At 43.3% G+C, this 70119-nt stretch overlaps 2 protein-coding genes and 1 long non-coding RNA gene across 4 annotated transcripts; 1 reads left to right on the top strand and 2 right to left on the bottom strand.

Annotated features, from left to right (window-relative positions):
- Positions 1 to 17354: 17354 nt before the first annotated feature.
- Positions 17355 to 47998, bottom strand: TRIM4 (tripartite motif containing 4). Of its 2 annotated transcripts, XM_008141699.3 has the most exons (6): positions 47298 to 47997; positions 40100 to 40195; positions 39201 to 39431; positions 29318 to 29340; positions 28961 to 29058; positions 17355 to 20924 (listed from the first exon to the last, which is right to left on the bottom strand). In XM_008141699.3, exons 1-6 carry the CDS (start codon positions 47895 to 47897, stop codon positions 20338 to 20340), a joined length of 1635 nt encoding a protein of 544 aa, XP_008139921.2. In that variant the 5' UTR covers positions 47898 to 47997; the 3' UTR covers positions 17355 to 20337. The 2 variants fall into 2 exon arrangements, with proteins under 2 accessions (XP_008139921.2, XP_054570888.1); XM_054714913.1 differs by lacking the exon at positions 39201 to 39431 and having other exon boundaries at positions 47298 to 47998.
- On the top strand, positions 47608 to 48927 carry LOC129148819 (uncharacterized). The gene is made up of 2 exons (XR_008555790.1): positions 47608 to 47658; positions 48569 to 48927. It is a non-coding gene; the product is annotated as an uncharacterized LOC129148819 (long non-coding RNA).
- Positions 48928 to 54050: 5123 nt separating this feature from the next.
- On the bottom strand, positions 54051 to 54935 carry GJC3 (gap junction protein gamma 3). The gene has a single exon (XM_054714171.1). The coding sequence runs from the start codon at positions 54885 to 54887 to the stop codon at positions 54051 to 54053; it is 837 nt and encodes a 278-aa protein (XP_054570146.1). The 5' UTR covers positions 54888 to 54935.
- Between the last annotated feature and the right edge of the window lie 15184 nt (positions 54936 to 70119).

Raw genomic sequence — 70119 nt, 5'->3', positions numbered from 1 at the left:
ACCAGTAGGTTAGCTTGCTGCTTGGGTCCAGGCAATCAGGACTGAGCAAGATGGGCTGGACACGCCCTGGAGCCCTCCCGCCATCCCTCCCCAGCCCGATTGTGCACCAATGGGGTCCCTCAGCCTGGCCTGCACCCTCTTGGGGGATGTTGGAGAGCCAGTTTCAACAGGGCTCATGGTTGGAGAGTGCTGCTGTGGCAGCACAAGCCTCTCCTGATCGGGACTGATTAGGCAGGACTGATTGGGTGAGAGCCCAAGGCAGGCACAGTGGGGCCAGGATGAGCAGAAGTGGCAGGTAGGAGCTGCAGGCAGTGTTAGACTGCGGATTACAGTCCGAGAGACCCCACCCATGCATGAATTCGTGCAGCGGGCCTCTAGTATAAGATAAACCCTCAGCCAATATCATACTCAATGGTGAAGAACTGAAAGCTTTTTTCTAAGATCAGGAACAAGACAAGGATGTCCACTCTTACCACTCCACTCTTATTCAACATAGTTCTTGAAGTCCTAGCTAGAGCAATCATGCAAGAGAAAGATATAAAAGTCATCCAAATTGGGAAGGAAGAAGTAAGAATGTCACTTTTGGCAGTTGACATGATGATTCTGTATGTAGAAAACCCTAAAGACTCCACCAAAAAAAAAAAAACAAAAAACTATTAGAAACAATAAATACAATAAAGTTGCAAGATACAAAATCAATGTATAAAAATCCACTGCATTCCTGTATACTAAGAATAAAATTTCAGGAAAAGAAATGAAAAAACAATTCCTTTTGAAATTACAACAAAATAATAAAATACTTAGGAATAAACTTAACAAAGGATGTAAAGTACCTCATATACTACAAAGCATTATTAAGAGAGATTGAAAAAGACACAATGAAATGGAAAGATATTCTGTGTTCATGGGTTGGAGGAATCATATAGTTAAAAATATCCATATTACCCAAAGCAATATACAGATTTAATGCAGTCCCCATCAAAATCCCAATAACATTTTTAAAGAAATAGAACAAAAAAATCATCAGATTTGTATGGAACTACAAAAGATCCTGAATAGTCAAAGCAATCTGAGCAAAAAGAATGAAGCAAGAGATAACACACTCTCTGGCTTCAAACTATACTACAACGCAACGATAATCTCATGGATACAGATAACGGGGTTGGGGCTGGGTGAGAAGGGAGAAGAGGTTACACAAATGGAGAAAAGAAAGACTTATGGACACAGACAACAGTATGGTGATTGCCAGAGAGAAAGGATGGTGGGAGAAGGTAGAAGAGGGTAATGGCATTGGGAGAAGGGGGAGATAAATTGTGATGGAAGATTTGACTTGGGGTGGTAAGCACACAACACAGTATACAGATGATATATTGTAGAATTGTTTACCTGAAACCTATATATTGTAATTAACCAATGCCACCCCAATACATTCAATTAAAAATAAATTTAATTAAGAAATTACCAAAAAAAAAATAGCTTGGTATTGGTAGTGAAACAGACACACAGAGCAGTGGAACAGAATTGAGAGTTCATAAATAAACCCACATGTACATGGGCAAATAATTTTCAACAATGGAGCCAAAAACATACAATGAAGAAAAGAAGGCCTCTTCAACAAATGATGCTGGGAAACCTGGAAAGCCACACACAAAAGAATGAAACTAGACTACCGTTTGTTCCCATATACAAAAAATTAATTCAAAATGGATCAAAGACCTAAACATAAGACCTGCAACAATAAATTACATAGAAGAAAACATAGGTACTATACTTACAGATCTTGGTCTTGGAGAATATTACGAATTTAACCACAAAGAAAATGAAAATAAGGCAAAGTGTATGAATGGGTCTAAATCAAACTAAAAGGCTTCTGCACAACAAACGAAACTGCTAACAAAACAAAAAGACAACCAACTGAATGGGAAAAGAATATATATATATATATATTCCTCACTAGAGGAAATGTTTTGTGATTTTTTTAATTTATTTTATTTTTTCCATCAACCATTTATCCTCTCTATGCCCTCTTCCACCTCTACCCTCCTTCCCCCCAATACTGTTCTCCATGTCCACAATCACCATAATGTTGTCCATGTCCATGAGTTCTCTTGCTTTTATTGATTTTAGAGAGGAATGAGGGTGGGGGAAGAAAGAGAGATATTGATTGGCTGCCGCACCCCAACTGGAGATGAAACCTACAATCTAGGTATGTGCTGTGGCTGGGAATAAAACCTGCAACCTTTTGGTGCACAGGGAAATGTTCCAACTAATTGAGCCACCCATCCAAGGTTAATGGGAGAAGATATTTGCAAACAACAGCTCTGATGAGGGATTAATGCACAAAATGTAGCATAAAGAACTCATACAATTCAACACCAAATAAAGAGACAATCCAGTTAAAAAATGGGCAAAGGACCTGAACAGATACTTATTTCAAAAAGGCATACAAGCCAAAACCGGTTTGGCTCAGTGGATAGAGCGTCGGCCTGCGGACTCAAGGGTCCCAGGTTCGATTCCGGTCAAGGGCGTGTACCTTGGTTGCGGGCACATCCCCGGTAGGGGGTGTGCAAGGGGCAGCTGATCAATGTTTCTAACTCTCTATCCCTCTCTCTTCCTCTCTGTAAAAAATCAATAAAATATATATATTTTTTAAAAAGGCATACAAATAGCCAAGAAATAGATGAAAAGATGCTCAACTTCACTAGCTATTACGGAAATGCAAATAAAAGCTACAATGAGATCCACCTCACACCTGTTAGGATGACTATTTTGTGTAAAACAAGGAATAACAAGTGTTGGAGAGGTTGTGGAGAAAAAGGAACACTCATTTACTGCTGTGGGAATGTAAACTGGTACAGCCACTATGGATAACAATATGGAAGTTCCTAAAAAAACAAATTAATAATAGAGTTACCATGTGACCCAGCAAACCCTCTTCTGGTTATCTACCTGAAAAAAAATTGAAAACATATATTCGCAAAGATCTATGCACCCCTATGTTCATTGCAGCATTATTCACGGTGGCCAAGACACAGAAACAACCGAAGTGTCTTGAATATGTGGTATATACACACATACACACAATAGCATGCTACTCAGCTATAGAAAAGATGAAATATTGCCATTTGTGACAACATGGTGGACCTTGAGAATATCATGCGAAGCAAAATAAATCAGACAGAAAAAGTTAAGAACTATATGATTTCACTCATATGTGGGATGTAAAACTGAAAGCAACAAATGAACAAATAAGAAAAACCAACGAACAAAACTTATAGACACAAACAACAGTATGGTGGTTACCAGAGGGAGGGGGTGGGGGATAGTAAAGGGTAAAGGGTGACAGAAGATGATTTAACTTTGGGTGGTGGGCACCCAATGCAATATTCAGATCATGTATTACAGAGATGTACATTTGACGCCTACATAACCTTATTAACCAATGCCACCCCAATAAATTTAATTTTTAAAATGTAGTTAATGTCATAACCCAGCATTTAGTCTCAGGATATAAAGGGGGAGTATGAAATAGACAGTAGAATGGATTTCACCAAAAGACAAAAAAAGAATTTATCTCCTCTTACAGGAAAAGGGTTGGTGTGTCTTATTCCTCTTTTGGGGAAAAAGTTAACATGTTGTTGGCGGTATATGGGATAGTTGTCTCATGTTAGGTAGAAGGATAACTTGGTATTGTCATTGTTTCAAGATTAAGTATGGTTTAAAGAGATGCATATGAGTGCCAATTTTACACATAACAAAGCCACAAATACTTATGTTCTAGGTAGACCTGTAAGCCTTCAAAATATAGGCCAGGCTGGTAAAACTGGGATTAGATGAGTGCCTCAAATTTTTACTCACATTTTCTAATCAGCTCTTAATTCTCACATGAATAGATCAGAATGAGAGCTTAATTTCCATGGTGAAGCCCAACATAAAAAAAAATAATAATCTAAATCAATTCCCAAAATACCTACCCTATCCCTCTTTGTGTTTTTCCTCCTAATCATCATTATAGATCTTTATGCATTTCAGATTGCCTACTCACTTTTTGAAGTAAAGAATTCAGTACTAAATGTATCCTTCAAAATATAATTTGACCATTAATAAAGAATTCACAGCCCAGCCAGTGTTGCTTAGTGGTTGAGCATCATTGAGAAAGTCACAGTTGGATTCCCTGTTAGGGCACATGCCCTGGTTTCAGGCTCAATCCACAGTATGGGGTGTGCAGGAGGCAGCCAATCGATCCTCTCTCATCATTGATGTTTCTCTCTCTCCCTCTTCCTTCCTCTCTGAAATTAATAAAAATAATTTTTAAAGAAAAAATTCACATTTACTACCTGTCTCCCCATTAATGCAGACTAGTATTTCATGTTTTTGGCTTTCACTTCACACTGTTATTTCCAACTCAGTTTCTTGTGGACTAACAGCCCAACTTTCCCTACAACCCACTTAATTAGGTATCCATATACTTACCTATCTCTTTCTTTATTCGTTTCCATCTTTCTCTGTAAAGCTCCATAGGGTAAATTTCTTCATCGTCTGATGCATGTCTCTCTTCCTCCCTTAAACAACTGTTCTAATAATTTCCCATTCTATTTTGTGGCTCTCAAGTGACTTTTTTCCTCTGTCTTCTCAGAAAGCTTTCCTCATGGACTGACCAAATATCACCCTCTGGCTTAAGGGATGGGGAAATAAACTGATGATGCCAAAGGATGCCCTAGTCCAGTGATGGGCAGCCTTCGGAGCTTGGTGTGTCAAACTTCGCCAAAAACTGAGCATAACTCGGGTAGTGTGTCACTTTGAGGAAAAAACTAACTCCAAGACTCTAGTCGCAAATGTTTCATCCTCAGGAGCAGCAAATGTTTCATCCTCGGCATGCGGCCGCATGTCATCAGAAATGGCTACGCGTGTCAGTGCTGACACGCGTGTCATAGGTTCGCCATCACTGCCCTAGTTTCTAATCTAGTTCCTGGATACCTCAACCCCCAACATGACCTCACCTGAAATTTTCTCCCAGAGACTTATAGGCAGATCAAGTATGTAAGTGAAATGGAAAGGGCAGGATAGGCCCACACTGACTCACACGTTGGCTACTGATGAGGAAGTGCTCATCACTCTTTCAGAGAAGACCCTGGAAATCGCCATTTACTGGTGGAATGGCATAGAAGATACTGTCCTTACACAGTCGTCATCGTTTGCACTAATTATCCTAGTGACAGAGAATCACTAGGAGTACAAATACACAGTACATGTAATTCTGTAATGTTCTTGCAATCTGTGCTCAGATTTTGAACTCCATCAGCACATATCAGAACAGATTAAGTAACTGAATTTCTTTAACCTGTATTATTTGGTTCTTTGAATCATGCATATACTTTCTCTGTCTCTAAACATATACAGTATTTGAGCTGCCTCTCCATCCCAAAATAGCAATGAGAGCTTAGGCAATAAGAAATTCCATTAATTGCCTAGCCGGTGTGGCTCAGTGGTTAAGCATTGACCTATGAACCAGGAGGTCACAGTTCAATTTCTGGTCAGGGCACATGCCGGGTTGCAGGCTCGATCCCCAGTAGAGGCATGTAAGAGGCAGCCAACGCCGATTCCCTCTCATCATTAATGTATTTCCTTTCCTCTCTGAAATCAATTTAAAAGAATTTTTTAAAGAGAAGAAGAATTTCTATTAACGCTACCTGATTAAAAGGTTAAATTTACTACCAGCTTAATCATCAATGAGTTCAGAGTTGAAAGAACATCTGTTTGGGATTTCTGCTATTTTGGATCACTCAAGGCACTGTCTTCTTAGCTCCTCCCCTACTTAGTAAAATATGAATTTGGCTCTAGCACTGGTGTTCTTACAATAACCCCCTTCCTAAATGTTTCCTCAGCAGCAATGATAGGGATTATAATGAGGACACATTGGCCTGACATGAGCAATCATGAAGGAAGAGGAGCATCACCTGTGAGAAATAAAGCATTTGTAAGCCTACCCCTGAGAACCTAAGATGTCAGCTGAGGCAAATTAAGGACATTACATATATGTCATCAGGGATTCCAACCCAGAGGACATCCTGATTCTCTGCTGGAAACCATTTCTCAAAATGCCAATTAGGCTGTGCTGTGTGCAATGAGATAAGCATTCCCAAAGGACTTTGTTTGGGGTTGGTTTGCAGGGATCAGGGGAATCAGATATTTTGAAGAGTGTGGCTTTAAAGATAACATGAGAGTATTATCTCCCAGGGCCAATTAACTGTGTAGAGAAACAATCCCTAGTGTTTTCTGGCTTATTTTCTATCTTGAAACCCACATTTCTCTAGCCCCTTTTCACCCAACCCTTTTGAGAATACAGTATGAGGAAGATCTAGTCTCAAATGCCCTTCTGAGGGTTTTCCCATGTGCCATATCCATAAAAAAGAAGTCAAAGAATGGAGGCAGGCACTTACTACTAGTATATCACACCCTAGCTGTTTGTCATACTCAAACTAGATTACAGTTTGTCCTTATGTAGAAAATTTAATTCAAAATGGATCAAAGACCTTATATAAGATCTAAAATAATAACATAGAAGAAAACATAGGTATTAAATTTATGGACCTTGGTCGTGGAGAACATTTTATGAACTTGACCCCAATGGAAAGGGAAGGAAAGGCAGAAATAAATAAATGAGACCATATAAAACATAAAAGCTTCTACATAGCAAAAGAAACCAACAACAAAATAAAAGGGCAGCCAACTGAATGGGAGGAGATATTTGCAAACAATAGCTCTGACAAGGGGTTAATAACCAAAATACAGTATAAAGAACTCATGTAACTCAACACCAAGCAGAGACAATCCAATTTAAAAATGGGCAGCCCTAACTGGTTTGGCTCAGTGGTTGGAGTGTTGGCCTATGGACTGAAGGGTCTCAGGTTAGATTCTGGTCAAGGGGTACATATCTCAGTTACAGGCTCAGTCCCTGGCCCTAGTCGGGGCATGTGCGGGAGACCAATTGATGTGTCTCTTTCACATCAATGTTTCCCTCTCTATGTCTCTCACCTTCCCTTCCATTCTCTCTAAAAAAAAATCAATGGAAAAAATATCCTCAGGTGAGGATTAACAAAACAAAAAATATGGGCAGAGGACCTGAACAGACACCTCTCCTAAGAAGACATACAAATGAGCAACAGATAAATGAAAAGACATTCAACTTCATTAGCTATTAGGAAAATACAAATAAAAACTACAATGAGATATCACTTCACACCTGTTAAAATGGCTATTATCAACAAGACAAGTAATAACAAGGGTTGGAGAGGTTGTGGAGAAAAGCAAACCCTTATTGACTGCTGGTGGGAATGTAGACTGGTACAGCCACTATGGAAAACAGCCTGGCATGGCAATTCCTCAAAAAATTAAGAATAGGAGGAGAACCAAGATGGTGGCATAGACAAACGCCTATACACGCTGCCTCCCACAATCACATCAAAATTACAACTGAAATACAGAACAATCATCATCCAGAACTACCAGAAAGCCAGCTGAATGGAAGTCCTACAATTAGAGAAGTAAAGAAGTAAGCACACTGAGACTGAGACTGGTAGGAGGTGTGGAGGCAAGGAACGGGCTGGTCAGGCACTCGCATGTGCTGCTTTTTAATCAGGAGGGAGATAGTCTCTGCGGAGCCCGCTGGAGGAGGAAGGGGTCCCAGCCCCACACCAGACCCCCAGCCCAGGGTCCCAGAGCTGGGAAAAGAAGTCCCTATAGGCAGTAAGAACTACAGGCTATAAAAACAAGTGAGGATTGGGGCTCAAGTGACACAGAGGCTGCTAGATACACAACTGCTTCTCTTAAAAGGCCAGCACACAAACTGAACTTATAAGCTCTCACTTCCTCTGAGATCCAGCACCAGGGCGAGGCTCTGGAGGACCTAGACCCATACAAGGAGAAACTCTACCTGGTATCCGGGCAGGAACTCAGGGGTGGCTTTCTTCCAGACGAAGGTGCTCACAACGGTTATTGTTCCTATGCTTTGACCTCCCTGGTTGCAGGGCTGATGGGCAGCCATTTCTGTTTACTCCACCCTGGTGATTCCTTGAGACCCCGCCCCATCCAATTTATAACCCCAACCAGCTGAATGCAGCAGGTTTTTCATATGAATGGCCTGTCCTTGGGCTAAAACCTGTCAAATAAGCTGCAGCTGGGTCAGGAAGCCCCAAACCTACCAATAAAAGGCCCAAGACCAGGCACCAGCCTGCCTTGCTTCACAGCTGGGGCCTCATCCCGACACTGCCAAACCTGATACAAAGAGGAGGAATTTGCAGATCTCTCTGTAGCTCCAGGCAGTGTGGCTGACTTTACACCTCCCTAGAAACCCAAGAGCCAGTATACCCAGTGGTCAGTGTCAGACAATACCAGATTATAACCCTACACATCCAAAAGCGACACACTTAAGGGTCAGATTCATTGAGCACCAAAGCCCCATTGAAGCAAGTCCTGCTCCATAAGGGTGTCTCCTGCACAGCAGCTCTCCCACTGTAGTCATAGCTGGTCCCCACAGCCAATTGGCCTGGATGTCAATTCCTCCCAGTGACATCAACAGCAATCAAGGCTCAACTACAAGACTGTGAACACAGCCCACAAAGGAGTACACCTAAAGTGTTCACCTCAGGTGATTGGGGAGGCTGAGCTGTGGGCCCTACTACACAAGGTCACTATCAATTCAAGGAGACTTAGCAGCTCTACCCAATGCATAGAAACAAACACAGGAAGCAGCCAAAATGTGGAGACAAAAAAGTCACAAATGAAAGAAATGGAAGAAAGCAAACTACTGGATATAGACTTGAAAACCATGGTTATAAGGTTACTCAAGAATCTTCTAGAAATCTCCCAGGGACTTAGTGAGACTTTCAAGGATCTTAGTGAGAATTCCAAATAAATGGGAAAGGACCAGTCAGAAATTAAGCATACACTGACTAAAATAAAGAATAATATACAAGGATTCAACAGTAGACTAGAGGATCTCGAGAATCAAATCAACAATTTGAAATATGAGGAAGCAAAACACACCCAACCTGAAGAGCAAAAAGGAAAAGGAATCCAAAAATATGAAGATAGTGTAAGGAGCCTCTGGGACAACTTCAAGCATACCAACATCCAAATTATGGGGGTGCCAGAAGAAGAGAGAGAGCAAGATACTGAAAATCTATTTGAAGAAATAATGACCGAAAACTTCCCCCACCTGGTGAAAGAAATAGACTTACAAGTCCAGGAAGCACAGAGAACCCCAAATAAGAGGAAACCAAAAAGGACCACATCAAGACACATCATAATTAAAATGCCAAGAGCAAAAGACAAAGAGAGAATCTTAAAAGCAGCAAGAGAAAAGCAGTTATTTAACTACAAGGGAGTGTCCATACGACTGTCAGCTGATTTCTCAACAGAAACTATGCAGGCCAGAAGGGAGTGGCAAGAAATATTCAAAGTGAGGAATAGTAAGGACCTACAACCAAGATTACTCTACCCAGCAAAGCTATCATTTAGAAATCAAGGTCAGATAAAGAGTTTCACAGACAAGAAAAAGCTAAAGGAGTTCATCACCATCAAACCAGTATTATATGAAACTAGCTTTCCCGTTGCAGGAAAATTCCTGCAATGGGATTTCCTGCTGCACTCTACCCCGCCTCCGTTCCTCCCTTGTTTGCCCGCCTCACCTTCTCCTCCAGCCCGCCACGTTTCCCTTCGCCCCCGGCCCCACCTCAGCTCCACCTTTATCACCTGCCCCACCTTCTCCTCCAGCCCGCCCGCGTTTCCCTTCGCCCCCGGCCCCGCCTCCGCCCCGCCCTTGTCACCCGCCTCACCTTCTCCTCCAGCCCGCCCGCGTTTCGCTTCGCCCCCGGCCCCGCCTCCGCCCCGCCCTTGTCACCCGCCTCACCTTCTCCTCCAGCCCGCCCGCGTTTCCCTTCGCCCCCGGCCCCGCCTCCGCCCCGCCCTTGTCACCCGCCTCACCTTCTCCTCCAGCCCGCCCGCGTTTCCCTTCGCCCCCGGCCCCGCCTCCGCCCCGCCCTTGTCTCCCGCCCCGCCTTCTCCTCCAGCCCGCCCGCATTTCCCTTCACCCCCGGCCCCGCCTCCGCCCCGCCCTTCTCCTTCCCCCGCCTCCGCCTCCACCCCCCCCCCGCCCCCTTGCTTGCTTCTTCGAAGCTTTACTCCCTTCTGCAGCTGTTGGCTTTTTTGGACGCTGTCTTGATATGCAAATTAGCCGCCATCTTTGTTGGGGCAATTTGCATACTCATCCTGATTGGTTGGTGGGCGTGGCTTGGCTGGTGGGCGTGGCTTAGGTGTAGCGAAGGTGCGGTCAATTTGCATATTTGTCTATTATTAGATTAGATGCTGAATGTTATACTTTAAGAAGAGGAAGAAAAAGAAAAAGATAAAAAAAATGAAGAACAAAATGGCAGCAAATACATATCTATCAACAATTGAATCTAAAAATCAAATGAATAAGAAATCTAATGAACAGAATAAACTGGTGAGTAAAATAGAATCAGAGGCATGGAAATGGAACAGACTGACGATTTTCAGAGGGAAGGGGGGGCGGGAAGAGATTAAAGAAAGATCAAATATGTATGTATTACCTATGGACACAGACAATAGAGTGGTGAAGGCCTGGGGCAGGGCAGGAACTGGGTGGAGGGGAGCGATGCGGGGGGGGGGGAAGGGGGAGAGGGACATCTGTATAATCTCAACAATAAAGACTTTTTTTTAAAGAATAGACTTACCATGTGACCCAGCAATCTCTCTCTCTCTCTCTCTCTCTCTCTCTCTCTCTCTCTCTCTCTCTTGCTCTCTCTCTCTCTCAGGTGTCTACCTGAAAAACTCAAAAACATTTATTCTTAAAGATATATGCACCCCTATGTTCACTGCAGCATATTCACAGTGGCCAAGACATGGAGACAACCAAAGTGCCTTTTGATAGAGGATTAGATAAAGAAGATTGTGGTACATATATACAATAGAATATTACTCAACCATAAGAAAAAAGATAAAATGCTGCCATTTGCAACAACATGGATGGAACTTGAGAATATTATGCTAAGTAAAATAAGTCAGTCAGGAAAAGCTATGTAGGATATAACACTGAAACTCATATACACAGGCAGCAGTATAGTGATTACCAGAGGGAAGGGGATGAGAGGTAGTGAGGGGTTAAGGGAACCAAATATATGGTGATAAAAGATGGTGTGACTTTGGGTGATGGGCACACAATACAATGAAAATGTATACTTGAAACTTATATGATCCTATTAGCCAATGTCACCCCAATAAATCTAATAAAAATCCTATATAATAGAAGGCTAATATGCAAATTGTCCCCTCAACTGGGAGTTCGACCAGGGGGCGGGGCCAGCTGGCCAACTGCTTTCGGCCCCTCCCTATGGTTGACCCTGCCCCTGATCACCCCCCCACCCCAATCAGGGGTGGCCAACTGCCCACAGCCCCCCCCCCCCAGCCAGCCCAGCCTGATCAGCCACAATCGGGGGTGGGGGGGTGGGAGGAGTCAGCCAAACCACACCCATGTGCAAATTCGTTCACCAGGCCTCTAGTATATAAATTAAATAAATATCTATAAAGTACCTTTTAATGCTTTAACTTTGAAAAAAATAAACTAAACACAGTGTGTGTGAAATTTTTATCATTAAACTTGGTATCCAAATCAGTGAATATTGCATTCTTTTCTTTCTTCCTCCTTCCTCCTTAATAGACTATGAGGTTTGATATCTTTTTGAGGCAGAGACAGTGTTGTGTTTAACAAACCATTCACTTTCCTGATCACTGGGAAGACTATACTTGTCAGCCTCTTTCTTTGGGGCTAGGTGGGGTCCTGTGACAAATTCTGGCCAATGTGAGCCTAATGGATGTATGTTGCTTCCAGGCTGAGAGGTTAAGGATCTGATTTGACCTCCCTATGTGCTCCTCTTCTATTGCTAGCTACGTGATACTAGGATGACACTGAAACAGGAAGATGGTAGCTGCCTCATTCCCTGAGTCACCATTTGGAGAAGAGTTACCCCCATTATCTTCATTAGATGGTGATTTAGAAGAGAACTCAACTTTTGTTGAGACTTTGGGGGATGGCTTACAGCACTTAAGTGTTAATTACTCCAATTAATATACTGTTGAATGTTTAAAAACTTAAAATTATGCTTTGAAATTTATATTTGTTATAATCTAAATACTTTATTATTTATATGAACTACAGGAAATACATTATAAAGCATGCAAGAAATTCACAAATGGTAAGATTTCATTCTTTTATATGGCAGAGCCCATTGTGTACATGTACCATTACTTTTTACCCATTTATCTATTGATGGGTACTTGGGGTATGCTCATATCTTGGCTATTGTAAATAATACTGTAGTAAACATAGATATGCATATATTTGAGTTTTGGAGTTTCTTCAGAAGTGGAATCATGGAGTCATAGGGCAGTTCTATTTTTATTTTTTGAGGACCCTCCATACTCTTTTCCATAGTGACTTCACCAATCTGCATTCCCACCAACAGTACAAGAGGGTTCCCTAGCCAAAACCGGTTTGGCTCAGTGGATAGAGCGTCAGCCTGCGGACTGAAGGGTCCCAGGTTCAATTCCGGTCGAGGGCATGTACCTTGGTTGCGGGCACATCCCCAGTAAGGGGGTGTGCAGGAGGCAGCTGATCGGTGTTTCTCTCTCATCGATGTTTCTAACTCTCTATCCCTCTCCCTTCCTCTCTGTAAAAAAATCAATAAAATATATTAAAAAAAAAAAAGCAAGAGGGTTCCCTTTTCTCCACATCCTTGCCAACACTTGTTGTTTGTTGATTTAATGATAATAGCAATTCTGACAGTTGCGAGATGATATTTCACTGTGGTGTTCATTTGCATTTTTACGATGATTAGTGACATAGAGCATTTTTCATGTCTATAGACACTTCCTTGGAGAAGTGTCTACTCAGGTCCTCTGCCCATTTTTTAATTGGATTTTGTTGTTGTTGAGTTGTATGAGTTCTTTATACATTTTGGGTATTAATCCCTCATTAGATGTAGCATTGGCAAATATCTTCTTCCATTCAGGATGTCCTTTAGTTTTGTTAATGGTCTCCTTTGTTGTGCAAAACCTTTTTAGTTTGATGTAGTCTCATTTGTTCATGTTTTTGTTGTTGTTTTCCTTGACCGAGGAGATTTATCAGAAAAAAATATTGCTAAAAGAGATGCCATAGATTTTACCACCTATGTTTTCTTCTAGGTGTTTTATGGTTTTGTCATGTTTTAGTCTTTAATCCATTTTGAGTTTGTTCTTGTATATGGTGCAAGAAGGTGGTCTAGTTTTATTTTTTTCCAAGTATCTGTTCGATTTTCCCAACATCATTTACTGAATGACTATCTTTATCCCATTATATGTTTTGCCTCCTTTGTGAAATTTTAGCTGCCCATATAGGTGTGGGTGTATTTCTGGGCTCTCTATTGTGTTCCATTAATCTATATGTTTGTTTTTATTCCAGTACCATGCCATTTTGATTACTATGGCCTTGTAGTATAGTTTGTTAGCAGATAGTATGATACCTCAACTTTGTTCTTTCTCAAGATTGCTTGGCTATTCAATCTTTTGTGGTTCTACATAAGTTTTTGAATTATTTGATCTAGCATGAAAAACGCCATTGATATTTTTAAAGAAATTGTGTTGAATCTATGGATTTCTTTGTGTAGTATGGACATTTTAATGATGTTAATTCCTTCTTTTCATGAGCATGGCATGTGCTTCCAATTATTTGTATCTTTTTCAATTTTTTCTTCAATGTCTTATAGTTTTCTGAGTATAAGTCTTTTACCTCTCTGGTTTAATTTATTTCTAGGTATTTTACCTTCCTTGGTGCAAGTGTAAATGGGATTTTCTTAGTTTCCCTTTCTGATAGTTCATTATTGGTATATTAAAAAAAGCAACTGCTTTCTGAATATTTACTTTGCATCTTGCTAAATTATTGAATTCATTTATCAGTTCTAGTAGTGTTTTGGTGGAACCTTTAGGGTTTTCTATATACAATATCATGTCATCTGCAAATAATGACAGTTTTACTTCTTTCCAATGTAGATGCTTTTCTTCCTGCTTGGTTGCTATGACTAGGACTTCCAAGACTATGTTGAATAAGGGTGGTGAAATTGGTATTCTAGTCTTGTTCCTGATCTTAAGGGAAACGTTTTTAGTTTACCCTGGATGAGTATGATGTTAGCTATGGGGTCTGTCATATATAGCCTTTATTACATTGAGGTATGTTCTTTCTATTCCCACTTTACTGAGAGTTTTTATCATAAATAACTGCTGGATTTTGTCAAATGCCTTTTATGCAGCTATTGATATGATCCATGTGATTTTTATCCTTCATTTTGTTTATGTTGCATATCATATTTATTAATTGGCAGATATTGAACCAATCTTGCACCAGAAAGCAAAAAGTTTAAAAAGTTGGTAGATTTTAACTCAACTATACCAAGTATATCATTAAGTATAAATAAATTAGACAGTTCAATTAAAAGTCAGATATTTTTACAATGGATGAAGAAGCAAGACCTGCAAGTGTGTGTGTCACGCTAAATGAAAAAACAAAACCAGGATGATCTGTCAGGAAACATTCTGTAGGTCTACACCATATAACAATGATGACAAAACTGTGAGGAAGAGCCGATAAGTGTGCTTTCAATTTTATTCAGAGGACCCTAATCCCTTTAACTCAAAATCTTTTTCACTTCAGAATTACCTACCTCCTACATTCTTAGCAACCAAGTCAACAAGAAATGAAGGCTGTACTAAGCATCCAGACTCCAGAGGAGCAGTGATTTTCTCAATCTTCCCTGTGAGCCTCTCTTGGATGCCTATGGATGTAGTCTATATATTCTAATTCATCAGCATGGGTATTCTATGAAATATCTTTCCAAAATATCTTATAGTCCTCAGTTACCTGCGTTTCTCTATTGTGTCTTTTTTCCACATTGTCATTTCACTCCCCTTATACTTTCAACATACCAGATGTTTAAAGCTAGTAAGTGTTTAAAGTAGTAATAGTAACCATTTGTTGATATTTATTGCATATGCAGAAAATGAAATGTGTAACAATCGAACAAGTACTGGGAATCAAGGTCATATTGTTATAGTCTTTCACCATACATGAAGTGACATTATTTGAAGGTAGATTCATAGTTCAAAATGTAAACCCTAAGGCAATGTTAGTAAGTATATACAGGAGATAAAATGATTTTTCAAAAATGCTCAGCAAAATTAGAGAAGGCAGAAAAAGGAAAAAGAAACATAGAAGAAATGAAATTAATAGAGAACAGCTAGCAAGATAGTATATATTTTTTAATAATAATAGTATTTTATTAGGAGTGTCCAAGAGCAGCTCATAGAATCCTAGACTAGTTGTGCCATCAAGTGTAATGGTATACAATCAAGGATTCACTTGCCTTTGCTGGAAAGATAGCTCACACTTTTTTTTTAATCCATATAATTTTTTTATTTAAAAATTCTTTATTGTTTAAAGTATTACATACATAAAGTCTCCTTTCCCCCCCCCCATTGACCACTCCCCAGCTGCCCCCACCCCAAGATAGTATATTTTAATACACTATACAAACAATAAATTTAAAGGTGAATGATTTAAGAATAATAGTTAAAGATTGACAGACTGGATTTTTTTTTAAAAGACCCAACTATATGAGATTGCATTGATCAGGGAAACAGAAGCAATAGGATGGATCATTGGCCATTGACTCACATGATCATGAAGACTACATTCCACAGTCCTCTGTCTGCAAGCTAGAGAACCAGTAAAGATAGTGGTATAATTCAGTTGGAGTCCAAAGTCCTGAGAACCATGGGGACTAATGGTGTAAGTTCCAGCTGGAGTCCAAAGGCCAAAAATCAAGAGGCCAATGGTATACGTGTCAGTCCAAATCTGAAGGTTAAGAACCAGGAGCACCAACGTCCAATGGCAGGAGAAGATGGGCGTCCCAGCTGAAGCAGAGAACAAACTTGTCCTCCCTCTCCCTTTTTGTTCCATTCAGGCTCTCAAATGGCTAGATGGTATTTACCCACATTGGTGAGAGCAATCTTCTTTAATTAGCCTATTGATTCACATGTTCATTTCTTCTGGAAACACCCTCACAGACACACCTAGAAATAATGTTTTACAGCTATCTGGACATCCATTAGCCCAGTCAAAATTAACCATTACAGAGGTCTACAAGAAACCTATTTTAATATTACGATAGTAGACTTCCAGTTTCAGATCCAACATGTAAAAAATTTGGAAGTTATAACTCATATCCTTAAAAAAAAAGATGAGAAAGCTGAAAAGCAATGGCTTTTCTTGGTCCCAGGAGAGAACTGCGGCTGCCTGGCAAATTGCCACCCCAAAATCTGGGTAGACAGATCCAGAGTTGAAGCTCAGATTCACTTACCTGAAGCAAAAACCCACCAGAGCCATAAACTTAAATGGCAGATTTGACAAAGGTTGAGTAGACTGGCTTGAGTGAGAAACTTAGTTGTAGTTTTGGAGAGCGGGCACATATATTATAAGTTTTATCTCCAGGAATCCCACCAAATTCTCAGAGAAAAGTTGAAAAAGATCCCCCTCATGGCTCTGGCAGGGAAAAGAGGACTAGAAATCAATGGAAAATGTGCCCACAGTGTTTTCCATAACAAAAGCCCAGTCTCCAGGACGGGAGGGGCGGAGGGTGGGGGGTAGGGGGTGAGGCGGGCAGGGAAGACTTTAACAGAGCTCTATTCAGAATCACACCGCATGAGTAGTTTACAGAACCAAAGCATGTATCACCAACTTTGGGGGTTGTGCAGCACAAGTCTAGGTTGAAATCTGAGATGGTCAAGATCAAGTGGAGAAAGTGTAGGCTGGTCATTGTCAGCCCTGGCCAGATTTGCTCAGTGGTCAGAGCATCAACCCACAGACTGAAGGGTTAGATTCCCCATCAAGGGCATGTACCTCGATTGAGGGTTTACTCTCCCCTCCCCAGTTGAGGGCGCCCCATTAGGGAGGCAACCAGAACCAGTCCATGTATCCCTTCCACACTGATGTTTCTCTCTCCCCCTCCCCTTCTCCCTCCCTTTCACTCTCTCTAAAAATCAATGGAAAAGAATATCCTCCAGTGAGGATTAAAAAAAAAAAAAAAAAAAAAGTCATTGTCAAACTGTTTTGGGGGAAGTGTTAATTTCTGCTCCCAAAGCTACAGTGTCTGTGGTGAAATAAGCTTTCTAAGGCTACATAATAAACACCCCTCCTAATGAGTCAGTTAATACATTTAACATAGTAAAGTCTCAAAGAAACCTCCAAGTAAAATTGAAAGCTATTACAAGTTTATTCTCAATCCTGTTTGTACATCAGAAAAGCTTATTTGAGTTTTACTAAATACAACACATGGGTCCCATCCCATACTCAGGATATGAGCGGGGCCAATACCAAGACTCAAAAAAAAAAAAAAAAAAAGGACAAAGAATTGGGTACAGTACAAGAAAAAAAATTTTCTCAGTAAAAGAAGCAAGTTCTTTGCAATAATAAGTAGTAAAGGACCCTAATGTGTCACGCCAAAATATGCCTAACATGTAAGTTATGTTGAGCTGAGACAAATAAGCAACAGGAAATCCAGGAAAAGCACGCCCCCCCCCACACACACACCTTTTCTGCCTAAAGGCAAGATATAAATTCTCCTTTTACTGGAGGCAGCTTTAACCCAGACACAGCACCAGAAGAATCTACAAACAAACTTCTCCATTAGTTTCCTCACATACATTTACCTTCCTGCAACCTGCCACCCTGGGAAGGCTAACACTGCTTTCCTTTGTCCTGTTATTTCTCCACAAATTTATTGTTCTTTGTTGAAGATACTATGTAAGTCAGAATGCTAAGCCTCCAATTTAAGCTACTCTTCATTTTAGTTGCTCTCGTGTTGTGTGCTGTATGTGTTGATAAACTGTTCTTTTTCTTGTTAATTTTTTGTTAGAATCACATCTGAAAACCTAAGATAGGTATAAGTAAAGTTTTACCCCCGCTAGAATGGTATGAAAGCTTGGGGGAAAAAGAAAAAGCTTGGAATCACTGCCACCAGATATATAAAAGTCAAGGGATGAAAAATTGAAGTTTGTTGACCAAGCAGCTCAAAGAGCCCTCTTTAAGTCAGAATAAGACTTTGGAGCAGAGCCAATCAACCTGGTTCAACAGCCCAGAACAAAGAGAGGAGCAAAGGTACTGACAAGTTTCCCAAAGACTGGAAATTAACAAGGCAGGTACTAGAAGTCCTGATGGAACCTATTACTTTCCCAGGGTTGCCATTAAAAAGCACCACACACTGGCTGGCTTACCACCACAGAAATGTATTGTCTCACAGTGCTGGAGGCCCGAAGTCCATAAGGTGTTGGCAGGACCCTGCTCTCTTGGAAGCTCCTAGGGGAGGATTCTTCCTTCCTTTCCCAGCTTCTAGCAGCCCCAGGCATTCCTTGGCTTGTGATAGCATAATTCCAATCTCTCCTATAGCCATATTCCAAGCCTTCACATGGCATTTCATGTGTGTGTGTATGTGTTTACAAATTTCCCTCTAATTATAAGAATACCAGTCACGTTGGGTTAGTCCCACCCTAATATCCTCAACTTAATTTCCCAATAAGATCATACTCACAGGTACGACTTCAACATATCTTTTTGGAGGACACATTTAACTCATAACCTCAAGTAACTTGGAGAGTTAAGGAGAACTCAGCAGAAATCATTAAATGAAATCATATTGGCCTGGCTGAAAAGGAAGATAAGCCAGAATGGGCTGGGACACAGGAAGGGGAAGAAGGGTTAGGGAGGGGGCTAGAAGTTTTGAAAGAAGCCTTGTTAAATCACGGCCAGAAAATCTATTGAAAATCTGGGAGAAAACACATTAACATGTTAGTTATGGTGGGACCACTGATGACTTTAATTTTCTTTACACACTTTGTACATTCCTAATTTTCTACAAGAAGTGCACGACTTTTCTAATGAGAGCAACAATCATTATTTTTAAAATAACTATCCAGTAACTTCCACAATCCTCTTGAGTGCTTACAATTGAGAGTATAAAGGTAAAGAGAAAAACACATATAAAGGATAAAAACATGTAAGAAAATAAGAAACAAATTTATGCTGACCCACAATCTGCATTCAATAAGTACTTACAAATACATGCAGAGCAGAAAAAAAATGTGGCTTTCATCTCAAACAGATCTAAATTTAATCCCAACACTCCCATCTGCCAGCTAAGCAATAATGAGTGAGTTACTCTAAAGGTTTGTTTTCTCACTTACAAAAATAGGATTTTAATCTCCATCTCACCAAGCTATTACAAGAGTCATATGAAAGCATTATGTGAAAAGGCTAGCACAGTGTAAATACTTAAAGGTTTCTCAACATTTTCACTATGTTAATAAACTTGTATATACAGTCTATGATTTTAACAAACAGCATAAAGAACACCTGACACCAGGCTGAGACCTGGTCAGGTGAAGAGAGCAGTAGCATGGGCAGAGTCAGAGAAGACTGCCTCAGTTTCCTGATCCAGAAAAGTGAAGGATATCAGTACTTACTGGAAAGAGTAATTATGCAATTGAAGTGAATGTGGATTCCATACATTTGTTAAGTTTCAGAAAAAAATGAGATAAGCCTCAACTTGGGATGTCCACGCTATGTGCCTATAGCACCAGTTGGGACACTTCAGACTGCAAGTAACCAAAATGCAACTAAACCGCCTCATACAAAAGGGAGCCATAATCTCAGAGAACAGAGAGTTTGGGATGAGGGAAATGCCAACAGTTTGATGCCAGCAGAGACCATGTTTTTTCTTCCTTTCCACTGTTACTGTCCTCTCCTCAGTTCCAAGACAGCTGCTAATATCAGAAAAGAGCTGTGGCTTTCCAAATACCTCTACTTAGAAGCTACAATAATATTCCCCAGAAAGTTTCCCCACCCTGGAAAACTTCCCAACCCATCTCATTGGCCAGAATTACCTCACATGGGACTGCTTCTCCTGAAGCACACAGAGGGGGACACCAAACAGTTCGATTAGAAAGCGCCAGAAGAGAAGGTGAGAAGTGGGGCGAGTGGCTAGAAAGGCAACAGGATCTGCCATACCTGTCTATGCACAGACACACAGGGAGATGAAGAGAACACAGAATTGGAGTTCTGAATGGACAGTACTGATGTACTATGAAGGATCACTATGAAGTTAAAGAAGAGGGCCAAGAAATGAGTGTCCCTGGGACACAGGTAGGGATTCTTGGGCCGCGGAAGAACAGCCATGATCACTTCCCACCAGTCACTGGTGGGATGACTAAAGATGCTAATGGGCTCAACCAAAAAAACGGCCGGAGACATGAGACAAAAGAACAAGAAAAAGTGTGCAGGTGCACTCCATCCACAGCATTGTAGAACGAGATGTCCCCCGCCCCATAATCTAGGAAAATGCCCACCCGGTGAAGAGCTGGCTCTAGCTTGGCGGGACCCACAGGGGAGCCTGTTAGGGGCCAATAGCCTGCAGAACTCCAACAAACAGCCCAGATGCCCAAATGAGGAGACATTTCTGCGTTATCAACAATCCCCATGATGTCCTCCTGACACACCCCCACAGCAATCTCCCGGGTATCTCGGTTCTCAACTTCCCAGTAATGTTTCCCTGAAGTGAAAACGTTTTTTCCCAAAACACACGGTAAGTGTTGAAATCTCTCCACAAAGTGTGTGTTCTGCTGAGAAGTCCTCCATCCAGTAAAGTAGTTCCACGCTGTAGAAAGTAATGGCCTAGAATTGACGGGTGCTCCATTTTTCACATACTTCCCCTCCTGGGAGAAGACAAGTTGGGGATGACCTGTGTCTTCAGCTGCACTGACAGGCACTGCAGAGAAAAAGAGAGCTGAGATAAATAATGCAAGAGCTCACCACCAGCCCTCCTCCAGAAACGCCCATCATTCCAGCTTCAGTTCCATCTCTCTCCTCCTAACGTGTACTGTCTGGCATGAGACTCCTCATTGCCTCTCAACTATCCCTCAGGTGGGCCACTAGCAACCTGAAATCCTCATTTCCCTTCTGCTGCAAAAGACTAAGACCTAGAAAATAGGGAGCTCAATAGATCATGGCCGTGAGACTTCACAACCAGCATAAAATTTGGAGAAATATTAACCAATTCTGATTTATTGGATCAGAACTAGACCAAGACTGTTGACTGACTGGTCCACTGTACAGGTACATATGGATGTCATTGTTAACAAGGTTTCTCTTCACTGGTTCCAGCTGTTCACTGGGCATCTCCACAGGCCCCCAACAGATAACTCAAAACGGAACTTATTATCCTAAGTCTCCTTCCACCCACTTGGGACGAGGTCCCCTACAAATGCAGACATCATTGTCTTCTATGTCTCTAAGGTATAACAGCATTACCTCCACCCAAACACGCACACTTTGAAATCTTGAGGTTATTTGACTCTTCCTTTCCTCTAACCCTCAATTACTAATGAGTCACCAAGTTCTACCAATTCTACCTCTGAAATATCAGTTGGGTTCTTTTCCTCCTCTCATTCTCACTGCCACGGTCTTTACTCAGATCTCCAGCATCTCTCACTTTAACTTTGTCACGTCCTCCCTGCCTCCACATTCCCTTCCCTCCGACTCTCCTGGTCTCTCTAGTTTGCCTTATTTTTAAAATCATGAATGGATATTGTGTTTTGACAAATGCTTTTCTGCATCTATTGAGCTTATCATATTTTCCTTTTTTAGTTTGCTAATGTGGTGAATTACATTTATTTTTCAAATATTTAAACCATTTGGTTGTGATGTATTATCCTTTTAATATGTTGTTAGATTCACTGTGTTAAATTTTTTGAAATTATTCTATGTTCATAGGAAACACTGATCTAAAGTTCTCTTCTCTTGTAATGTCTTTGATTTTAGTATTATGGTAATGCAGGCTTCATAGAATGAATTGGGAAATATTCTCTCATCTTCAATTTTTTTGTAAGAGTTCATGTAGAATACATATTTATTTCTTAAATGTTTGGTGAATTCACTAGTAAGGCCATGTAGGAAGGTTTCTAACTATAACACCAATATCTTTAATAGAAATTAAGTTACTCAAGTTATCTGTTTATTCTTAAGCAAGCTTTGCTTATTTGTGTCTTTTAAAGATTTTGTCCATTTCACCTATGTTGTCAAATTTCTCAACAAAAAGTTGTTCATAATATTCACTTATTATCCTATTAATATATGTAGAATCTGTAGTGATGTTGCCTCTCTCATTCTTTTTTTTATTGAATTTATTGTGATGACATTGGTTAATAAAATTATACAGGTTGTTGCTGGCTTCTCATTCTTAATATTAGCAATAGGTATCTTCTCTTTTTTCTGGTCATTCTATTTAAAGGTTTATTAATAAAATCAATCTTCTCCAAAAATCAGCTTTTGGTTTCATTAATTTTTCTGTTTTTCTGTATTCTATTGCAATATTTCTATTTCCATTCTTTTAATTATTTGCTTTATTTGCTCTTCTTCTTTCAGTGTTTTAAGGTGGGAACTGGACACTGAATTGAGAACTTTTTTCTTTTCTAATATAGGTTAGTGCTATAAATTTCTCCTTAAGGATTGCTTTAGCTGCACCCCATAAATTCTGATTTGTATTTTCCCTTTCATTCAGTTCAAAGAACTTACTAACTTACTATTTCCTTTTTAATTTCTCTTTTAATTCCTGGGTTATCTGGAAGTATGTATTTAGTTTCCTAATATTTGGGAATTTTCCATGGACATTTTTGTTACTAATATCTAACCTAAATGCATCATGGTCAGAAAACATACTTTGCATAAATTAAATTCTTTTTAATTTAATGAGATTTGTTTTATGGCCTACGTTGGTCTATCTAGTTAAAATGTTCCATGTACACTTTTTAAAAATGTGTATTCTGGTGATATATATATATATATATAATCTCAGTGAAGTAAAGTTGGTTACTAGTGATCTTCAAACCTACTCTATTTGCTGATTTTCTACCTACTTGTTCTAAAAATTATTGAAAGTATTAAAACACCAGCTATAATTATGGATTAGTCTATTCTTCCTTGTACTCTATTAGTTTTTGCTTAATATATTTTGAAGCTGTTATTACATGTATAAATATTTAGAACTGTTATGTCCTCCTGATGAATTAACCCCTTTATCATTAGGAATTAACCTTTTTTAACTCTGATAATATTCTTTGCTCTGAAATCTTTGGTATTAATATAGCCACTCTAGATTTCTTTTGACTAATATTATCATGGTGTTATCTTTTTCCATTGTTTTATTTTTAACATGTATTTATATTTAATGTATTTCTTGCAGCATACAGTTGAGTCTTGCTTTTTTATCCAATCCAATTAATCTCCATCTTTTAACTAGGATACTAAGGCAATTTATATTTAATATGATTAATAATATGATTGGGTTTGTATCTATCATCTTGCTATATGTTTTCATTTTCTTTTTCAATTACAGTTTACATTCAATATTATTTTGTGTCCAGCATAGTGGTTAAATAATCATTTACTTTATAAAGTGTTCCCCCAGATACTCCAGGACCCACCTGGCACCATACATAGTTACTACAGTATTAGTAACTATATTCCCTATGCCTCACTTTACATCCCCATGACTAGTTTGTAACTATCAATTTCTACTTCTTTGTCCCTTCAACTTTTTACCCAGTGCCCTAAGACCCTCCCCTCTAGCAACCATCAGTCTGTTCTGTGTCTATGAGTCTGTTTCAATTTTGTTTATTTTGTTCTTTGGATTCCATATATAAGTAAAATCAAATGGTACTTGTCTTTCTATGTCTGACTTATTTTACTTAGCAGAACACTTCCTAGGTCCATTCATGCTGTTTCGAATGGTAAGATTTCATTCTGTTTTATGGCCAAGTAATATTCTATTGTATATATATACCACTGCTTGTTGTTGTTAATCCTCACCCTACGATATTTTTTCCATTGCTTTTTAAAGAAAGTAGAAGGGAGGAAGGGGTAGGTGGGGGGGAGAGGGAATGAAACATTGATGTGAAAGAGATACATCAACTGGTTGCCTCCTCTTCCCCAACCAGAGCCAGGGACTGAACCTGCATCCCAGGTACGTACCCTTGGCCAGGAATCGAATCCTTGACCATTTGGTGCACGGGGCCCGTGCTCTAACCACTGACAAACACCAGCCATGGCTATACTACTACTTTTTTATCCACCTGTCTATTGATGGGCATTGGGTTACTTCTGTATCTTGGCATTGTAAATTAACATTGCAATGAACATAGGGGTGCATATATTCTTTTGAATTAGTACTTTGGGTTTCTTTGGATATATATCCGAAAGTGAAATTGCTGGGTCATAAGGCAGTCTCATTTTTTATTTTTTGAGAACCCTCCACACTATTTTCCATAGCACCAATTTGCATTCAAACCAAAAGTGCATGAGGGTTCCCTTTTCTCCACATCCTCACCAACTTGTTGATTTATTGACATTATGACAGGTGTAAGATGATACTGTGGTTTTAATTTGCATTTCTCTGACAGTGACTTTAAGCATCTTTCATGTCTATTGGCAATTTGTAAGTCTTCTTTGGAGAAGTGTCTATTCAGTCTTCTGCCCACTTTTTAATTGGTTTGGGTTTTACTTAATTATTTGTTGAGTTGTATGAGTTCCTTATAAATGTTGGGTATTAATCCCTTATCGAATGTATCATTCACAATTATCGTTACCCATTCAGTATGTTGTCTGTTTTATTGATGGTTACCTTTGTTGTGCAAAAACTATTTCGTTTGAGATAGTCCCATTTGTTCATTTTTGTCTTTTGTTTTCTTTGCTGGAGGAGATATATCAGAAAAAAAATATTGCCAGAGATTTTACTGCTTATGTTTTCTTGGAGGATTATGGTTTTGAGTCTTACATTTAAGCCTTTAATCCATTTTTAGTTTATTCTTCTATATGGTGTAAGAAGGTGGTCTAGTTTCATTTTTTGGCATGTATCTGTCCAATTTTCCGAACACCATTTAGTTACCCTCTTATATTTTCTTGCCTCCTTTATGAAATTTTAATTGCTCACATAGGCATGAGTTTATTTCTGGGCTCTCTATTCTGTTCCATTGGTCTCTATGTCTGTTTTTATGCCAGTACCATGCTGTTTTGATTACTATGGCCTTGTAGTATAGTTTATCAGGTAGTGTGATACCTCCAATATGTCTTCTATTTTTCCTACTTGTTCTTTTTTCTGTCTTCTTTTTGATTTATCAAATATTTTTATGATTCCACTTTATCTCCTTTGTTTTAATTAACTTTTATTTATTTATTTTTTAAATTATAAACCTGAAATTTATTTATACACTTCACTTTAAAATAGTTTCATTGCATATATCTTCTCTACCTGTTGTTATCAGGATCTCTGTCGCTGGGCTATTTTTTTTTTTTAATTGTTTAAAGTATTACAAATAGTAGTACATATGTCTCCTTTTTTTCTTCCCAATTGACCTTCCCCCAGCCTCCCTTACCCACCAGCACATGTTTTATTTTAGTGGTTGTTGTGAGGCTTACCAGAATCTACCTTCAAGTGATATTATACCACTTCACATATAACAACTGTATAATAGTATACTTCCATTCTTCCCTCCCAACGTTCATGCTACTGTTGTGTATTTTACTTGTAATATGTTACAAACTCCACAATGTTATTGTTTTGTCTGTCTGTTTAAACATTAGTTACTGTATTAGTCAGGGTACCAAGGGAAATAGAACAAATAGGATGTGTGTGTGTATATTCAGAGAGAAATATTATAAAGGTATTGGCTCACATAAATATGGTGACTGGAAAGTCCAAATCTACTGTGTATGGGCAGGCTCAAGACCCATGGAAAATTGATGCTCCAGTTGAAAGGAGCCAAAACTGCTGATGAAGTCCAAAAGCAGTCTACCGTAGAATTCCCTCTTGCTCAGGGGTGGGGAGGAGTGGTCCAGCCTTCTGTTCTAGTTAGGCCTTGAACTGATTTGATAAGGCCCACCAACATTATGGAGGACAATCTGACTTACTCAAGTTTTCCAAGTTAAATGTTAATCTCATCCAAAATACTCACAGCAACAACCAAAATAATATCTGACCAATATCTGGGCACCCTGTGGCCCAGTAAAGTTAACATGTAAATTAACCATCACTATTTACTTTTAACGATATTTAAATGACAAATATATATACTTATATCATTATCATTTCAGGTGATCTTTTAATTCTAGGTTTTTTCTTTTAGTTTTTCAAAGATTTCGCTCACCTGCATTGTTTCCCATGAGATATGTGATGTCATCTTTATCTGTGTTCACCTATAACATGTTCTTTTTATCCTGATATATTTAAATTTTTCTTTTTTAGCACTGCTTTTGATGTTTTCATCATATTTCTTGTACTTAGGATTTGTTGAGCTATTGAATCCGTGTACTTATAGTTTTTAATAAATTTGGAAAATTTTCGGCCATTATTTTTTCAAATACTTTTGTTTCATCTCATCCTACTTCTCTCCTTCAAGGACCCCAACTACCATGTATAACACTGCATGAAGTTGTCTCATATCTCCCTGATGCTCTTTTCATTTTTTAAGTACTTTTCTCTGTGCATTTTATTCATTTTGCAAAGTTGCCACTGCTCCATTTTCAAGTTCATTAATTTTTTTTCCTGCAATATCTATTTATCCAAACCTGTGTATTCTTCATCTAAGTCACTCCAGTTTTTATCTCTATAAGTTTGATCTAGTGTTATTTTTTTATATCTTCCAAGTCTCTATATGCCTATTTACAGAACCGTTATAATCACTGTATTAATGGCTTCTTATGTTTATTCTAATAACCTGATCAATCCTATAATCACTGTATTAATGTCTTCTTATCTTTATTCTAATAACCTGGTCAATCCTGGGTCAATTTCTATTAATTATTCTCATTATGAGTCATGTTTTCCTACTTCTTTGCATGCCTGGTAATCTTTGATTGGATGCCAAACATTGTGCATTTACATTGCTGAACATGCACTCATTTTTTAAAATCCCAATCAATCTTCTTGAGCTTGTCCTGGGATGCTCGGGAATAATTTGATCATTTGGAGTCTTCATTCATGATTTTTAAGGTGGTTCCAAAGCACTGCTCAGTATAGGGTAAATTATTCCCCACTAATGAGGCAAGACTTTCCTGAAAACTCTATTCAGTAACCATGAATTAAGAGTGTTCCAGTCACGCTGAAACCGGTTTGGCTCAGTGGATAGAGCATCGACCTGCGGACTTGAGGGTCCCAGGTTCGATTCTGGTCAGGGGCATGTACCTTGCTTGCGGGCACATCCCCGGTGGGGGGTGTGCGGGAGGCAGCTGGTCGATGTTTCTCTCTCATCGATGTTTCTAGCTCTCTGTCCCTCTCTCTTCCTCTCTGTAAAAAATCAATAAAATATATTTAAAAAAAAAAAAAGTGTTCCAGTCTGGCTGGTAGAAACAGGTATTGTTCCTAGCCCTGTGTGAGCATCAGGAACTGTTCCTTATAATCATTTTGGAAACTTCCTTCCTTAACCTCAGGTAGTTCTTCACAAGCGTGTTCTGATCAGTACTCGGCTGAAAACATCAGGGTTCTTTCTCTATAGCCATCTCCTCTCCACTACTCCGCAAACTCTCACTTTTTTTGTTCTCCCTAGACTCTCGGTTCCATTGCTCAACTCAGGGAGTCTACCTAGCTTTACCTCGGTTAACCCTCCCTGAGATAGCCTGAAAACTCTCTCAAGGGTATAGGCTGGAACAATCATAGGGCTCTCCTCATCTGTTTCACTTTATCAGGGATCACTGCCTGATGCTTGGTGTTTTGAAAATTGTTGTTTCTAGTACTGTCTTTTTTTTTTTTTTTAATTAACAAAAACAGTTTCAGGCAGAGTCCCTGTTACTTCATTTTAGCCTGATGGGGACATCCACACATGGTTCTTAACCAGGGATGTGCACGAAAATTGCCTGTATAGCTTTTACAACATGTACACGCCTTGATACTTCCCTAAAGATCCCATAAGTTTATCTTTGGCCTTTCCTAACTCATCTTCTCAGCCTCAGTCCCTGCCTTTCCCTACAATGCACCTTTATGGTTTAGTCACACTGGATACCCTCCATTTTCCACATCTTTGATGTTGCTGCCTCTGCTTAAAAGAGTACACTCCCTTTTTCCACATGGCAAGCTCCTACTCATCCCTCAAATGCCAAAATTGTCATCTCTGCTGTGAAAACTTCCCTACTTCACCCGCCAATAGAGCTCTTCTGTACTTCTATAATATTTCATACCACTGATAAACACTGAGTCCACAATATTACAGTGATATTGTCTGTGTCTCCAATTTGCTTATGAATTCTTAGAAGAGGTCTTTTTCTTTCTGTATCACTAGTGCCTTATAACAACACATAGTATGTGTTAAATGTTTCTTTGTTTTGTTTTCTGTTCTTGTTAATCCTCGCCCAAGGATATTTTTCCATTGGTTTTTAGGGAGAGAAAAAGAGAGAGGGAAAGAGAGAGAAGCATTGATGTGAGAGAAACATATTGATTGGTTGCCTTTGCACAAGCCTCGACCAGGGCCTGGGCCGGGGAGGAGCCTGCAACCAAGGTATGTGCCCTTGACAGGAATCAAACCCAGGACCCTTTGGTCTGCAGGCCAATGCTCTATCCACTGAGCCAAACTGGCTAGGGCTAAATAAATGTTTCTTGGATGAAGCATATATCCATTTATTCCTAAGTAATTACCATTTTTTCCTGACCCTCCTGTTGGCTGCATATCCTGTTTCCTCCTTCCTTTCCAGACTTCTCTCTGTTTATTCTCTTATTTTAAAAACTTATAGGGAGCTCCAACTCCTAGAAATTCTGCTCACCTTCGAATCGCTTCAGCATTTCCTTCATCAATGGTATATGGCACAGAGTCTTCACCTCTAGAACTTCAAGGGAATAGTTTACATCTTGGTTCTCACTCCTAAAAAAAAGTACAGAAGGCTGCTCTTCTTAGGAGACAACAGGACAGTTAAGACCCCCAACTCCTATGAAGGTTCCAACTCCAAAGCTTAGACAACTTCTCTGCTATTCCTCCTTGCAAAAGTGAACAGAGCCCCTCTTCTGCAGGCCCCTCCAGGTGTGACCAGATTAACCTATGGAGCCCGGCCTTGTTCCCCCTCTACTCAAGCTGTATCTTTACCGTTCCATGCAGACCCCCATAGGAAAGAAGGAGTTCATACCTGGTCAAAAGATCTTTTGGATTCTGTAAAGAGAAGAGAAGAAAGAAAGATGTAAGTTTGTACCTTCCTCTTGAGAGCTGCTACTCAACTTTATGAGCAGCATTTTTCTGTCAGCTACATTCGTTTATGTCACATATGATCTCTTGCTGCCAAAGCCAATGAATTGACACAGTGTAGTTTTTTTTCTCCTATGACCCCTCTGTACTATTTGACAATGTCAATCAATCCCTGAAACTCTGTTCTTTCTCTTTTAGCACTATGACATTAACTCTCTCCTGCTTTTTGCCAACTTCTCCGTCTATTCTCTTTCAATCAGAGACAATAACAAATGCTGGCTAGGATGTGGTAAGAATGTAAAATGGTGCAGCCACTTTGGAAAACAGTTTAGCAGCTTCTTAAAAAGTTAAATATACCAAAATGACTAGCAATTCTGCTCCTACTATCTTGAAAACATATATTCACACACAGAATGCCAGACAAATGTTCATAGCAGCATTATTCATAACAGCCAAAAGATGGAAACAACCCAAATGCCCATCAATTTCTGAAAAGATAAACAAAATGTGCTGTATTCTACAATGGAATACTACTCAGGAATTTAAAAAGGAATGCAAATGCAGTACTAATATATGCTACAACATAAATAAAACTCAAAAACATTGTATTAGATGAAAGAATACATACACAAAGATGACATAATATGATTGTGTGATATATTCAAAAAAGTAAAATCTACAGAATCAGAAAGTAGGTTGTGGGAGGCTGGGGGTAAGAACAGAGATTAACTGTAAACAAAAACAGATCTTACGGAAATGCTCTAAAGCTGGATTGTGGTAAGGGTTGCACAACTTGATAAAATTATATTGCTCAATTGTACACTTAAAATGGGGGAATTATATCTCAAGAAAGCTGTTTTGTTTTGTTTGTTTTTTTAAAAAGGGAATATATCAAAATGATTAATTACCATTTGAAAAGTACTCAACCTCATTAGTCATCAACTGCCATGTACCTTTCTTTTTTTTTTTTTCTTTTTTTTTTAAATTTCTTTATTGATTAAGGTGTCACATATTTGTCCTCATCCCCCCACTCCCATCCCCCCCCTCCCCACGCATGCCCCAACCCCCTGTTGAACTTAACCGTTGGATAGGCTCATATGCATGCACACAAGTCCTTTGGTTGAACTCTCCCCCTCTCCCCACCCTCCCCTATCCTCCCTCTGAGGCCCGATAGTCCCATCGATGCCTCCTTGCTTCTGGTTCTGTTCTTGTTCCTCAGTCTATGTTGTTCATCATTTCCCCTAGATGAGCGAGATCATATGTCACTAGATATATACTTATGAGAACTGAATGTGAGACGAGCAATAATAGTTATGTTGACAGGCAGATGGATCAGTCTGTAGTGAGTTTCTTTCTGGACCAACAGTTCTTTTGAGACCCAATTTCAATGTCCACCAGTTCCTTATCTGTACATGTCAGCACTGACCCCTCAGCTCTGGATGGTGGACAAATGGTGGTAACGGAGGTCCGACTCCCTCTGGTTTGGTCTCGGCGAACCCAGGGGCACGGCTTCACCCGGACTAAGGGGCACGTGGCCTCACCCGGATCTAGGGACAGATGGTCTCACCTGGACCCAGGGACGCTTGGGCTCTCCCAGACCCAGGGGCACGTGGCCTCATCCGGCCTAGGTGTACGAGGCCTCACCCGGATCCAGGGACACATGGTCTCACCCGGACCCAGGGACGCTTGGCCTCTCCCAGCCCCAGGGGCACGTGGCCTCACCCGGGCCTAGGTGCACGAGGCCTCACCCGGATCCAGGGACACATGGTCTCGCCCGGACCCAGGGACGCTTGGCCTCTCCCAGACCCAGGGGCACGTGGCCTCACCCGGGCCTAGGTGTACGAGGCCTCACCCGGATCCAGGGACACATGGTCTCGCCCGGACCAGGGGTGCGTGGCCTCTCTCAGACCCAGGGGCACATGGCCTCACCTGGACCTAGGTGCACGAGGCCTCACCCAGATCCAGGGACACATGGTCTCACCCGGACCCAGGGACGCTTGGCCTCTCCCAGCCCCAGGGGCACGTGTCCTCACCCGGGCCTAGGTGCATGAGGCCTCACCCGGATCCAGGGACACATGGTCTCACCCGGACCCAGGGACGCTTGGCCTCTCCCAGCCCCAGGGGCACGTGGCCTCACCAGGGCCTAGGTGCACGAGGCCTCACCCGGATCCAGGGACACATGGTCTCACCCGGACCCAGGGACGCTTGGCCTCCCCCAGACCCAGGGGCACGTGGCCTCACCCGCGCCTAGGTGTACGAGGCCTCACCCGGATCCAGGGACACATGGTCTCGCCCGGACCCAGGGGTGCGTGGCCTCTCTCAGACCCAGGGGCACGTGGCCTCACCTGGACCTAGGTGCATGAGGCCTCAACCGGATCCAGGGACACATGGTCTCACCCGGACCCAGGGACGCTTGGCCTCCCCCAGACCCAGGGGCACGTGTCTTCACCCGGGCCTAGGTGCATGAGGCCTCACCCGGATCCAGGGACATATGGTCTCACCCTGACCCAGGGACGCTTGGCCTCACCCAGTCCAGGGGCACGTGGCCTCACCCGGGCCTAGGTGCACGAGGCCTCACCCGGATCCAGGGACACATGGTCTCGCCCGGACCCAGGTGCGCGTGGCCTCTCTCACACCCAGGGGCACGTGGCCTCACCTGGACCTAGGTGCACGAGGCCTCACCCGGATCCAGGGACACATGGTCTCACCCAGACCCAGGGACGCTTGGCCTCCCCAAGACCCAGGGGCACGTGGCCTCACCCGGGCATAGGTGCACGAGGCCTCACCCGGATCCAGGGACACATGGTCTCACCCGGACCCAGGGACGCTTGGCCTCTCCCAGCCCCAGGGGCACGTGGCCTCACCCGGGCCTAGGTGCACAAGGCCTCACCCGGATCCAGGGACACATGGTCTCACCCGGACCCAGGGACGCTTGGCCTCTCCCAGACCCAGGAGCACGTGGCCTCACCCGGGCCTAGGTGTACGAGGCCTCACCCGGATCCAGGGACACATGGTCTCGCCCGGACCCAGGGGTGCGTGGCCTCTCTCAGACCCAGGGGCACATGGCCTCACCTGGACCTAGGTGCACGAGGCCTCACGCAGATCCAGGGACACATGGTCTCACCCGGACGCAGGGACGCTTGGCCTCCCCCAGGCCCAGGGGCACGTGTCCTCACCCGGGCCTAGGTGCATGAGGCCTCACCCGGATCCAGGGACATATGGTCTCACCCTGACCCAGGGACGCTTGGCCTCTCCCAGCCCCAGGGGCACGTGGCCTCACCCGTGCCTAGGTGCACGAGGCCTCACCCGGATCCAGGGACACATGGTCTCACCGGACCCAGGGACGCTTGGCCTCCCCCAGACCCAGGTGCGCGTGGCCTCTCTCACACCCAGGGGCACGTGGCCTCACCTGGACCTAGGTGCACGAGGCCTCACCCGGATCCAGGGACACATGGTCTCACCCGGACCCAGGGACGCTTGGCCTCCCCCAGACCCAGGGGCCGTGGCCTCACCCGGGCCTAGGTGTACGAGGCCTCACCCGGATCCAGGGACACATGGTCTCACCCGGACCCAGGGGTGCGTGGCCTTTCCCAGCCCCAGGGGCACGTGTCTTCACCCGGGCCTAGGTTCATGAGGCCTCACCCGGATCCAGGGACACATGGTCTCACCCTGACCCAGGGACGCTTGGCCTCTCCCAGTCCCAGGGGCACGTGGCCTCACCCGGGCCTAGGTGCACGAGGCCTCACCCGGATCCAGGGACACATGGTCTCGCCCGGACCCAGGTGCGCGTGGCCTCTCTCACACCCAGGGGCACGTGGCCTCACCTGGACCTAGGTGCACGAGGCCTCACCCGGATCCAGGGACACATGGTCTCACCCGGACCCAGGGACGCTTGGCCTCCCCCAGACCCAGGGGCCGTGGCCTCACCCGGGCCTAGGTGTACGAGGCCTCACCCGGATCCAGGGACACATGGTCTCACCCGGACCCAGGGGTGCGTGGCCTTTCCCAGCCCCAGGGGCACGTGGCCTCACCCGGGCCTAGGTGCATGAGGCCTCACCCGGATCCAGGGACACATGCCATGTACCTTTCAAAAGAGGGAAGAGGTGCTGATTGAGGGCATGAGATAACATCATACATCATTTCGGATGGCTAAAATTAAAGAACTGATCACTCTAAGTATTGATAAGGATACAGAGCAACTGGATCTTTCACACATTGCTAGCAATGGTGTAAATTGGTACAACTACTGTGATCAGAGATTGCTCATTGATACATAACTGACAGAAAATGTACACATAGTGCACCAAAACAAGATGTTCTTAATTGCTTTTTGTAACAGTAAACACTGGAAACAATCCAAAGTTTGCTAATAGTAAAATGAAAAATATGTTTTCGTGTACTGATTCTGTGGAAAACTGTCACCCCTCATATCCAAGGTTCTGCATCTATGGATTCAACCAACTGCAGATCGAAAAGTTTAAAAAATATGTTATACTAGAGGCCCAATGCACGACGATTTGTGCAAGAATGGGCCTTCCTTCCCCCTGCTGCTGGCACTGCCTTCGCTACGGCAGGAGCTGCCTTTTCACTCCAGCCTGGAGCCGCCTTTCTGCCTTTCCACACTGCCCAGAGGCCCGGAGCAGCTGGGGTGGTGCAAAATGCCTGTGTTGTTGCCATGGCGATGACGCAAGTGTCCCGCTGCTCAGCGCCTGTGTATGCAAATTAACCCGCCATCTTTGTTGGGTTGATTTGCATACTCACTCCTGATTGGCTGGTGGGCGTCATGAAGGTACGGTCAATTTGCATCTTACTCTTTTATTAGTAGATTGTTGCTGACTATATAGTTAGGCCTACCATGGTTGCATATGTACTAAAATTTACTTTTTTTCCATTCCCTAAAAAACATAGTATAACAACTACTTACATTATATTAGATATATAAGTAATCTAGATATGATTTAAAGTATATAGGAGGACATGCATAGGTTATATACAAAAACTATGCCATTTTATAATAGGGACTTGAGTATCCATGGACTTTGGTATTCTTGGGGGGCTAGATACCAAGGAATAAGGTACTATACAGTAGGTTTTCAACCTCAGCACTTTGGGCTAGATGAGTCTCTGCTGGAGCCGAAGGGAAGGTGTGTTCTGTGCATTATAGGATGTTTAGCAGCATCCATGGCCTCTACACACTAGATGCTAGTAGTAACCACCTCTGAGTTGTGACAACCAAAAATGTCTCTAGACATTGTTTCTGGGGGAGCAAAATCGCTCCTGGTTGAGAACTGCTGCTATGCAGTGATAAAAACAAATGGTCTACTGCTACCTACAACACGTGGATTAATCTCACAAACACAGAGACAAAAGAGCGCATGCTGAGCCCTGGCTGACTTGGCTCACTGGTTAGAGCATTGGCCTGTGCACCTGAGGGTCTCAGATTCAATTCCCCGTCAAGGGTACATACATGGGTTGCAGGTTTGATCCCAGCTCACGCCACCCGCTCACCCCCCAGACAACCAGTCAATGTGTCTCTTTCACACTGATATTTTTCTCTCTCTTCCTCCCTCTCCCCCCACCCCCTTCCCTTCTCTTCTGCTCTCTCTGGAGATCTATGGAAAAAATATCCTTACTCCTTGGGTGAGGATAGAAAAAAGAGTGCATACTAAAAGACTCTTATTCAAAAACAAGCAAAACAAAACAGTGTGAGAAGTCTGAAAGGAGACTAGCTTTAAGGAGGAGGTAAAGGATATTGATTGGGGGTGTGAGGAGGGCTTCTGGGATGCAACTCCTGTTCTACTTCTTGACTTGGGTGGTGGTTACATGGTTGGGTCACTTGGTGATAATTTGTCAAGCTTGTGATTTATATTTTTTTCTGTAGATTTTATATTAAAATGTTTATCCTGTGTAATAAAAGCATAATATGCAAATTGGCGGAACGACTGGTCACTATGACGCGCACTGACAGGGGGCAGATGTTCAATGCAAGAGAGGCTCCCTGGTGGTCAGTGCGCTCCCACAGGGGGAGCATGGCTTAGCCAGAAGCCAGGCTCACAGCTGGCGAGCACAGCAGTACTGGCGGGACCCTCTCCCGCCTCTACTATAGGCAGGTGGTAAGGAGCGAGGGGTCCTGAATTGCGAGAGCCCCGGACTGTGAGAGGGATATCTGACTGCCAGCTTAGGCCCGATCCCCAAGGTGTCCCGAGGATCATCCCCCGAGGTGTCCTGGACTGCAAGAGGGCACAGACCAGGCTAAGGACGCTCCCACCCAGTGCATGAATCTCGTGCACCGGGCCTCTAGTTTTACTATAACAATAAAAATAATATTGTCAAAATCTGTGGACACAGTTAAGCAATACTTAAATATATGTATGATATCTAAATGTAATGGTCTCCAATAATTGTCTAGAACTTTTACAATTTGCTAGAACAATAAAGTTCCAATTATATATCCAAACATATAATCTAGCAGAACCTTTGAAATAACACATTTAAACACTGTTTAAAATACAGGTTTAACATCTAGTTAGAGTCTGAAACCTCAAAGATACACATGAGCCAGCAGAGTACTTACGAAAAATTTATCAGCCAGCATAAGTGCAAGATTAGACAAATAATTAAAAATAGAACTGGATCATAGAATCTCAGAGCCTCAGGGAATTTATTGATACCCATCCCTCCATCCTTTTTATTTTTCATTTATTCCTTCACTTTAGCACTTAACTCACTTCCATTTTCTTAGAAACATATCAACATTGAAAAGTAAAACCATTCTATTGTGCTTAATTTCTTTTTATTTTTTAAATTTTTTAATCTCTATTGTTCAGATTATTATAGTTGTTCCTCCTTTTTCCCCCCATAGCTCCCCTCCACCCAGTTCCCACCCCACCTCACCCCATGCCCTTACCACCACCCCCACTGTCCTCATCCATAGGTATACGATTTTTGTCCATTCTCTACCTGCACCCCCCACACCCCTTTCCCCCCCGAGGATTGTCAGTCCACTCCCTTTCTATGTCCCTGATTCCATTATATTCACCAGATTATTCTGTTCATCAGGTTTTTTATTCACTTGATTTTTAGATTCACTTGTTGATAGATATGTATTTTTGTTCATAATTTTTATCTTTACCTTTTTCTCCTTCTTCCTCTTCTTAAAGAATACCTTTCAGCATTTCATATAATACTGGTTTGGTGGTGATGAACTCCTTTAGCTTTTTCTTATCTGTGAAGCTCTTTATCTGACCTTCAATTCTGAATGATAGCTTTGCTGGGTAGAGTAATCTTGGTTGTAGGTTCTTGCTATTCATCACTTTGAATATTTCTTGCCACCCGCATCTGGCCTGCATAGTTTCTGTTGAGAAATCAGCTGACAATCATATGGGTGCTCCCTTGTAGGTAACTAACTATTTTTCTCTTGCTGCTTTTATGATTCTCTCTTTGTCTTTTGCTCTTGGCATTTTAATTATGATGTATCTTGGTATAGTCCTCTTTGGATTCCTTTTGTTTGGGGTTCTCTGCACTTCTTGGACTTGTAAGTCTATTTCTTTCACCAGGTGGGGGAAGTTTTCTGTCATTATTTCTTCAAATAGATTTTCAGTATCTTGCTCTCTCTATTCTTCTGGCACCCCCATAATTTGGATGTTGGTACGCTTGAAGTTGTCCCAGAGGCTCCTTACACTATTTTCATATTTTTGGATTCTTTTTGCTTTTTGCTTTTCCAGTTGGGTGTTTTTTGCTTCTTTGTATTTCAAATCTTTGACTTGATTCTTGCGATCCTCTAGTCTGCTGTTGGAGCTCTGTATGTTATTTTTTTATTTCAGTCAGTGTATGCTTAATTTCTAGTTAGTCCTTTTTCATATCCTCGAGGGTCTCACAAAATTTATCAGCCTTTTCTAGAAAATTCTTGAAAAACCTTATAACCATGGTTTTGAACTCTATATCCAGTAGTTTGCTTTCCTCCATTTCTTTCATTTGTGACCTGTTTCTTTGTCGCCACATTTTGGCTGCTTCCCTGATAGAGTGGTTTGTATGCTAGGTGTCCTATAGGGCCCAGTGGCTCAGCCTCCCCAGTTACCTGAGGTGGACACTCTTGGTGCACCCCTTTGTGGGCTGTGTGCACAGTCTTGTTGTAGTTAAGCCTTGATTGTTGTTGGTATCACTGGGAGGAATTGACCTCTAGGCCAACTGGCTGTGAGGATCAGCTGTGTCTACGATGGGAGAACTTCTGTGCTAGAGACACCCTTATGAGGCAAGACTTGCTTCAGTGGGGCTTTGGTGCTCACTGAGTCTGCCCCCTGAGTGTGTACCTTATGGATGTGAGGAGTTGTAATCTGGATGGTCCTACTCTGACCCCTGGGTACACTGGCTCTTGGATCTCCAAGAAGGTGCTAATTTAGCCTCTGCCTGAGGCCACCCAGCAGGAGCTACAGAGAGATCTACAGATTCCTCTTTGTTTGGGTTTTGGAGGTGCCCAGATGAGGCCCAGCTGTGAGCAATGCAAGCTGCTGTGGGGCCGTGGGCCTTCTTTTGGATGTTCTGGGTCTCTCTGACTCAGCTGCAGTTTGATAGATAAGTTTAGAATTCAAAGGACCAGGCCATTCATATGCAAAAGCCTCTGCGCACAGCTTGGATGGGGCGGAGTCTCAGGGCAGAGCAAACAGCAATGGCTTCCCGTCAGCCCTTCCCTAAGAGGCCCCGGGTCTGTGTCCCTTGGTAATTGCTGCAAGCACCACTGAGAGAAAGCTGTCCTCGAGTTCCGCCCGCTTCCAGACAGTCCAGTTTCTCCCCGTATGAGTCTGGGTCCCCAGAGTCTTGCCCGGAACTGGAGTTCAGAGCAGTCGGGAGCTTGTGTCTCCCTGCAGAATGAAAAAGCCAGCCGCGTACTCAGGTGCCAGCCCTCTCCGCGCACGCGCATGCGCCTTAGTATCTCTGCCTTCTGCGGCTCCTCTGAGTCTCAGTGTGCTTTTCTCTTTCCTTCTAGTTGTAGAATTTCCACTCAGCCAGCCTTCCCGTGGTTCTGGATGATGTCCGTTTTGTCTTTTAGTTGTAGTTTTGAAGTTGTTGTGCGAGGCAGCAATTTAGGTGTTTACCTATGCCGCCATCTTGGTTTCTCCTATTGTGCTTAATTTATTAATGTGTTCTTGCAAAATACATAGTATTGCTTAGGTTTATGTATTTTTCATTTATGCAATGAGTTATAGTTCTTGTTGCATTCTGTTTCTTGCTTTTTTTTTCTTAGACATTATGTTTTTAAGATCCATTCTTGTTACTATGTATACACTGAATCCATGTGTCCACTTTTGCCAGCTTCCTCTTTCAGCAATTGATACCCAGATTGTCCCCAACACCATTACTACTATAAATAATGCTACTGTGAAATCATTATTTTTTCTCCTTACTAGTTCTCGGGTTTGCTCTATAGCTCTTCCCACAACCACTGACTTCTTAAGTTGGCATGATTAGCTCATTTATATTTACCCTCTTGTTTGCTGGTAAATACAGGGTGGGGCAAAAGTAGGTTTACAGTTGGAGTCTTTTGCCCCACCCTGTACAAACATATAAATAAGACAAATAGAAAAGTGTTAGATGTGCTTCAGATCCTAGATAAATTATTGGGCCATGTGAATGATACCTACATTGTACATTAAGTTCCTTTAAATAGTAAATATTTGATTATTTAATTGTATAACGACAGTAGTAATACAATCATCAACAGAGAGAAAACATTTCTTCTATTAAACCCACTCACTAAGAAAGACATTCAGCTCTGAAGATAAGAGAGTTCAGTTAGTGATGTTAACTAACCCCTCCCCTGCCAGTCTCACCTGAAGCAACTCCAGGATGGAGCTCTGGCTCTTCTCCTCAACCTCTAAGATGAGCTTCTTCAAGGAAGTGATTATCTGATGGAGCCGTAATGTGTTCTCAGTCCGTTTCTTCTTAGTCTCTTCTTCTTCTCTGCTCAACTTCTGAAGAAACAGTTGCTCTTCTTCAGCCAGGAAGTCATGCAGCTTTGTAAATTCTGCACTGAATCTCAATTTCTGATTCTTCATCTTGTCCTAGAGCCACATGAGATTTGCTCAGTCCTTGTTTCTGCCCAGTCCTTACTCCTAAACTCCTTGCACATGACTCCCCAGTAATCCATGGTCCTTCCATTTTAATCACCTCCTCCAGAAAAACTGTCTACCCCGCCCCACAAATTTCCACTTCTCCTCTATTTAAACTTACTTGATATCTTTATAGTAGCCTTTATAGTATTCATTTATTCTTTGTAACATCTGGGTCTCTACTATTGCTATCAATGCTTTGTGTACTTTTTAAACTAAAATGCACTTTCACATCTACTACTTAGTTTAGCTCTCAGAACACCTACTCTTCTGTTTTGTTAAACCTTTAGATTTGTGTTTGTGCACATACACACCATGCCTCGCAACTCCGAAAGCACAGTCCATTTACTTTCTACAATGCCATGGACCCAAACCAATTCCAACCTTAGGAAAAAGTGGGAAAGAAAGTGGCACTACCTTAAAGTAGAGATGGGGATGAAGTATATGAACTCAGAGATCATTAGGGACAGATACATACTTCCTGTTCTATCACCTTACCTGCAAGGGGCCTGACAACTGATGGCCTCCTAAAAGCTCATCCCAGCAAAACTGCATAAGCAAACACAGACTGCAAGGGCCTCAGAGGCAAGAAATGTCCCACCACTGCTGCTGTTGCCTACCTTCCACTCTGTAGCATTCTTCACTTCCATGTCCTGTAAATGCATGGCTTTCTTCATCTTGGCTGTTAGACTACACTGAGTCATGAGAAGTTTTTCCTGCCAGCAGAAACACATATTAGACAGAAATCATCTCTCCAAGCAACTTCCTTGTTCAAGAGCTTTAAAAAGTCACCTAATCCAAACAGGCCATCTTCAGAATAAGAAATATTCTGGTCTTAAATCGCTACAAAACTATATAGAGTTTGCCTATTAAATTGGCAAAAATTGACCACTGTTAGACAATTAATAAGTACCTAGCATTGGCAAGGTAGAAAAAACTTCTGGCACCGTCATAAGTAGGAAAGTACAAAGTTGCATCTTTTAGAAGGGCAGTGGCAAGATTTCATAAAATTTAAAATGTACATAATACTACTTCTAATAATCTATGCAACAAAACACTACTAAAATAATCAATATATAGGAGTGTTCACTACAGCATTATTCATTATCAATGAGAAATTATTAAATAAATTATGGTATATTGATACTCTACATCAATTTCAGGTAGTTCTCTATATATTGACATATTATATTAAGTTAAAACTAAGCTGTAACAATAGTATTATATAATTCTGTTTTGCAAAGAGTGTGTGTCTGTCTGTGTGTGTCTGAGTTTGAACAGAAGAAAAATATGGGAGGCTATACACCAAGCTATTAACATTAGTTATTTCTAAAGGATAGAAATGGCTTGAAAGTTGAGAAGAAGGGAGACTAGAAATTTTATAAATTTGTTTTGTTAGAATTTCTATAAGAGGCATATAATTTAAATAATTTTTGTAATTTAAAAACCCAAATAAGCTATTAAAAAACCCCAAGGCATTCAGCATTAACAGAGTGGGCCATAGAAGGGAAGCACGTGATAGCAGAATGTCAGACATGACCTTAGAGACAGAGCAGGCAGGTTAGAGACACACACAAGAGGAAAGACACACACATAGGAACTGATGACCAAATGGCTGCAGGAAGGAGGAGTCCAGATTTAGCCCCTGGGTTCTGGCTTGAGTAACTAGATGGATTGTAGGTTACCTACCAAATTAGAAGATATAGGAAGGAACAGTATTTAAATGGGAGGGTAGAAAATAAATTCTACTCGGATACACTGCGCTTGAGATATTTGTGGAACATCCAAGTGGACATAGTTAGCAGTTAAGAGTCAAGAAAGATCTGAGCTAAGGAAGTAGATTTAGGGTTAGAGCACAGGCAGCACGTGAAGCCCTGGGTGGGAGTAAAATCACCCAGGAGAATCCTACAGAGTAAAAAGCATCAAGGCTAAAACTGGAACAACAACAAGGGGTCTGCAGAGAATGAAAATCATGCATAGAAGCTGCAATGAGTGATTGGTGAAAAAACATGAGTAATGGTTTCTTATACACAAAGCAAAAGAGTATTTAAATTAAAAACAGGTGAAAACTGGCAAATGCTGAAGAATGGTTGAGGGAAGCTTTTTGTAAGTCTGTGTGTATGTCAAAATAAAAAGCTTAAAAGAAAAAAGAGAGCCGAAACCAGTTTGGCTCAGTGGATAGTGCATCAGTCTGCGGACTGAAAAGTCCCGGGTTTGATTCCGGTCAAGGGCATGTACATTGGTTGTGGGCACATCCCCCGTAGGGGGTGTGCAGGAGGCAGCTGGTCGATGTTTCTCTCTCATCAATGTTTCTAAATCTCTATCCCTCTCCCTTCCTCTCTGTAAAAAATCAATAAAATATATTTTTTTAAAAAAAGAAAAAAGAAATGAATAGAACAAAGAAATAAGTGGTATAATTACTTTTCAAATTCTTCTCTAGGAGAATTAAAAAACTAATAGGTATTACTTTTTTCCCCCAATAATTTATAAGTGACAATGCTTAAAGTTAGATAATTTAAAAACACAACACCAAAGTTGGCAAGGACATGGAGCAACTAGAACTCTCATACAATGTTGGTGGGTATATAAAATGGTACAACCACTTCAGAAAAAGGTCTAGCAAAAAACTAAACATACATTAATCCTAGAGTCCAGCAATTCTATTCCTTATTCCAGGAAAAAATTGAAACATGTCTCAAATGTACACTTAAGTTGTATCTAATTCATTATATTAAATTTTACCTCAAAAAATAACATAAACAAATGTTAACTCTGGTTAATGCTGAGCATGCTAAAGTATAGGAGGAAGTGTACTGTCTGCAATTAACTTTAAAATGCTTCAAAAGGAAATAAGAATTGATCAATACAGAGACGATATAGACAGATGAACAGATAGGTGATTAACAAATAGAATAAAATGTTAATGGCAGAACCTAGATGTGGGTATACTGGTATTATTATAAAACTAGAGGCCCAGTGCATGGATTCATGCACATTGAAAGGAAACTAATTAGAAGGTGGCCAGTGAAGTGGGACTGGGCAAGATGGGCTGAACATGCCCTGGAGCCAACCTCCCATGGTCCCTCCCCAGCCGACCGCACCTGGGGCGGCTCCACGGCTCGAAGGGCATCTGCGGAGTGAGCGGGGGTCCCTCTGGCAGGTGGGGTCCCTTGGCCTGGCCCGCAGAGATCGGGCTGAAACCTGCAGTCCGACATCCCCCGAGGGGTCCCGGAGTGCGAGAGGGCACTCTGCAAAGTTGCTGTCGCTGGGCAGCTCCTGCGTTGAGCATCTGCCCCCTGGTGGTCAGTGTGCCTCATACCTACCGGCCAATCGGCTGGTCACTTAGCCTTTTATACATATAGATTCTTCCAACTTTGATGTATGCTTGAAAATTGTACAGTAAAATGTGGGGGGGAAATAACATTAGGTTATAAAGGAATTTATATAGTAGTTCTGTTTTATATCACAATATCACTTGTATAATTTTCTAATATAGTGTTTTATATGTAGCATTACAAAATCGACTTATTACTCTTAGTTGTTCACTTAAATAGGTATATAATCCTGCTACCAGTAAGGTAAGTGATTATCTCAAATAATCTTATTATTTTATTCAATTATGTAACTGCTACTTTGTGATCACTGTCAAGTTCAATGTATATATGAGGCTTGTAATGAGATAAATAGCTGATATGTATGTGACCAAGATTTTTTTTAAGTTTTCACTTTTGTTTGATAATGAAAACAAATTAATCTTTTAAATAGAATTTTTCAATTTTTAAAAGTCTTTATCCTGCATAGTTGGTTCTATTATCCAAGATTCTTAAGTCTTTCTGAATCTTGCCACAGTTGGGATATAAACAGGGTCCCTGAGTAAACGGGAACCCTTTGGGAGATCAGAAAACTCCTTCCCTGCAATAACAGAAATTGCCAGGAGGTGGCAGGAGGGCAGCACCAAACATTTCAAAGCTGGCTAGTTGGTTTTTAAAAACCATTTCTCTTGATTTAACATCAGAAAAATTTGTGCATATAAAAGCATAAGTATAATAAAAGTGCATACACTGGCAGAATGAAGATATTTGCCGCTTGTGATTATGTTGTTCAAATAACATTTAACTTCAAATCAGATGTGAGTTTCAATCTAGACCTTCACAAACTAGTTATGTATCTGAGCCTCACACATTTCCTGGGTCACAGCTGATGACAAATGGATTAGGTGGTCTCTTCAATACCATCCCAGCTCTCAGGTTCTGTGCATTTCTGTCACTGTAATCAAGCAGGTAGATGCACCTCCAAAATAAACATCAAATCAGTCCCCTTACTGTCCCCACTGCCACTCTCTAGTTCAAGTCACCATCATCTCTTGTCTGGACATGTATAATAACCCCATGACTGGTTTCCTACTTGCAGTCTTGTCCTTCTCTCATCTGATATTCACAAAGCAGCTGGAATGATCTTTCTAAAAGCCAATCAGAGGATGTCACTACCCTGCTTAAGCTTCTTTACTGGCTTTCCTCACCCCCAGAACAATTCAAACACCTTATGATGGCCTGACATAACCTAGGTCATCTTAGCTACTTTCCCCCTCATTCACGATGCTCCTGGCACCTAGACCTTCTTTCAGTCCCAGGCTCTTCCCAGCCTCAGGGTCTTTGCGTTTGCTGTCCACTACCTGGAATGTTCTTCCCACTGTTCCTCAGATGGCTGGATCCTACTCGTCTATCAAGTCTTTACTGAATGTCAACTTAGAGAAAGCTACTCCTCTGGCATGATACATTATTTCTTTCACAGCATATCACAATCCGTGATTATTTCATTTATTTGTCTGTCTATTGTCTACCTCCTACCCCCGGCCCAAATAGACTATGCACTTCATAAAAACAGTCTTTACCTGTCTTATTCACCATTCCGTTCCCAGTGCTATGTCTGATGCTGTAGCATAGTGTCTGACACAAAAGAGTGTTCAAGAAGTATTTGTTAAATGAATTAATAGTAATGAAGGGATTAGCTTTGAGAATCAGCAGAATGGCATGAGAGTAAGAAGATCAGTACTTAAAGCCTTTCCATGCAAATAATCTGCTTCCTCAAGTTTATGAAGCTATTTCTCTTTCTCTGTCCTCTTTTTCTGCTCTACCACCAATGACTCTTAAAAAACAACTTGTGTTCATCTAAAAGACCTTTTGAGCCTGGCTGGTGTGGCTCAATGACTGAGTGTCAACCCATGAACCAGGAGGTCACAGTTCGATTCAGTTAGGACACATGCCTGGGTTACAGGCTCCATCCCCAGTAGGGGGCGTGCAGGAGGCAGTTGATTTAAGATTTAAGGGCCCTGTTCTCCTTTCACAACCACCCACTTTATTTGCCTCAGCCCTCACCCACAAATGTATTTTCCCTTCCATTTCTCTGATGGGTCCTTTCGATCTCTTTTACTGGCTACTAAGCACTGGTATTTCCCAAGCTTCTCTTTATGCCCCCTTTTTCTTACCATCTATGTGGTTTCCCTAGGGCCGTGGTCGGCAAACTGTGGCTCGTGAGCCACATGCGGCTCTTTGGCCCCTTGAGTGTGGCTCTTCCACAAAATACCATGGCCTGGGCGAGTCTATTTTGAAGAAGTGGCGTTAGAAGAAGTTTAAGTTTAAAAAAGTTTGGCTCTCAAAAGAAATTTCAACCGTTGTACTGTTGATATTTGGCTCTGTTGACTAATGAGTTTGCCAACCACTGTCCTAGGGGAATCTCATCTGCTTACTTCTTCTATGGGTAGGCTGACAATTCTAAAATAGTCTTTCAAGCCTCTGATGCCCCCTGCCTCCTGTCCCTCTTCCTTGGACTTCCTGTCACAGTTGCCTCCACTCAACATGCCCCAAAATGAGCACTAGAAACTGTCATCCTAGACTCCTCTCTCTCCCTTACCCTCCAATTAGTCATTCAACTCCAGCACTCATAATGAATCCATCCCCTCTTCTCCATCGTCCCTGCCCTGCACTAATTCAGGCCCTTATTGCCTCATGCCTGAAATGGTGCAACATAGATATCAAAGCGATCTTTCTAAAACAAAAAACTGATGGCGTCACTCCCTGCCTTTAAATCCTCAATGCCCACTGCCTCAAAGAGAAAGCTACGAACAACATCCTTCATGACATGGCCCTTGCCCCTTTCTTCAACCTCAACTCCCACCATCCTGCCGCCCATGTTCTACCCTCCAGAAGTTCTAAGCAACCTCCAGTCCTCTTACATATCACACGCTATTCCACACTGCCACACTGTTCCCTTGGCTTGAATATCCTCCCCTCTCCCTTGCTATACTTACCCTTCAAGATTGAACTCGTGTAATGCTTCTGTAATGCCATTAGTCGCTCCTCACTGATCACTCTGACCTCAGACTTTCTGGGTACTTGGTACAAACTTGGGTAACTCTCAGACACTAAAATTGTTGGTGTACACATGCTTATAAGACAAGGCCTATGTCTTTCTCATTTGTTTATGTCCAGATTCTAGAACAATGCCTGGCATCCAGTAAGCATCAATAAATGTTACTGAATGAGGGAATTACTATATACTTCACTGTCCAGCTTTACATCTGTTTCCTGTTTGTAGTCAGCTGATAAAACTGTACATTTTATAGTTTACAAAATCATTTAACTTGTGTCATTAAGTGAGTGCATTCAACCAGTACTTACTAGATACCAATTCTGTTGGAGACCACTGGAGTTACACCATCAGTAATGGAAGGGGGTAGAGCTACTCTGGAAAAGATGAGCAAGGAAGATCTTCAAGCTAAAGGCAAGTAAGATCTAAAGGACGGAAGGTGTGGGCAGAGAAGAACAGCCTTGAAAACAAAAGCAAGAAGGCCAGTGTGGCTGGAGCAGAGTAGGATAAACTGATTTATTCAACAGAAGCTTCTTCACTAAGGCATGAAATAGGATAAGTAATATACAATTCAAATATTAAGTGATTTTCCCAACTGATTAAAGAAGCTAGTAACAAAACCCAGCCTCATTACTCCAAACCAGGCTTTCCCCAAACCATCACTGGTCTATGACACCCACAGGATAGACCTGCACTGTCCAATACAACAGCCATTAGGCAGTGAGCACCCGAAATGTGGACAGTTGGAAGTGATATGTGCTGTAAATGAAGTACTCAGATTTTTAAAGGTCTACTATGAAAAAAATAGATATCTCACTGATATTTCTTAAGAACAATGTTAAACAGTATTTTGGATAATTAGGTTAAATAAAATACATTACTAAAAATGAACGTGCCCTAGCTCCTTTGGCTCCGTGCATAGCACGTCGGCCTGCGGACTGAAGGGTCCCAGGTTCGATTCCCGCCAAGGGCACATGCCAGGGTTGTGGGTTCAATTCCCCCACACACACACAGTAGGGGGCGTGCAGGAGGCAGCCAATCAATGATTCTCATTGATGTTTTTATCTATCCCTCTCCCTTCCTCTCCGAAATCAGTAAAAATATCTCTTTTTTAAAAAATGAACGTCACCTGCTCTTTTTACCACCATAAAAATTATCCATGTGGTTTGCCTCTTGTTTCTATTGGACAGCACTGGTATACACACGCCCACTCAGTGTGTTCGCCTTAAACTAGCAGCTCCCCAGGGCCCGTTCCCGGGAAACCCTGCGGGGATGACCCGCCCCGCCCCGCCCTCCCCACCCCCAGTTTCAACTTCAGCTCCGAGATCCGTGTCGCACCACTTCTTTGAGCCCCAAAGGGGTTTTCATGCTTCCAACCGGGACTAGCGGCCACCCCGTGCGTCTTCCTAAGGAAGCGGTGAACACTCCAGGGCAGCCCCGCGGCCAGCTCACCCGGTAGCTCTCGAAGGCCTCGTCCACGGGCGCCATGGCGTGGTCCTGGTGCTCCTGGGACTCCCTGCACACCAGGCACACGGGCCGCTGGTCGTCCTCGCAGAAGAGGCGCAGCGGCTCCCAGTGGCGGCCGCACAGCCCGGGGGGCACGGGGCCCTGGCGCCGGCGCCGCGTCTTCTCCGTCAGCCGGGCCAGGGCCCAGTTGGGCCGCAGGGCGGCGGGCGACGACGGCTGCCGGCACTCGGGGCAGAGGAACAGGCCGTCGCCCGGCGTCCAGCTGCGGCGCAGGCAGCGGCGGCAGAAGTTGTGACCGCACTCGATGGACACCGGGTCGTTGAAAAAGTCCAGACAGATGGGGCAGGTCAGCTCTTCCTGGAGGTCTTCGGCCTCCATGACGCCTCTCCTACCCGAGCCCGCCCGGCCGACGCGGGGCTGCGGGCGGGCGGGCGGGGACGTGCAGTCCCACTTCCGGGGCTGCGGGCGCGGGCGCGCGCTGGCCGGAGGCGCCGTGCGCGCGCGGGAGCGGCCGCCCAGGCCCGGACACCCTCCGGGCGGGACTTGGGCCGCTCCTCCAGGCAACAACGGAGATGCGGAAACCATCCCCCTCTTCACTACCGTCCCCCCTCCCCGCCGGAAGCCGAGAGCGGATGCCGGGAATCTTTGGGGTGGGAGGGCGGCGACTGCGCCCGTGCAGCCCGGGCTGGTGCAGCTAAACCCGAGGCGCTAACGGACTCGGCTAGTCGGTCCAGTGTGGGAGGTGAGGCTGAGAGCCGCTGGCTGCTCCGGCGATTTCAGTGCTGGGTCCTAGGCTAGCTGCACCCAGGAGGACAGGTCTGTGTAGCTGGGCCCTGAATGGGGCTTAGGGGGCGCTGGCCCTCGAGGCTTGCTCTCCCTGAAGTCCCCTCTTTTTCAGCCTCATCCTGCAAGGAAAGGAGCCCTTTCGCACCCTCCAGCCCCAAGGTCTGGTTGGGTTCATAGAAAAGCAGGATATCCTCGTCCCCAACAAAGCCCACCGACTCTCGACTCTTCGGAGTTTGGTGAAACTCCCGTGCTGCACGCAGGAAAGGGGGTGTTTGGGGAGCTAGCTCTTCTGTCCCGTCACCCTGGTTTCCCTCGCTTTCTTCCTCAGCATAGGAAACAGACCCCAGGTAGAGGAAACCCCTTCTCGGGGCATGGGCGCACTCACCCAGTGCTGATAGGGGTTCTAGTGGTTAAGTTAGGGGAAGGAATCCAGGATTAGATGATCTTCTCCAGGTTTGACTTCCCACCAGTGTTTTAGATCGTTCAACTCCCAGGAGGTCTGAGGACCAGGAGATGCTCTATGCCAACTCTTGGGGGATCTGCTGAGTAGCTGTCATCTAAGATGCTGGGAAGGAGCAAATCCTGTAGCTGCTGGTGCTGGAGCAGTTTCTGATCCTCCTACCTGATGAGGTCAAGACCAGGATGAGAGAGCAATGCTTAGAGAGTGGAGCTGAAGCTGTAGCTGTTGTGAAAGACTGGGAGAGAGGGTGAAAAATAAGTTGTTTTTTTTTTTAAGCGGGAGTGATTAAGATTCTGCCTTTTGGACCCAGCTTGAAGACAGCAACCATTTTGCTATGCCAAGGAGCATCCATTAAGGCTTTCAACAAATAATATGCTTGCCTGTTTCAGGGAATTATTTGTTTCTTTTCAATGGATTTTTGATCTTGTGTTTCTGATGTGCTTTTTTATTATTATTACTAGAGGCCCAGCCTGCACCCTCTCGGGGGATGTCCAACTGCCGGTTTAGGCCCAATCCCGCAGGGCCTAAACCAGCAGTCGGACATCCCTCTCACAATCCGGAACTGCTGGCTCCTAACCACTCGCCTGCCTGCCTGATCACCCCCTAACCGCTTCTGCCTGTCAGCCTGATCACCCCCCAACCGCTCCCCTGCCGGCCCAATTGATGCCTAACTGCTCCCCTGCCAACCTGATCACCCCCAACTGGCCTCCCCTGCCAGCCCGGTTCCCCACAACTAGCCTCCCTGCAAGTCTGGTCGCCCCCAACTGCCCTCCCCTGCAGGCCCGGTCCCCCCCAACTATCCTCCCCTGTAGGCCCGGTCTGTCCCCCACAACTGCCCTCCCCTGCCAGCCCGGTCACCCCCAACTGCCCTCCCCTGCAGGTCTGGTCCCCCCCCAACTGCCCTTCCCTGCTGGCCCAGTCACCCCCGAACTGCCCTCCCCTGGTGGCCTGATCTCCCACAACTGCCCTCCCCTGCTGGCCATCTTGTGGCAGCTGTCTTATGACGATGTGGGGGTGGCCATCTTGTGACGACATGGGGCTGTTATCTTATGATGATGCAAGGGTGAGACGCCATCTAGGCTTTTATTAGTATAGACTAGAGGCCCGTTGCACGAAGATTCGTGCAATAGGCCTTCCTTCCCCTGGCTGCCAGCACCAGTTTTCCTCCAGCACCTGGGACCCAGGCCTTCACTCCAGCCGCAGCGGAGGAGCCAAGCCTCAAGGCTTCTCCACTCCAGCCGCAGTGGAGATGCCAAGCCTCTTCAGTCGTCTTCAGATGTCTTCAGTCTTCAGTCGGGCCGGAGCCTTAAGTCTTCGCTCTATGCTTGTGCGTGCAAATTAACCTGCCATCTTTATTGGGTTAATTTGCATCCTCACTCCTGATTGGCTTGTGGGCCTTGAGGAGGTTTGGTCAATTTGCATATTTCTCTTTTATTAGAGTAGATTCCCACTTTGTTCCTTTACTTATGGATGAAGTCTTTAAATTTTCTTGTGTTCCAATGTCAGACACTGCCTTTCCCATAATATGCTCAATGAGTATTTACTGGATGTCTGATTAGATTATTTAGAAAGGTGGTTTCTGCAATTTGTTTTGGAGTTTTTTTTATAAAAGTCCCACAAAATATCTAGTTTTAAAATGTTTATTTTTTTAATGAAATGTATTTTAATAAACATCGCCTTTATTATTATTCACTGTACTGTTTTTTTTTTAATATATTTTATTGATTTTTTACAGAGAGGAAGGGAGAGGGATAGAGAGTTAGAAACATCGATGAGGAAGAAACATCGATCAGCTGCCTCCTGCACACCCCCACTGGGGATGTGCCCACAACCAAGGTACATACCCTTGACGGGAATCGAACCTGGGACCCTTTATTCCGCAGGCTGACGCTCTATCCACTGAGCCAAACCGGTTAGGGCTAGTTTTAAAATGTTTAAATTATAGCCCTTGCCAGGTAGCTCAGTTGGTTAAAGTGTCATTCTACTACGTAAAGGTTGTGGGTTCAATCCCTGATCAGAGCACATACAAGAATCAACCAATGAATGCATAAATAAGTGGAACAACAAATCAATGTTTCTATCTCTCAATTGAGATACTATATTGAGAAGGACTCTGATTCTTAATATGGACCAAGGAGGAAGAAGTGCTCTTACCAGTTACTGGTGTTTGCCATGAGTGTTTCTGGTGTGAGTGTATATTTGTATGTATGCCTATGTATTGAGAAATGGGGCCCTGTGTCTCATTGGGTCCTTATGTCTTCAATCCTGCCATACTTCTAAGATGACTGTACTTTAATGAAAATATTAAGGTTCCCTAATTCACAACTTTATTCATCTGGAATTTCAGGGGACTCCAAATAGCCAAACAATCTTGAAAAAGAAGAACAAATTAGGAGGACTTACACTTCCCAATTTCAAACCCTTTACAAAGCTATAGTAATCAAAACATGATACTGGCATAAGGATAGACATACACTTCAATGGAATACTGTTAGAAAAGTGTACTGGGGCTGAGAGACAGGAGAAAGAGGCTGACAACTCCAGCATTACATCAGAGTGTATTAAGGGAGCTTACATATGAGACACATCGTGGGCAGCAGCAAGACAACATGGCTATCCTCCATGCCACGTGGTTATGTAGCACAGGGCAGGATGGATAGTGGTACTGTGGTGTAACCAGCCCCAGATAAGAGGAAAACGTTTTACATGCTTTCTCAGCACAGGGCAAAGGCCTGTTCAAGGAACCACCATGCCTGGGGACACAGGGTAGGGGTTGATCAGACATTCTCTGGTGGGATTTATGGGAACCAGTCTCTGTTCTGACTGGAATCTAGCTGGATCTGTCTTAAGGGTCCACAGCCGTCAGTCACATCATGGGACAGTTTCTCCTCCACAAATAATAGTGAAAATCCAGAAAAAAGAAAGTCATACATCTACAAGCAATTGATTTTTAACAAGGGTGCCAAAGCAATGTTTGGGAGTTATGGGAGTTTGGGGGTAATAGCTGAGGGCCATAGGGTTTCCTTCTGAGTTGATTTTTTGTGTTATTGGATGCACAAATTGTGTTAATGGATGCACAATATATTAAACTATTCTAAAATTGTGTTAATGGATGCACAACTTTGTGACTGTACTAAAAGCCATTGAGTTGCATAATTTAAATGGATGAATTATATGGCACATGAATAATATGTTTTGAAAGGGATGCTATCTATCAAGAAGAAATTCTGAATGATGACATTTGTTTTTTTTTCTGTCCTTGGTCACTTGACTGGCCTCTGGCTATATCAGATAAGGGATTATTATTTTTATATTTTAATATATTTTTATTGATTTCATAGAGCAGTGGTTCTCAACCTTCCTAATGTCACAACCCTTTAATACAGTTCCTCATGTTGTGGTGACCCCCCCCCCCCAACCATAAAATTATTTTCATTGCTACTTCATAACTGTAATTTTGCTACTGTTATGAATTGTAATGTAAATATCTGTGTTTTCCAATGGTCTCGACCCTCAGGTTGAGAGCCGCTGTCATAGAGGAAGGGAGAGGGAGAGATAGAACTATCAATGATGAGCCAGAATCATTGATCAGCTGTCTCCTGCACGCCCCCTACTGGAAAGCAAGCTCGCAATGTGGGCATGTGCCCTTGACCAGAATCAAACCCAGGACCCTTCAGTCCACTGAGCCAAACCAAATAGGGTTCAGATAAGGGATTCTTTTACTAGTTGTTGCCGAAGTGTCTCTTAGGAAACCAAATATCCTTAGGGATGCCCCTTTTTCATTCACTTGAGGTAACATGGAATTCAGAAGGAGAAACAAAACTAGGTAACTGCTCTTTGGTGAGAATTTGAGGACAAGGAAGAACTGAGGAGAGAGGTGTTTCTGCAGAAAGGTGGGAGGCTAGAACACTCTTGGACAGAAATGACTGAGACTCAAGAAAAGAGAAACCTGTCATTCAGCTTTAAATTATCTCCCAAATCACACTATAATGTAAATTCCCCTTACCGTTACCCATGAAACAGCAGTGGAACTCATGTCTTTTCAGTAGAGTTGAGGGTAAAGCAGGGACTTAGCTTCACATTTAAGGTGCTGTGTGCTGGAGCCAATGGAGCAACTGCCATGAACCAAAAAGAGAACGAGAATTGAGCAGAAATCAGAGCTGTCAGTGGTCCAGGGGACATAAGCCTCTGAATTCACATAATCTTCTTAAGAGATGTGTCCAGGTGTTTGAATAAATCTAATCCATATATTATAAGAACACTAGGTTATATATGCTTGGAAGGCCAGAGTTTATGGATATGACATATACTGCAAGGCTGGGGATATTCAGGGTTACAGGACTCTGAAACTGGGGAAGCAGAAAATGTAGAACCACAGAAGAGAGATAAGTAGAGTCACTGAGACAAGAAGAATAATTGTCTTTAGTAACAAGAATGCCACCAACAGTAGTCAACCTTTATTACACAGGACAAGGGTGAGGCTGGTTTTATGGAGGTTTCTGCTGGCTTATTCAAACAAAGCCCATGAAAATTGTGATGCTGACACCAGAAAATTTTGGGAAGAAGCATAAGCAAGAGTTCTTGAAGGAAATGCTTTAGGCAGCACGGCCCACCATGGCCCTTAGAGATGCTTCAACAGCCTCTAACTTGTCTCAGAGATATATCCCCACTCACTGGATGTTGGGGAGAAGTTCCAGTCATGGAGTATCCTTCAGAGTTGAGCCAGGTGTCTTTATAACTCTGCAAAGTAGAAAATCAAGCAGAAGCTGAGACTTTTTCTAAATGGGAAGAGACCTCAATGGAAGCACAGGGAGGTACAACTGACTGAGCACTCTGGTCCTGGTTCATCGGAAGAAGTCATCAAATTGATGGGGATGGGGGTTGGGGTGAGAGAAGTGGTCAGAATATCTACATAGAACCTGGTTTTCTACTTTTCAAAAAAGATTTAGCCCTAACCGGTTTGGCTCAGTGGATAGAGCATTGGCCTGCGGACGGAAGGGTCCTGGGTTAGATTCCAGTCAAGGGCATGTACCTTGGTTGCAGGATGGATCCCTAGTAGGCATTGTGCAGGAGGCAGCTGGTCAATGTTTCTCATCGATGTTTCTAACTCTCTATCCCTCTCCCTCTCTTTAAAAATCAATAAAAAATATATTTTTAAAAGATTTAATGTATTGGGGTGACATTGGTTAATAAAATTACATAGGTTCCAGATGTACAATTCTATAACATCATCTGTATATTGTATTGTGTGTTCATCCCAAGTCAAGTCTCCTTCCATCACCATTTACCCATCTCCATATACCCTCTTCTATCTCCCTCCTCCCCGCCCCCCCCCCACTCCCCTTTCCCTCTAGAAATCACCATACTGTTGTCTGTGTCTATGAGGTGTTGTTTTGTTTTGTTTGTTTTTGCTTAATCCCTTCACTTTTTTTTTCTTTGTAACATGGGAGTTGTACTTGCTGGAGTGTAAGGGTCCTGCCAGGAGGGGATCATCAGGACCGAGACATCAGGCAAGAAGAATGAGGGACATCGGTGCCCTTCTCACCTGCTACTCGGAACTGTTCTTTTGATTCCACCACTGGGAAGTTATCGTTTGGTTCCTTGTGTTTTCTGGTGCTCTCTGAAGTCGTGAAGTTCTTAGAAGAGGAAGATTTTTGCTTCCAGGTCTGCCACCATCTCCCCAGGCCCAGGAGCACCAGCTCCAAAAGAGTAAAGAAGAGACAGAGCCCACTGAGCCCAAACATGGTCTTTAGGAAGATGGTCTTCTCAGAGGGGCGGGGCACGTGGCAGGTTATACTACCAAGGCAAGGCTCTCGACGACATGAAAAGGAGCTGGGCATCTTGAACCCATACAGATGGTACTGCCCTCCCAAGGCTGCCCCCTCAAGGACCAGTCGCACCCCCAGCTGCGCCACATAGGCCCAGAGCAGCCTGGGGCTTTCAGCCCCTGAGACATCTGTGCTGCCCTGTCCTTGTCTGATCAGGGTCTCCTCCTCCTTCTTCACTTTTCTTGAGTCTTCCCAATGCCAGATGCCATGATACATGGTGAAACCCATGTAGAGGACACTGGGCACAGCCACCAACATGATCTGGAAGGCCCAGAAACGCAGTGGGGAGAGGGGGTGGAAGGCATCGTAGCAGGCAACCTTGCAGCCTGGCTGCTGGGTGTGACACACAAATTCGCTCTGCTCATCGCCATAGACCCCCATCCCACTGGTAGCCAGCAGTACGAGGCGGAATCCCAGGAGCACCGGAAGGATGAGGCGCCCCACAGGGGTGGAGTGCCAGCTCTCCTCAGCCATCAGCCGCCTCAGGAACCTGCCGCACATTCTGTTATGGAGCAGAGAACAATGATGAGTGTTGGTGTGTTGCTCAATATCCTTTAGGAGGAGCTGTAGGCCACCTCTTCACTCCTAATCCAAAGATGGGTAAGGCAAGCCTTCTTGCTCCTCTCCAAGGACCTCATTGATCAAATACTAAGACTCTGATTGGATCTATTTATATAGTTAATGGAATCATCTATGTAAAATAATAATAGTAAGTGTGGATGTGGCTCTTTCTTCTGTCCTCTGTCCCCCACTGCAGTGGAGAGGAACTCTCCGCATTGGATACAGACTAAGGTCTATCTTTGTCTCTTTCCTTCCTTCCTTCCCTCTAATCCTAAATAGGCTAAATAGCAAGAGACCAGTGTCCTCTGAAAACTGATATTTCCCCAGGTGATGGCTGCCAGCTCTGGTACGCTGCTAGCATCACCTGAACAAAAATCAGTGCTGAGCTTGGGGGGAATGTGTGTTTTCTTGCTGTCTGCTTCTCTCTGGTCCCATGCCCTCAGGTGCTCACAGGTGTGTCTGGCTGGCCTCTGCTCCCATTACAAAGTAAAACTGAGGTGTGATTAGGTTCAGAGGCTCCATGGGAATCAAGGGAAGAAAGTGAGTGTCAAGGCTTGCTTTCGTCTTAATGCTCTTTAGACCTAGGAAAAGGAGAACTTTTTTTTTTTTTTTTAAAGAAACACAGCAAAATGTACTAGTTAAATGTAATGGGGTTTGGGGTCAAAGCCAGAAATTACTGGGAAAAAATTTAAATTTGACTCTCCTTGCCATTGTTCCTTGGGCTCATATCTCCCTCGCGGTGAGAAGTGGCCATGGTCCAGAACAGATTTCAGCAATTCCTCAATTCTCTGGACAAAATATCATCATGCTATCAGCCCAGATGGTCATCTTTGTCTTTGACCCAATTAGCAGCCTTCCTAATGCCAAGTCACTGTTTCTAACCATCACCATTAAGCCCAAACTCTTACACACCTGGTTCTTGTCACCCTTAGAAGACCATACAAACCTCTTATTCTACAGTGAAAATAGAGACTCTTTGATATAAAACCTCACAGCTACTACTTCTCTTCATAGTCACTTCCTTGTACAGCTCTTAGAGAAAGAAATGGCCCTACACTTGTCACTATCCCTTCCAAATCTGTGTCCTTGCATCTCTCCTTTCTGGTTTCTTCAAGTTTTTGATCCCTAAATTGTCTTTCCTATAATTCAGACCACACTTATTTACTGACTATCAACTTGCTTTTAGCTATAATAATAATAGCCTACATTTTTATGGCAGCAAATGAAACATGCTTCCCAATTAGGATACCCACAAAGATGCACAAAACAATTTTAAATGGGCATTAGTATCATAAACTATAGATAAGAACAGGCCATATGCCAAAATTTAGGCAGAATGGTCACTTCTGTGCAATTGAAAGGGATAAATTAAGATGCTTCCAAAAGCATCACTTGACCAGAGAAATATGTTCCCATCCACCAACTGTGAGGAACCATATCTTGAGTCATTGGAATCGAGTTTGAACCTCTGCCTGCTCCTCAGCCCCTATCTTTCTACCCCCATCATAGATTGTGAAGACTCATAAGTACATCAGGCCACTGAAAATTCTTTTCTATAAAATTGGGTTAAAATTTTTAGAAGAACCCTATTTTCAGTCTCTAGAAAGATGCAAAATTGTCCTCATGAATAAAGATGGCAAATTGAAGAGAGATTTATCTTCTCTCATTCCCAAGACTCCTCAAAATTGAGAAGAAATGGATCTTTAAATGTATAAACCCACTACAAGTAGTGTGGGAGAAAGATCATCAGTAGCATATCTAAAATCTACTTTGGCCCTGCAGTGTGGCTCAGTGGTTGAGCGTCGACCCATGCATGAAAGGTTGCTGGTTCAACATGGGGCAAGGCACATGCCCAGGTTGCAGGCTCTATCCCCAGTAGGGGGCATTCAGGAGGCAGCAGATCAATGTTTCTCTCTCTCTCTCTCTCTCTCTCTCTCTCTCTTCTCTCTCTCTTTCTCTCTCTCTCTCTCTCTCTCTCTCCAAAATCAATAATAACATATATTTTAAAAATTAAAATGCATTCCTTTAAAAAAAAACTACTTTGGAGGCAATAAGACAGATTCTGAGGAAAATCAAATTGCAGTGCTAAAAGCACATTGAGTAATTCAGAATTCAGGAGAAGAGAATGAATAATTGAAAATAATAAAAGGTAAATAAAGAAACAAAATCTGTTTTCTAACTTGAACATCAAGACAAAAATAAAACAAAATCACTGGCTTACTTACTGGATGAAAAAAGTACCCAAGAAAAGTATATAGTGTAGTGCCTGGGGGAGAAAAACAGTTCCTCAATCAATGCTTAATTAAATTTTGTTTAGAGAAATATTGAACTCCATAGAGGACCAAAAGGAAGGTCAAGTTTGCCGGGGTTCTTGTCACAGCCTTACAAAGGGTTCAGCAATCTGGAGAAAGGGGCTGATGTGTAGATTCAAGATGGAGTCCAAAGACAAAAGATAATTTTGAAAGGCATTGGGAGTCAGAGGATCTTCAGCTAAAGGAACTGAAGACTACTCCTTGTCTAAGGACCCCGTGCTACTTATTAACACAATTTGTCCTAAGGCAAAGTGGAGATAATACACTTCAAAGGGTAAAGTTTCAAAGGGTAGAGTTCAGAAGCATTGTCAGTTTGGGGAATAGCCTACAGCTGTTCAGGTGTTTGGCCAACAGGAGGCAATAACATGTAGATGCCCTGAGCTGTCTGGCAGCAAACAATAATCCTATTCAGGTTTTGGGGAAGTGCCGTTTAGCCGTTCCAACAGGTAAACTACATATGTGGCTCAGCCCTTGTTGAGCTGCCCAAGCTTCACCAACCTTTTGGTGAAACTCTTGTAATTATTACATGCTGGAATTGGTTTCCGGCAAAGTTCCAATGCTGTCCTGGGTTTCTCAACCTTGGCACTATTGACAATTGGTCCTGATCATTTTGTCTGGGGGCCTGGGCAATGCTGCCCTGTGTGTTGTAAGACATTTAGCAGCGAGCGGTCCTGGCCTCTACCCAGTAGATTCCAGTAGCACACTTCCCTCTTACTCATCTCAAATGTCTCCAGATATTGCTAATTGTCCCCTGAGGTCAAATTTACCCTGGTTAAAAACCACTGTTTATGGTAGCTCTGGTCCATCACCTCTCTACTCTTGGCTTCAGTTACCAGCTCTGTAAAGCAAGAGCATTTCGAAGAGCTTTTATTGGTTGGAACATGATAATCTTTGGGAGGAAAAGGACAAGAGGACTTGCCTGAGAACCTCTTGGTTTAGAGCCTCCATATCTAGTTCTGAGTCTCCTATCTGTGCTTTGCCCCATGGCTGTTATCACCAAAACACTTTTCCACACACATTCTGGGGCCTCATGTTCAGACAAAATTGTGCTCCAGCTCCCAAAGTCTGTAGACCAAAGGGAGTTTCCTATAGACCTGAGCCTAACACAGTCCTCCCTCCTCCCTCATGTCCTGCTTTCCTGGGACTCTGTGACCCCCCTTCCCCAATCTGTTCCAATCCTCCCCAGCCCACCTGTCTTATTTGCGGAGACCCACATCCTTCTATAAACGTGTCTGCAGCTCTGCCCACAAGGACCAGCGTTCCCGGGCTGAACTTCAGGACCTAGGGAGCTGAGGGCTGAGCATTGCTGACAGAGCTCAGCACCACTCTGTTTCTAGGACCGGAGAAGTAGTTTGCAGATAAATTTGGGAGAGAATTGGTAGGTTCTGAGCCCTGTTAAGATTTTAGTTGATGGAGCAACATCTGTGAGCTCAGTAGCTGGGAGAGGGAGGAAAGCCCAGTTTGAGGGGATTTTCAAATATGTAAATAGATTTTTTTGTAACCCATTATGATTTTGGTAAGCATTTTCCCAAGCATCTCTATTCTTTTGGAGAAAATGTTCAGGATTCCATGGGTGGCAGAATCCATCTCAGTGAAGGTATGAGTGTAGGATGTCCACTGAGGACATTGCTGGACTGGCTCACTGCTCCCATCTCACCCCACCTGGCCTGGAAAAGGTCCTAGATCCTTTTAGTCAAAGTGTGGACAGTGTGAAGCAGAACCGGCATCACCAGGTATGCAGAGTCTCAGGCCACACCCCCAGCTTAGCAAATCAAATCTGAAGTTTAATTATATCCCCAGGTCATTGGTGTGCACATTAGAGTTGGAGAAGGCAGTGTAGAGCCCCAGGCAGCCCCCACCACCTCTGCCCCTGAGCCCTGTGCCACCCCAGCTGCCCCCACCCCCACCCCCCGCCCCAGCGTGAGCACTCACCTGGCAGCTTTGAGCAAAAGCACCAACAACTGGTGACAGAGAGAAACAGCCTCAGGCTGAAGTCCACAGGGTCCCAGCTCTCCCCCAGGCCCTGCCTTCTGCCACCGCCCACTTCTCCCCCTCCCCCTTCCATTCCTAGCCGCCTAAGTGAAGGATAAAAGAATTGCAGCTGGAGGAGCAGGCTGCCCTGCTGTTAAAGAATGGGCTGTAGAGAATAACCCTCTGTTGTTGTGAGCGAGCGTATGTGTCCTAAGTGAACTGAAACAGGAATTTTCAGATTATCAGAAAGGGAGCATTGACTTCAGTATGTTTCCAACACGCAGGCTTGCCGGCAACAACAGATAGAATTTCCTTATTTATCTCAGGATGTCCTCTCCTCTTGGCTGGGAGAAATAGCACAGGCTTCCTCCGACAGCATAATGGGCATCTGCTCCATGTCCCTCAGCAACCCCAGGAGCCCAGCTCCTCTCCACCAGGCCCAGTGAGAACTGTTAACACCTGCCCCCATACCCATTATTGCCTTCATTGCTAGAGCCTGGATCCCCTCCAAAGAATGGGAAGGGGCAAGGCTGGGAGAGCAGGTAGGTGGGTGGCTGGATGGGAGAGTAACTCTCAGTGCAGAGATCTGTTTACTCTGTTGTGGCTCACAGAGCCAACATTCCACTCTTAAAGGAGGAGAGTTGGAGGGGACCTCAGTTCCAGATTCTGCCCCTGTGGATATTTGGGGTATCGTTCCACTGTTTTCTAGCATTTAATATCATTATGGAGAAGTCTAAGTCCATCTGGATAGTCTTCATCATTTAAGTGATTTGATCTTTTTGACAATTTGTCAAATGATTTCTTTTTCTTTCTTTTTTTGTTTTTTTGTTTTTTTGTTTTTTGCCTTTGAAGCCTGTTCACTTCTCCGGGGATTCTATTAAGCACAACATAAAATAACCTCCCTCCTGGGCATGTTCACATCTGGGCCACAGGAAATAGTAATGCATCCTTAGGGTCAACAAACTTTGAGCATTTAGGCCTGTTCCAATACAGCCACATCTTCTATTCATTTGCTGGATGTCCTATATTTTCCCGTTTTGATTTATCAAGCAGAAGTCAATAGCATATTGGAGCTCCTCTCACTAGGCTTGAGATGCAAGAGGCAACACCTCCATTCTTTGTCCTCTGGGAGAACTAACAGCAATCTCTTTCCAAAGATAACCTCTCTCCCAAGTTAATTCTCTTGCCCTCTAATTTTCAACAACTCTGCCATTTTATACAACTTTGATATGGGTATAGAGTTTAAGAGTGACATAACTTATTTGTTTGTTTTTCCTTTGAAGTAGTGAATCTCAGACTAACAAAACACTTTAGAATGTCGTCTGCATTGTATATATATTCTTAAAACATTGCATCTCAAAATCCCAGTCAAAACTTCCAATTTAATATTTTGTTATACTAACATTAATTCAGTGCTTAATAAATGAGTGATATTCTAAGTGCTACTAACTCACTTATTCCTCATATCAACCTTTTGATGTAAGTACTATTACAAAGGAGATAAATGAATAATAGAGAGGTTAAGTAACTTATTCAAGGTCAACCAGCTAGTTGAGTGGAGAAGTTGGGATTTGAACAAGCAATATGACTATTCTTACAATGAATCAGTATGTACAGCAATCTGATCAATAACTACTTACCATATAACAAAGGCTGTGTTATTTTGTTCTACTAAATATACTACATCAAGCCCAGTGCTAAACATTGAGGTTCCTACTTGGTTAATTCTTCAAGAATCCATGTGTCACGACCCATTCTATTTTGCAGGGCCCAGGCTGGTGAATTAAATGGGGATATAATGGAGACCACTGCCATGCATTCTTTAATTATTTGAAAATGACACTGATTTCTGCCATTTTTTTTCCTGTGATGCAATATAGTTTTTTTTTTTTTTCAATATAGATTTTTATTTATTCTCTTGGCCTAGAGCCGTGGTCAGCAAACTGCAGCTCGCGAGCCACATGCGGCTCTTGGCCCCTTGAGTGTGGCTCTTCCACAAAATACCACGGCCTGGGCGAGTCTATTTTGAAGAAGTGGCGTTAGAAGAAGTTTAAGTTTAAAAAATTTGGCTCTCAAAAGAAATTTCAATCGTTGTACTGTTGACATTTGACTCTGTTGACTAATGAGTTTGCCGACCACTGGCCTAGAGGGAGTGGGGCAGAGCTCACTTGCCCTTTGCTATGTAATTGTAACTGGACAATCGGTGGATCTGTGCTGCCTGTCACCACTTGAGTCAGTTAATCAGAACAGGGTTGAATCATATATGAGCATTTATTCCAATACTGCCGGCAGCATGGGAGAGCAGCAGGTCACCCACAAAAATCTGCTCTGCCCCCCACCATAAGCCAGCTGCTTATTTTAGGTAGGAGGACAAAGATTACATGGGAAGTAGGCAAAGGGTATGCCAAATGGGCAGTTTACAGGTAATACAGAGATTTGCAAAGGCCTTCAGGTATGCAAAAGCTAGGGATCTTCAAAGGGCTAGTGTCTCTGGTTTCTGGCTCTGGTTTCTGCAACAAAGTTGTTAATCTTTCCATGATAATAGGCAGCTCCCTGATGGGGAAAATGGGCTGCATTTCCAGGTGAGCTCCCAGCAGGGTTAGACTGTGCCTTCTTTAATCAGAATAAAACAATCATGGTTAATAGAGCATGATTAATATTTCTTACAATTCTAGCTGGTTCCCAATATTCTATTTCTGCCCCTATCATAATAACTTTACTTCAGTGGTCAAGGAATCTATGTGGGATTCAGCCATCTGCTAAGTTCATCTATTCTAACTGTACATTCTAGGACATGGGAAACGAACAGCAGATGGGTCTGTAGAGGCAGTGAATGTGAGCTATAACTGTGGGAGGGAGCGGGGAAAGGGCTCCATTTATTACCAAACCTCCACATGCCCTATGATGGTGCTTTGGGTCCTCAGGGTTCTCAGTGCCAGCTCAGATAATCTATGCAACCTCAAAAGGTCTCAGTATCCCCTTCCCCATTGTATGGATATTTGAGTAAATGGCTGTAGATTACTTTGGGGAAGAACGTGGGGAATCGTTACTGCATGCACCTCACAGGGTATTGCAGGGTACTTCCAGATGGAGATCCAATCCTTTCAATGATGGGTTCTCAATCTAACTTACTTAAAACTAACAGTTCCCTTTGGAAACCGAGAGCTCTGACCCCACCATTCAGGGCTATACAGATGGTCCAGCTGGAGTGACCAAAGTCCTTGTCTAAATATCTGAAGGGGGGGTGGTAAGTGGAGAGTGCACAGGGCCCAGAAAATAGGGATACTTTTTAAAGTTGCATGAATTTCTCCTGATTCTTCAATGGCCCCATTTATAAGTGTCCACAGTGCCTGAGTCAGCATGGGTATCAGGGGTGGAGGCCAAAGTTGGTGCTGGTGGGGGAGAGGGAGAGGGTTTCTGCCTAATTATTTCTAAGCTTCTAACAGGACACTTAAACACCAAGACAAACTTCTCTTTTACAATAAGTTTCTGAGGATTGGTGCCAAGCAAGAAGCCCCCACTTCTTTATCCACCAGACAATACCCTCTTTGTCCCTCCTCTTCCCACCAGAGGAGACCAGCCTCCTCCCACAGCCATATGTTGGCAGCATGTGCCAAGACCTGGAGCAGCAGGACGCCCAGGGTGCAAGGATCACCCAAGGTTAGGGAGTAGAAAGGAGTGCAGAGGCCTGGCATCTCTGTACCCCACAATGTTTAGAGAAATAGCTTTCTTCCCTCCCTCCCTTCTTCTTCCCACAGATGGGTATATGTATCTAGTTTGGGGGAGAGCAAGACACCACCAGGAATAAGGGTTAAAGAGGGGTCAGCAGAAAGAATCAGAACAAGAAGGAAAACCACCCCAGAGAATCCTATCTAATAAAAGAGTAATATGCAAATTAACCGTCACTCCACAACAAAATGGCGGCACCCATGGCCACAAGATGGCAGTGCCCAGTCCTCTTAGCCCCGCCGGAGTCCCCAAGTCCACCCAGCAGTGGCAGTCCAGGGTGTCTAGCTGGGAGGCGCCCGCCCCCCATGCAGCGATCCCTGCCCAGTGGCGGCAGCCCGGGGTGTCTGGCTGGGAGGCGCCAGCGCCTGGCATGATCCCCGGCCAGCAGCGGCAACTTGGGCTGGGGTCTCAGACCGACACGGCCTTGCATCAAAGCCACACGATCCCCCGGCTGTGGCGGCAGCTTGGGCTGGGATTTCAGGCCGGCAGGGCTTGCACCAAAGCTTCGTGATCCCCCGGCTGCGGCAGCAGCTTGGGCTGGGATCTCAGGCCAGCAGGGCCTCACACCCAAGCCGCACGATCCCTTGGCCGCGGTGGCAGCATGGGCTGGGGGTCTCATGCCTGCAGGGCCGGGCACCCCCACTGCGCTATCCCCGGCCAGGCTGAGACGGCAGCCTGGGCTGGGGTCTCAGCCTGGCTGGGCTGAGGTGGCAGCCTTGGCTGAGGTCTCAGCCTGGCCAGGGTGCAATCCCCTTCCAGCGGTGGCAGCCTGGGGTCTCAACCATTGAGTCACACCAGCCAGGCAGATATGGAGGAATCTTAAATGTTTCTTTTTTTATAATATATATTTTATTGATTTTTTTACAGAAAGGAAGGGAAAGGGATAGAGAGCTAGAAACATCTATGAGAGAGAAACATTGATCAGCTGCCTCCTGCACACTCCCCACTGGGTATGTGTCCCCAACCAAGGTACATGCCCTTGACTAGAATTGAACCTGGGACCCTTGAGTCTGCAGGCCAATCAGGAAGGCAGGCAGGCGAGTAGTTGGGAGCCAGCAGTCCTGGATTGTGAAAGGGATGTCTGACTGGATGTCCCAGGGATCTGGCCTAAACAGGCAGTTAGACATTCCCCAAGGAGTCCCAGATTGGAGAGGGTGCAGGTTGGGCTGAGGGACAACCCCCCCCCCATGCACAAATTTTGTGCACCGGGCCTCTAGTTGGATATAATGGTATGGGGCCTGGGATACTACATCACCTGGAGAGAAGAGAGCTAAGCTAGTCCTGGGCCCATCATCACATGAAAATCTGGAGGAAACAAACATATTAGCTAAGCCTGGCAGGTGTGGGTCAGTGGTTGAGCTTCAACCTATGACCCAGGAGGTCACTGTTTTGTTCTCGGTCAGTGCATATGCCCAGGTTGCAGGCTCAATCCCCAGTGTGGGGCATGCAGGAGGCAGATGATCAATGATTCTTTCTCATCCTTGATGCTCTCTTTCCCTCTCCCTTCCTCTCTGAAATAAATTAAAAAATATTTTTTAAAAAAATATATAAGCTCAATACCTCTTTTTTTGTTTGTTTGTTTAATCCTCATACAAGGATATTTTTCCATTGATTTTTAGAGAGGAAGGAAGAGAGAGGGAAAGACAGAGAGAAATATCATGGTGAGAGAAGCCTCCTGCACGAGCCCTGAAGGCTCGGCCCGGGGAGGAGCCTGCAACCGAGGTAGTGCCCTTGACTAGAATCAAACCCAGACCCTTCAGTCCACAGGCTGATGCTCTATCTACTGAGCCAAACCCTCTAGGGCTAAGCTGATAACTTCTTAAGATTGTGTAGGTTTAGACTCCATAACATTTACAAATAGTCAGCAAATGCATTTCTCACCAGCATGGCAACTCAAAGAACTGTTGATAAAGAGATAGCATCCTGGTTTTACTCCATGCTGATCCCATCTGGGGTAATTAATTAATCAGAATAATTCATTATCTGAATCTAGAAAATTCTCCTTCCTGCACTTTCTATCAAAGTCCTTCTGCCCATGTGATCATGCAATACTGTGATGCAGCTATTAATCCCAACCACTAGGTCTTCCTTCTTGATCCTCTGCTGCCCACAGTGGGACTCACAGTTGACCCACTCCTCAAAGTCCTTTCCACTTTTGCAGGTCCTTACTCTATGCCTTTCTTTACCAGATTTTCCATACCCAGTAAAGTATTTCCTAGATTTTAGGCCACTGCCCATCCAAACAATCAAGCCTTCTTTCTCTATGATTGTGAAGGCAGTAAGTCCCTGGGACCCTAGAACCCAGTGATGGGAACAGAGGAGAGGAGGGAAGACATCTTATTGGTGACCTTGAAAGACATGGACTATTCCAAAGACAGAAAGCCAGTGGACTGAGTGTTGTGGATGGAAGGTACATACAGGGGTGGGCAAAAGTAAGTTTACAGCTGTTCATATGGAAATATATATAATACAAGATAAATAATAATGCAAGAATAAACTCTGTTTTGCATACTCATGACTGTAAATCTACTTTTGTCCACCTGCATGTGCTGTTTTCACAAGATCAAGGGGCAGTCCCAATTAAATTAGGCATAAAAAGAGGAGTTAGGGAAGGAAATAGCAGATTCCTTAAAGATCAGCAAAAGACACAAATAGAAATACACAGATTCTTCTGCCTCCCCCTCCCCTACAGCACAGCTGCTTTCTCCTTCCCCATCACTTCCCCATTCTCACTTCTAGGCCTCAAGTCTCGAGGGAAATAATGTCAAAGGCAGCTCTTAACCAGGCATATCTGATCTCTCCGCTCCTCAACTGCACTTGTCTGAGGCTGTTCCTACTGAAAAAAGTACCAGACTCACCGTGCCCAGGGATGTTGGGTGGAAAGTGAGCCAACCTTGGGGTCAGTCAAACCTGGGTTCACATGGTGGCTCCACCAGTCACTAGTTGTTTTACAGGGACTTAATCAAGTGGCTTAATCATCTATGCTACATTGCATTGGTGAGTCCTCGCATGGCTGTCATGAGAATTCAATTTTTAAAACTAGTCTTTGTAAGTTTCATGAGGGTAGAGGCAACGTGTCTCTTGATCTGCCTTGTACCCTCATTGCCAAGGGCATTGCTCAACATTGAGAACTTGCTCAGTAAATATAGTCCATAGTTCAGAGTCTAGGCTAGGTGCTCACTAAATGTGTTTGTTTGTTTTTTTCTTTCCATAAACTGTTACAGCTACATGGGACCCTAAGGGTCCTCCATGCCATTTTACACATGAGAAAACAGACTCAAGTAATTTATATGGGTCATACAAACTGCAAGAGGCAGAACAAGACAGAGGCCAGTTGCTCAGACCTTGTGCAACTGTTGATAAAAGGCACAGAATAAGGGATAAAGAGTGAGATTAGATAACAAAATGCCCCCCAATCTGCAGAGAATCAGGAATCTCAAAGAGGAGAGATCAGGAAAATAGTCTGTATCTCCTAAGTAGGAGCGATTAAGCCACATGGACTAGGAAGGACATTGGCTGGAACAGAAAAGTTTTAGTCAGAAGTTATGAGTAACAGGAGTAATGAATAAAGACAGAAAGAGGAGGACTCTGGGTAAGTATAGTAGTGGTATTAAGCAAATACTATGTAACAGGTATATATTATCTCATTTAATTCCCACCAAAAATACTGTGATAAAGTTCTTATTGTAATATCCAGTGTAGCAGTGAGGAAATTGAAGCACATAAGAATTAAGTAATTTGATCAAGGTCTATAAAATCTGGATCATTAACCATAACTCACTATACTGGGTAAAATCCTACTTAGGAGTTACTGTTTTGAATAATCAGAAGAAGGTCAAAACCCTAAGTTGGCATTACACTTACTCCAAAAAGTGTGTGTTCAGGGAAGAGAAAACAATGAGGAATTATTGAAGACTACAGTTCCCATTGCAGGAAGATTCCTGCAATAGGGCTTCCTGCTGCACTCTCCCACGGCCCCACCTGCTTTCCTCCCTTCTTCCCCGGCCCCGCCTGCTTTCCTCTCTTCTCCCCGCTCCGCTTGCTTGCTTCTCTGCAGCTTTGCTCCCTTCTGCAGGCTTGGCTTCTTTCTACACTGTCTTGATATGCAAATGAACCACCATCTTGGTTGGGTTAATTTTCATACTTGCCCTGATTGGCTGGTGGGCGTGGCTTGGGCATAGTGAAGGTGTGGTCAACTTGCATATTACTCTTTTATTAGGTAGGATGAGTGAGGGAGATGGGGACATCAGGAATTTGAGATGGGGATATTAAAAGCAAGATAAAGGAGCAGATGTAATCACTCTACAGTCGCTCTACCAGGCAGTTAAACTCTTAAATTGGATGGAAAGAAAAGTTGCAAATAATATAAAGATTACAAATCATTTTTATTTTGTTTTGGAATAGCTATGAATATTGTTGTGTCTGTTTCCTCAGAATTCACAAGATACCCAAAGAAAGAAACTATTCAAGTGACTCAGGAAAGTCAACAGATCTGATTTTCCTCTCCCAGTCTCCCTCTTGTGGCAAAATAGGATACTACCGCTTAGACTCAAGAAACACCAACACAAATGTAAATGTCTAGCTTGGACCTTACTGAAGAGAGGACATTACGTGTATGGTGTCTGCTGCAGAGTTCCAGGAAGCTGTCAGCAAGGGCTGAATCATCCTGTTTACCCTGCAATAGTTGATCAGCTTTCCCAAAATTGCACCAGCACATCTGGAGGTCTTCATTGCTCAACCCGTTTTCCTCATGACTGGTTGCTCAGCCTGGTACATCAACAGATGGGTTGATCAGCTTGGTACATGAAGTCCCCTTTTGTAGGGAGTGGCTCTAGGGTCAAGCCTCGGGCTGACCTATGACAGGGCCACAAACAAGTCCCAGCCTGGAGGGCAGAGCTCTCCTAGCATAATTAAGCCTGACCTTGTAGCCCTCCCTAATTCCTTCCTAAGTAGCCAATGGGCTGTGGGAGGTGCGGCAAGTATTGCCAAAACAAGAACATTTGTATACATGTTAATCTACCCTTGTTTTAATCAGACTAGGAAATAAAGCATCAGCTTGCAGGCTGGGTCTTTTGTGTCCTCATCTAGGCACGGGAGATCCACCGAGCCCCAGTGGTATTCTCTTGTCTGTCTTTTCTTCAATCCTTTACTGCCCCTCCTTGGTTCAGCCGCCAAGGGGTTCACTCTTGGCCATGCTGGTGCGGCACACCCTTTGCCAATGGGGATCCAAATGCAGACAAAAAAGGTTCAGATACCTGTCAAAGTCTGTAAATTAACCCTACTTTCATCCCAATAAATTAATCCATTACTGTTTTGTGGATGTTGGCAGAAGACAGGAGAGCGAGACAAAGGACTGGAGTTACTCCCAGACAGTAACTTCAAAGAATACAGGTGGATGCTATACAGGCAGTAGGCTTGCAGTACAATCAAAGAACACTGAGCTTGAGGAATGCACGCTTTTATAGTCAGCTGTCATAAGCCTGATCTTATTCCAAAGGGGATCCCGTACCACATCCCCTGAGGATTCTCACTGCAAACACTACCCTGAGAAATAGGCTTGGTTAAGATCCCACAGGGTTTTGCATACATGGCATGCTCAGTATGAATATACAGGAACTTTGAGGCCCATGGCTAATTGCCCTTCTCAAAACACCCTCCCCAATTCCTTCCTCCACCCCCATCTCCATACTCGATCAACCAGGTTGTTCCCTGACTCACAGCAGATTGTTCCTACTGGTAAGGCAGGATTGCCTCAGAATGGTGCTAACATATTGATCGTCGGTGACGCCCATCGATGTGGGACACAGGAACGGTTCAGGATTCTGGGCTACAGCAGCCAACTGCCCTACCCTTCTGTGTGTGTGTGTGTTTGGAGGTGTGAAGAGAATCGGTGCAGTGCCCCCATCCAATCTACAGCACCCTAGGGCAATGGGTGGCAGCTGATGTTTTTCACCCCCTGGTTTCCTCGCAACCATCGCCCAGGATGCCCCCTGTGGTCCCCAGGTCAATCACGGAGGAAGGGGGGAGCACCAATATTCCTATCTGGGCTTTCCAAAGGAATCAGGCAGAAGAACATCCTCGCTGGCAGTGATCAAGGCCATAACTCAGTGCTCTCCTGGCAGGGCATAAGCCGTGAAGGATTGGCTGCCCTTTTTGTTGCCCCTATTGGCTCTCCTCTTCCTCAGCCATGGTTGGCTGGGGGGGTGGCCCAGAGCTCCCCCTTCCCTAAGTTCCCTCTGTCTCTTGTGGGTAGTCCTCTCTGCCAAAGGAAAGGAGGGTTCTCCTGCCACTGGGCATCGCTTCCAGCCCTCTCATTAGCCCTGGAAAGATCCAGGTTTTTCATTAGGTACAGGAGCAGAGGGATGGGTCATTTTGTTTGTGGAGTCCTTCAGCCAAGGGGGAGGTGGTCTCCTGATTTGAGGAAATCTCCCTGAAACTATAGTAAAAAGAAAAAGAGATGGTAGGAGCGAACACCTAAGAAAATTACTGGCCAGAAGGTCCAACAGTTATACAATAGAAGTTACATATAGAGAGAATTGAGGAGGAATAGACTCATACCAAAGCATATTGTCATGAAATTTCAAAAAACTAGAGAAAAAATAAAAATTTTACAAGTTTCTGGATAGGACAGACACACACACACACACACACACACACACACACACACACACACACACCATAGGTCATATACAAAAGAATCTGAATGAGGAAACCCTGTACTCTGCTGATGGGAATGTAGACTGGTACAGCCATTATGGAAAACAGTATGGAGTTTCCTCAAAAATTTAAATATGGAACTGCCATTTGACCCAGTGATCCCACTTCTAGAAATATATTCTCAGAAACTCAAAACAGCAATCAGAAATAATGTATGCACCCCTATGTTCATAGCAGCCCAATTTACAGTAGCTAAGATTTGGAAACAGCCCAAGTGTCCATCAGTAGATGAGTGGATAAAAAAAAAAAAAAGCTGTGGTACATTTATACCATGGAATACTATGCACCTGTAAAAAAGAAGGATCTCTTACCCTTTGAGACAGCATGGAGGGACCTGGAGAGCATTATGCTAAGTGAAATAAGCCAGTCAGAGAAAGAAAAGTATCACATGACCTCACTCATATGTGGAATCTAATGAACAAAATAAACTGGTGAACAAAATA

Source organism: Eptesicus fuscus, chromosome 4, assembly GCF_027574615.1.
Source record: "Eptesicus fuscus isolate TK198812 chromosome 4, DD_ASM_mEF_20220401, whole genome shotgun sequence".
NCBI classification, from domain to species: domain Eukaryota; kingdom Metazoa; phylum Chordata; class Mammalia; order Chiroptera; family Vespertilionidae; genus Eptesicus; species Eptesicus fuscus.
The sequence above is the reverse complement of the archived record's forward strand: the minus strand, read 5'-3'. Positions and strand labels throughout refer to the sequence as shown.

What these genes read in the sequence shown, in the direction of transcription:
- TRIM4 (XM_008141699.3), bottom strand. Translation starts at nt 47,897, where the DNA reads ATGGTTTCCGCATCTCCGTTGTTGCCTGGAGGAGCGGCCCAAGTCCCG. An exon ending in CCAAAAGATCTTTTGACCAG is followed by an intron (nt 29,059 to 29,317) that starts GTATGAACTCCT and finishes ACTTTTTTTTAG; the next exon opens with GAGTGAGAACCAAGATGTAA. An exon ending in AATGCTGAAGCGATTCGAAG is followed by an intron (nt 20,925 to 28,960) that starts GTGAGCAGAATT and finishes TTTTCTCTGCAG; the next exon opens with TGCCTGTCAGTGCAGCTGAA.
- GJC3 (XM_054714171.1), bottom strand. Translation starts at nt 54,887, where the DNA reads ATGTGCGGCAGGTTCCTGAGGCGGCTGATGGCTGAGGAGAGCTGGCAC.